We start from the raw sequence: 72,089 nt of genomic DNA on the forward strand, positions 1-72,089 counted from the left end.
GACTCGTGTGGTTTCGGTCATTCTATTGAAAAGTGAGTCTCGTGTAGTTCGGATTCACAAGTGACGCGTGTGGTTGCGGTCATTCTTTTGGGATAGTGACTCCCGTGTAGTTCGGATTCACTAAGGCGCGTGTAGTTCGGCCAATCCCGATTGTTGTGCGGTGGAGGTAGTGAGTCGCGTGTGGTTGCGGATTCACTAAGGCGCGTGTAGTTTTTGGCCAGCCTTCATGTTGATGGATGTGTGATCCATTGGTTGTTTTATACGCCAATGGTGGGGTCGTAAGGACCATGTTGTGTGATCTATCGGTTGTTTTATACACCGATGGTGGGGTCGTAAGGACCATGTTGTGTGATCTATCGGTTGTTTTATACACCGATGGTGGGGTCGTAAGGACCATGATGTTTGAGCTATTGGTTGTTTTATACTCCAATGGTGGGGTCGTAAGGACCATGTTGTATGATCTATTGGTTGTTTTATACGCCAATGGTGGGGTCGTGAGGACCATGTTGTGGAAGTAGTGATGCGATAGCCGTGTTTAGCTCACATGTTGTCACGGGTGTGACAATAGTCGATGTTGTACTCCTTGGGATTTGTGTTGCCATAGTTGTTTTGGGCGCTATCGGTTTTTAGCCGTTTGTTTATGATGTTACGGAAGTTGCGTATTAGTCGTGTTGCACACTACAAGGGATGTTAAGTGGTAAGTGTTATCCGTAAGGATACGCTTCTTTTCGGTCTTCGTCGGTTTAGATGGTTGACTATATTTTGATATGCAGTTGTTACTAGCGATGTACTTGGTATGGTACGTAAGGGATTGATATCTCGGTTCGAGATTGGTTGAGTTTTCCCGACGTGAGGGAATGAGTAAGGTTTTAGTGCTCGGATTGTGATTTGATAAGTCGCGAGTGACGATTTAGTTATGAAAGGTGATTCATTGAGAAGAATTGTCTAGGAAAGTCGGATCGGGACTTATGTTTGAGGACCGTTGAGTGTGGTCCGTGCGGTTAAGTGGCGCAGATCGCGAGGACGCGATCATGTTTAAGTGGGGGAGAGTTGTAAGACCCTGTTTCAGTTTCAGTTGATTGGGACGCCGTCCAATCTTCGGGACGCCGTCCAGCAAAGAAGAGTTGGACGCCGTCCAATATTTGGGACGCCGTCCAACATAACTGACGGGCCAGCTGTTTTACTTAAAGATATTTAGAGGGGCAAATTGGTATTTTCACATGTGGAACGAGTTAAGGCCACAAGATCAGTTATAGGAGCATCATTTGCTCCACTATCACCCACACAAACCCTCTTATCTTGTTCTAGTGAGAGAGAAAGAGTTTAGAGAGAGAGAGAGCTTGATTTGGAGAAGAAGGAGGCGGATTCTCGCCAAAGCTCGGGTTCTAAAGTTGTTCATCTCGCTCCTAGCTACGTTATGGGGGTATTGGTAAGCTCAAACTCCGAATTTTATTTGTTAGATTTGATATTCAAGTTAGGGTTTTGAGCTAGTTTGTTGTAAAACCCTCTTAGATGATGAAGTAGGTTCATGGTGACTAGTTATTCTTGTCACTTGGCGGGTTTTGGGTTGGTTGACGATTTGGCCTTGATTAGGCTTTGATCTTGAGTTTAATCACTAGGTTTAGTGATTATGGAAGTGTTGGAACACTTTTGGGGGTGTTTGGTTAACTAATTTTGAAATGGGTCAAAATTAGGGTTTTGGTGTCAAAATGGGTATGACACGTGTTTAACGCTTGTGTTCGGGTTTAATTGGTGTGTTAGGACCATTTTCGCTTGTGTTAGTGATTATTGGTTAGTTTGGGCGCGTGTTGTGCTTGGAAGTGCATTTAGGTCGAAATTGCACTAAGTGTCAAATTGAGTTGGTTTGTAAGTCAACCCTAATTGTATTGTTGTATTTGTGATTATGGAATAGGTACATTCCATCGGCGGGTTGCGGGTCTTTCGGTTGCATTCATCAAGGCGACAAGGTGAGTGTTAATATCTTATGTGCATATGTATGTGTAGGATGGGTGCGGGTCAGGTGAAGTGGTTCTCGGTTATAGAGCTCACTTCACATATAGGTGGATTTGATGGACTTGCGTTTAGGTCCAATTGGCACGGTTGTGCGTTTTGGTTGACCACCTTTGGTGAGGTACACATTTTGTGTGTACGTTATCACGCGTGGTTGTGATGTGGATGATATAACCCCAATGTCGAAGGGTTGATATTGTCGTGATGTGGATAACCCCAATGTGGTGGATTTATAATCCCGTGACCGTGGGTTTTGAGTTGGAGAAGTGGATCACGTGTGGATACGGATTCATGATGACGCGTGTAGTTCGGTCATCTTATCGGAAGTGAGTCTCGTGTAGTTCGGATTCACGATGACGCGTGTAGTTCGGTCATCTTATTGAGGTAGTGATCTCGTGTGTTTGCGGATTCACTAAGGCTCGTGTAGTTCGGCCAACCTCGATGTTGTTGTGGTATTGAAGATAGTAGTCTCGTGTGGATGCGGATTTACTAAGGCTAGTGTAGTTCGGCCAATCTTCATTTTGGTATTTGGTTTCGGTACTCGGGTTAAGGGGTTAACCTTGGGCGGTTTACGCTTTGTTATATATAGTTATATATATATATATATATATATATATATATATATATATATATATATATATATATATATATATATATATATATATATTAATGTATTGTTGTGATGTAGCTAACCCTCCGGGTGTAGCTCATTGGCGTTGTTCACATCGTCGTTGGTGAACTTATGTTTGTTGATGTATCTTTAGCTTGTTGCTCAGTGATCGTACGATATGCTTAGACTAGCTTGCCTTTATGCTTGGATGCTCCGGTATGCGTTATTTGATATCTTGTGTGGCGTGTCCATTTTATGCATATATATGTATGTAGTATATTCTCACTCACTAAGCGTTAGCTTACCCTCTCGTTGTTTACATTTTTATAGATTGCTTGGATGCGGTGGCTCGGGTAAGCGTGGGGACTAGTGAGCTTGCGTAGTTTGCTTTAGAAGACTTGCTTTTGGTTCGATTAGGATTGGGTAGCGTATCCCCAATCCCATGCTCGGTCTATGTTTTGTATAAACTAAATTGGGTCGAAATGGTCACTTTGTGGTAATTTGGGTCGATGTGGGCCCGGTGTTGTAAAACTCGGTTTTATTATGGAAAACTCTTAGTTTTAATCATTATAACATATTGTGAAAGTGTTTTGGTTTAAAAGTGTCGGGAAGCGGGTTTTTCGCCCGTGTGTAATCGTTAAGCATATCAGAATCTGGCAGACCATTTGGACGCCGTCCAAAGGGCTTGGACGCCGTCTAGTCCTTCAGAGCGGGACGCCGTCCAGAAATCTGGACGCCGTCCAGATGTGCTGTTCCAGAAAAAAAAAATATGGCACGTTTTTGGTCGGTTAACGGGTTGGGTTGTTACAAAAGTGAAATTCACAAATCATAGGATAAGAAATACTTCAAAATCTCCGTATATGTTTCAAGGTAATGTGATAAGCTATCATGACCCATAAAAACTTGACAACACACCCCTTTCACCTTCACCGTATTGATACTATGTATATTTAAAATCACACTCCAATATTTCAGACCGAACACTGGACAATCAGGCAAATATTAACAAAGTAACTATAATAAATAGGTAAGAGACAATCTTTTAAAAAAAATTCAGCAATCATCTTGTATTTACCTTCTGAGATTCCAGTATGTACTGCATATCGGAATGAAGGACTGGTGCATCACGCTTAATTCGATTCAACTGGTTCAAAGGCATAATGTCTCCGTCCAAAAGGTTTATTTTTGGGGTCTGCCTCTAGATTGCGTTAGAACTAATTTCTCTTTTATTTTATATTTTGTGGCTGCATTAAACAATTGGTTATCTGTTAAAGTGAGTAAAATAGTAGGTTATCGTATATTAATTTTTGAATATAGCAGTACTATGATTTCATTAAAAGTGCAGTAACATACTCAAATAACCTGTTCCTTCAAAACTGAATGTCGAAGCTAATGTGACAGTTAAACGTGTTACATCGTTTGTATCACCCATTATTTTTCTGGCCTGCTCCTAGGTTGTCCCGATGAAAATTTGTTGTTTGATGAGAATTAGTACTCACATCGTCTGCTGTTGATGCACCTACATTCAAAACGATTCATGTTAGTCTTATATATATAACTTGACATCGAAATCACCATTCGGATTTTGATCAATTACTAACTCTGTGATAAATGTACAATGACTATGATTTATGTTTTTGGGCTATTTTAATAAATTTCAAGTTAACCATCAGCTTGTTCATCAGTATATGCAGATCATGAGCCATCTTCATGTGATCTAAGGATCAACCATCAATCTCTTTTTCAAGGTTAACCTAGTATTAGCATGTTGACCCAAACTAAGGTGGCACATTTTAACCCAAACTAAGTGGCACATTTTGAGCCACTGATAACTACCAACAATGACATATTGTGACAAAAACCATTTTGTCACCAATCACCCTACCCACCAATGTTGCCACTAAAGTTTTTTTCCACATGATAAAATTTACGATTTAAACTATAACGTGAATTTTATAAAAGTGTGACAGATATCGCATACCATTAATAATAATAAGTTGACTTGAGCCTTAACCTCCATCTCACGGCACTTGAAAAGGCCATTGACCCAAACACACGAAGCTAAATATTTGTGAGAAGGCATTGACTGACTAACATTTTTTTATTCAAAAAAAATCCATTTTCGTTTTATACAATTGTGAATTATAGATACAGAATTAGTGAAACAATATCTTCTCAAATCACATCATTCGCAATTCTCTAGCAGCGAAGTGGTCCAAATCTGGATATAGTTATGAACAAACGCTAATCAAACTTCAAATTTAAAATAAATCCAAAACGATAAAATCAATGTTAGTTTATATATTAAAAGATGGAATTTAATGATGCTTATATTCGATAACGATAGGTAAACAATCAAAAGTAACATTACAACTTATGAGCTGTAACAAAAAAGGACATTTTTAATCCAAGATAGTGAGTTTTAACCTCAAGAAACTGAATCGATTTGTAAAATAAATACTATATCGAAACATGTACACTAATCATACATAATATACAAATGGAGTCAATTTCTATGTGGCATTTAAATAATTCAAATTAGGATGAACACATAAGCAATACAAATTGGAGTAAAGGAAATAGGAAAATCTGCAATCAAAAAAGTTTCAATAGATTGATAATTTGAAAATCAAGTAAATAGAAGAAACCTGATTCAAATAGATTCAATTGAAAAATAAAACTGCCATTAAGTAATTAGATAACAACACAAAAGAAAGTTTTGGGATATTAAATTGATACGGCAACCACTGCTATGTCCGTCGTCGAACCGGCCACCGCTGGTTCCATCGTCACCGCTACGACCACTGAAACAACCACTTCTTGGAGATCGCATAAATTTTTTCAATTTGTTTACAGAGTATAGATTGTATGGCTGCTGATTTTGGGGTCAATTGAATTAAAACGTGATGATCTGGATGAGAGAAATCAATCTTAAGGTTTTTTTTATTTTTGAAGAGAGAGAATAGGGTGTAAAAGATACAGAGGACGTTAAATGAGGAGAAGATGGTACAGTTATGAAATAAAGAGGACACGCGTCAGACTCACGTAATTAGTGAGTTTTTTTAATTCAAAATTCTGAAGAAGAAAAAAAAGGATTTGCTAGAATGAATCTGGACGCGCCACGTGGACTTATGTTACCGGTTTAGTAAGATAAATGATAGATACAAATTCGGTTAAGGGTGTGTTTGGCACACCAGCTTATTGGAGCTTATGAGAGCTTATGGGAGCTTGAGCTTATAATTTTAATAAGCTTCAAGTCATAAGCTTTGTTTGGTAGACATAAAAAGTAGAGCTTATGAAAATCATAAGCTCTTAAAAAATAAGCTACTTGTATTAGCTTATGAAAAAATAAGTAGAGTTTATGAACTGAAAAATAAGCTCCAGCTAGTTTACCAAACACTTATAAAAAATAATAAGCTCCAGCTACAAGTTTTAAAAATAAGCTCCAGCTCCAGCTCTAGGGTGTGTTTGGGTGAGCAGCTTATAAGAGCTTGAGCTTATGATTTTAATAAGCTTCAAGTCATAAGCTTCGTTTGGTAGACAAAAAAAGTAGAGCTTATAAAAATCATAAGCTCTGGGGTGTGTTTGGATGAAAGTAGCTGGAGCTGGAGCTTGTAGATGGAGCTGGAGCTTATGAGATAGAGCTGGAGCTGGAGCTTATTTTTTAAGCTGGTAGTTGGAGCTTATTATTTTTTATAAGTGTTTGGTAAACTAGCTGGAGCTTATTTTCCAGTTCATAAGCTCTACTTTTTTTCATAAGCTACTAAAAGTAGCTTATTTTTTCAGAGCTTATGATTTTCATAAGCTCTACTTTTTTTCTCTACCAAACGAAGCTTATGATTTGGAGCTTATTAAAATCATAAGCTCAAGCTCCTATAAGCTCCCATAAGCTCCAACAAACTTGTCACCCAAATACACCCCTGGAAAAATAAGCTACTTTTAGTAGCTTGTGAAAAAAAGTAGAGCTTATGAACTGGAAAATAAGCTCCAGCTATCTTACCAAACACTTATAAAATATAATAAGCTCTAGCTACCAGCTTTAAAAATAAGCTCCAACTCCAGCTCTATTTCATAAGCTCCATCTCCAACTACTTTCATCCAAACATACTCCTAATCCGCTAATTTCATCCAAACACACCCTGCAACTTCGCCTAATTCAATTTATGGTGGCAACTTCATCATTTAGGGTTATCTTGCTATCTCAATTCACTGATCTCTCAGTCTTCCACCACCACCAACCACCACCATACTCTCACCACCTCCTCCTCCGTCCATTACCGCCGTCGTTATCCGTCTCCTCCACCGCCTCGAAGAAACGTGTTGCTATCGTCAGCTGTCTTATATCTGACGTAGACGGCGGCGGTGTCTCCGATGACTTTGTATCTACTCGCAGGTCTGTATCATTTGATCGTGAATTCTCAGTTATTGCTAATATGTTGAAGAAGATCGAGCCATTGGATACTTCGGTTATATCGAAAGGCGTTTCTGACTCCGCAAAGGATTCGATGAAACAAACGATTTCAACGATGTTAGGTTTGCTTCCGTCGGATCAGTTTTCTGTTGCGATTAGGGTTTTGAAACGTCCGCTTGATCGATTACTGTCTTCTTCGTTAATCACAGGGTAAATCAATTTCAAATTCAATAAATAATGCTGTAATCATTGTTAATGAATTAGACGTGGTGTGTTTGTGTTGTTTAGGTATACGTTGTGGAATGTGGAGTATAGGAAAAATGTTGATGAGAAACTTTGAAATATCATCATTTAATGATTCAAAAAGGCTGAATTATGTGGAGGATAATGTTGCTTTTGAGGAGAAGGTTGATAAAAGTGAGTGTTTGTGTGATAGTATTTCGACCGAGTGTTATACGGAAAAATCTGAAAGACTGAATCTTCAAAGTTGTTTGGGTGATTTGTCATCTGAAGCTCTGAATTACAATTACATTCAACGGTTGGAATCAGAGCTGTGTGCAGCTAAGAAGGTGAGATACCATTGTGTGTGTATCATTTGCACTCTCGGTTTTACTTTTTACAGTAATGTTGTATGTGTGTATCTTTTGTTATCCTCATTTGCTTGGCTTAGGATCACCTACCGGTAACTGTAAAATGTTGTTAAGGATGTATCTTTAATCTTTGACTGAAACTAGCTACTCGATCCTTGATATAAGAAGGAAATTTGGATAAGGAACGACGATCACTTCTTCTAGATTGTTATTTTTGTGAAAATGTGTTGTTTAATTAAGCATTATGTTGATTGTTCATTACCCTTTATTTCCAGGAATTGCATGCTGGCAAACAAGAAAATATGCAAATAACCCCAACTTTGATCTTTTGAAAATACAAGAGAAATTGACAATGATCTTTTGAATTACTTGCGGACGTTGGATCCTGACATGGTAATAACCCCAACTTTGATGGTCAATTTGTAGTCATTCCTGTTTAATCTGTATAAGAAAACGATGTCCCCGATTTTTGGAACAGGTGAAGGAACTATCCAGACCGTCATCTTCAGAGGTAGAGGAAGTTATACGAGAACTTGTACAGTCGTACATCTCGAAGGTTCTTTAACGAAGTGACAACCTCTGACTCAATTGGAGATTCAGACGTAGGAAACCAAGAAAACTACCCGAATGATCATGATAATTTTTGTGACACCATAGGGACTTCACGAGATTACCTAGCAAAAATGCTTTTCTGGTTAGTTTTGTACCCATCTAAACAATGTTACTTCTCTTACCATTTTCTGTAGTGTTCGATTAGAGATAGCAAGATAGAAAGGTCGCTTTCGAAAGAGAGTGTGACCCGGTGAGGTTTAGGTGTAATAATTTTTAGTAATAATTTATGCATTTATTATGATTACAATCGCAGTTAATTTATTACAATAAGTCAATATAGGAGGTCTAAATAGAATGGCAGCGGCTAGGGTGTTTAATCGTTCGGGCCTGGTTTATCAAAACCATTTCGAGACATATATGAATGGCAGCGGCAAGTGGTTCGATTGGTAAGATCAGTGGCAAATCGGCATCGTGTTGGATAAGGCGATCGAAGGAACAAGTCAGATTATTTTTGGAAGTTTACATCGGAACGATATTGATGATGAAGCTAGCGACCCTGTTTTGGTTTCTTCTCCGATTCCTATGGTTGATATTTCGAAAATGACTTCCCCCTCGGTTGCAGCCCCTGTTACGGGTTCGGTTGGTTTTGAGGGATTTAAAAAGAAGTTGAATAGAAACAAAAATAAGGCTAGAGTTGAAAAGGTCGCGGTTTGAGATGATGACTAAGAGGAAGAGAGTGAAGCGGACAACAATGGTGTCCGGTTTTTTGCTGGGCTTGTGAAACGGGGCGTGATACCTCCCTCGTCGGCTATTTTGGTTGGTTCCGGGTCGTCAAACTTTTTATCGTATAGGTTTGATAATCGATCGGGTAAAGAGGTTCTGCGTGACACGGCCGACGGCGAGATGTTTGATCCGAGGTCCAGGAATCGTTAAGCCCTCACTTTGTTCGTTAGTTCATCTTTTGATGAATATTTATTGTTTTATAGTACTCGTTATATTAGCAAAAAAGAAAAAATGTGAGGTCTAAATAGAAGCTACACGACTTTTGACCTGTTCCATTTGATTACATTCATTTGACCAAAATGGGTCAAAATTGCCACGTCTTTATTTCATATATTAGTAGAAACATCTATCTCTGTTATGCTATTAAACAGCCATTTTTTGTGATGCGTAGGTGTATTCTATTGGGTCATCACTTGAGAGGCTTGGAGAACAGATTGCATCTGAGTTGTGCAGTGGGCTTGTTGTGATAAAACCTAAAAATAAGGTAGAAAGATGTATATATTTTTCACTCTCAAATGGTCTCATCTATTGTTGGTACTTATTCAAGTTACAAACAAGTCATGAAATCAATGCCATGTTCTTAATTGTATTTAACCATATCATTGTAGTATTATGTATAAATCAGAGGCCGGCAACAACAGTTAACACCTCCCTCTTTCCTGTTACAAGTATTTGTACAACTATGAGTATACTCGATATCTAACAAATAGGTTTTGGTTAGTATCATGGAACCACTTAGTTGCTTGTTTAATCATGTGTCATGGTGATTTGTTGGTTATGTTATCGAAAGTTACCCACTTGGAGAAGCTATTTTGGGTAGTCATAATCGTTAAGGGAACAAAAGTTGATCCACGACTATTCGAACTAGCTCATGATGGCTTCATATGGGATCAATAGTGAGTTAGTGACTCACTGTAATCATCAACCAACAAAAACAGTAGTTGGTGAACCTGGATCTTGCAACATCTGAACATCATATGCAATTCAATTGGATCATACGTACTTATAAATTATGATTTCTGATTTTAGTCAATTACATTCTGCTGGTATGAAAAAGCACACCTTAAAACAAACGATAGGAATCTGGTATAATAATTAGTTTATAGCTCATGCCGAACCCGGAGCTACGTGATCTAACCAGAAGCATTATATGTAGGGGACTTGAACAGTCGTTCAGAATTGAATTCACGTCTATATTAGTTAACAGACTACTCTACGTTCAAAGATGATTGTTAGATAATTGGAAGTGTAAATGTGAAATAGTTTTGACTGGTTTTAAATTTTCAAAACTAGCAACCGCTAAACATTATATACAGTAAATTCCAATGGCGCTTAGCGTAGTTGGTAACGAGTAGGACAGAGCTCAAGGGATTAAGCCCTGAGACCACTATAGTCACAACCCTTGAGTGAGTAAGGTATACCCTCACTTTATGGAATTTGCAGGTGATTGTTGATCGGTATGAGTTATCAGTTTTATTATCAACCTTTGAAGTTGGTCCATGTAAAAAGTCAACTTTAGGTGGCGGCCGTATTAATTTGATATAGTAGATACTCCGAAGTTGTGAAATAGCTTTACCTTGGTATTCCAGTGAGCTGAATATATGAATTCACTTTAATAAAATGACCACCTAAAGTTGACTTTTTTTTTAAGGCCATCAATTCACTTAATTAATGACCATTTAAAGTTGACTTTTTCTACATGGACCAACTTTAAAGATTGTTAACCGGTAATTCAAACTGACCCATGCAAATTCCATATGTGATGTCATTACTTACTAATTCAGCGGCACTTTGGTAGTTTCAGAGCTTGAATCTTAACCTTCTGCTTAGTGAGTTGGTTTGTAGTTTTTATGTATATGTATGTGTCAACTTAATGTATGTGTGTGTATGGTCACTATAATGCAACTTCAAGGGCCTTTTCATCTTTCTGTTGAAAAGTTCTTATTTTATCTATTCCTCATTTTTTGGGAATAAAAATTCTACTGAATTTATTAAAAAATTGAAATGTACTCGATCGGTATAATATAGCATTCAACTTTTTACCCATCATTGAAAGAACTAAGGAAATAACGAATAGCATGCACTTCATCAGGGGCGGATTCGGGCATGTTCTAACGGATTCGGGCAAGTTCTAAGTGTGCCGTCGCACATGTCCATAATTCAAAATGGCCCAAGAATAACTCAAAATATATATTGTGAACAAATCGAAAGATGCTAGTACTCATGATATTATTGGTGTTATTGATTTTATTATTATACATATGAAAAATTTTATTATATAAAAGGCCTTGTTTGTATTTGCTGAACAGAGCCCATAATTTTAACGGGACGCCCCTGCACTTCATAGAAATTATTTGTTATTTGTTATATAAAATAAAAATAAAAATATGAAGCCTTGCATGTAGGGATATGATGGATGTCTGATCCATCGAATATCCATCATATCCGATCCATTTAAATATGTATGGATGATCTAAATGGATGATAAATGGATATGGATATGGATACGAACGATGTGAAAAATTAGTGGATTAGGTATTGATGATAATTTCTCAATTCTCATCCATGGATATATCTATTTACCACCCGAAATGCATATATACATATTTATTTAAATATATGTGTTTATATTTTTATATCATGTACACTATAAACTACTAAAATGTTATCGAAAATATAGATTGTAAAGATACAACTATGTGAATAATATTAAATTCGTATATTTTGCATATATCGCACATCTCTACTAGAAATACTTTAATAATTTCCTTTCATAATAGGGATAATTTTGAAAAACTTAACATCCAATAAACATCCGTTTACCCGCTTCATTCAACGGATATTAATATAGTCTCACTCGATCCATATCCGATCAATTTTCAATTTTCAATTTTCATCCCTACTTGCATGTAGATGAAAGAAAACCAAATGTAATTATTATTATTATTATATTTATATTTTATTTTATATTTTATTTATATCAAATAAATAAGGGGAACAAAACATTGCTTTGTGTTGACGAATCATAAGTTGTAAAACAAGGACAAAAACCAAGAACATACTATTAATCGAGGATACACCTGAAGAGCGTGATTTTAAGAATAACAGCATCTATTAACTTAATAAGCTCGAAAAAGTTTCTTCTATTTGTTATAGTAATGTTACAAATACTTCAACTTGGTGTTGGAAAACAACATTCAACACAATTAAATTGACGACGCCCACTATATACACAACTGACCCCATTTATAAAGCCTTCACATACACTTTGTTCACATTTGCCTATACATTTCTCCTCATCAATCGATTTCCAGCAACAAACCATGGCCACATGTTACAAGTTGTTCCGGGCTAAATACCTGAGAAGCATGTACAAATATAACATGCTAATTAGTGTTATATATATACCGGTTGAATGTAGTAATAGATTAGATGTAACAAATGAACCTTGAAGTTTATGGTGATGATGGTATTAGCATTATTTAATTAAACTGTGGCTGCTGATAAGAATCTATGAAATCGTTCTATTTTTGCCTGGTTATGGGATTTGGATGATAATGTTGATTTTTCCCCTGAATGTTTTTGTCGTCTTCTTCTCACACGGAACAAGTAGTCTTCTGTACCTAGAACATAAGACACCTGCCAGTATATTTGAATAATTAGGTACCAAATAAACTTACCAATATATGCAACATAATATCGATTCTTTTATTTATTTATTACTTTTTTTTTGTTTGCAAGACACGTCGATTTTATTTTTATTTATTATTATTATTATTATTATTTTAGTAAAGGTAGCAATTTCAACCCATTAAAGTACCTTTGATGAGCTACATGACATCTTATACTCCAACCCATTGAACATATGAGCACTTTCCATGGCAGCTGATATGCCAGAAGATTCCTCCAACTCTGTAAATCGGCACTTATTTCTGAACATACACGGAAAAAACGGTATATCATCCTCTAAAACTAGTTCATAAATAAATATATATATATTACACAGACGAACTATTGATAATATTTTTGTTACCTCTTCAACAATATTCCAGAGTGCCTAATTCCAGGTAGGACGGGAAGAAACTCGTTCTGAAGATAAGATGCAAAATTAGAGTCCATAGCAACGGGGACCACTTCGGGTTTTTCGTTGGCAACGTCTATCAGCTGAACGGTTAAACGTGACGGACTACGTGACTGCAACGCACAAGCCACACTATAAGTATTTTAAAAAAAAATACACTAGATGCAAATATGTACAAACAACAAAAATATAAAAAGAATGCCTACAAATTGGAATCGATATATGTTCTCATCATGAAGAAGGGCATGTGAATTTTCGTAGTATACGTAATCGACAAATTTTTCGAGTTTTCTATCCTTTTCGTACACGTATAGTTGAAGTAGTTTGTTGTCCATCTCATCGCCGGTTACATTTTGAAGCTGCATCCGAAACAGAGTATCTAGAAATTTAGAACCCTTGAAATTACATATAGGGTATGTTTGGCAAAATGAGCTGGTAGCTAGTAGCTTTTAGCTGGCAGCTGTTAGTTTTTTTTAGATGTATTTAAGTGTTTAGTAGAGTTGCTGAATGAGTTAAATAAAGAGTAAAATGCAAAAAGCTAGAAGCTAAAAGCTAAACGCTACTGCTAGTAGCTTTTAGCTTTTTCCCTTCGACTAAAAGCTTTAAACTTATTTAACCAAACGGAGCTTTTTATTAAATATGAGCTTCTTCATAAAAGTTAAAAGCTACAAGCTCCTAAAAGCTTTCCGCCAAACATAACCATACTCAGACCAAATATTAGTGGATTATGCATACCTGTTTAACGAGTTTATAAATCAACTTGTCCAATGTAAATAATACGTAAGATTGGTTCCCCAGAATGGCACGACAATCGTCTTCAAATTTCGCATTATCAGCAGATCCGTCAAGTAAACTGTATAGCGCACTCATAAATCTGCAAAACGATGGTAATAACGTATTGAAGATCAGTAATCGATGAAACAACATGAGTAAGAAATGAGTATTTGAACTGAACCACCTAGAGTATAGATCGGGAGGACCAGTATCGTTAGAAGCTTTCGACTTCGTTTCGGCGGATGTCGCAATTTGTTTAGCTGACAACAGTCTATCATATAATACCTGGAAGAAAAATATAATACAGTCGTGTTATAAATATAATGTATGTATAAGTGAGAAAATGGGCGGGTAGGGTCAAGGATTTATCTTCATACAAATTTTTATTTTGCTTTCTTATTTGAATTCGAAAAATAAACAATATATAACTATGATTAAAACCTATTATTAACACAATGACCCATTTTGAACCAGTTAAGAGATTGTACACACTTAATTATATAATGGGTAACTCGAAACCTATTACAAAATGTTATTAACAAAAACGTAAAGAACAAAGTCTAGTCTTACCTGATGAAGCCTAAAGAGCACATAAAAGCTATCATTTCCATAAAACACGTGAGAATCTTTTCGTTCGCCTTCGTGTAACGAAGAAGCTACGTGTTTTGCCAACGGCTTTGCCGTTTGCTCCGATGGCGGCAAACACGTTCCGTCCCCACCAACAAAATTTGAATCCTCTACCCCTTCAGCCTCCCCTTCACTTTCTGCTTCATGATCTTCTTCTGGTGCTGAAGTGGTTTCCGTGTTTGTTGCGTGATCGACAGCTGGCACGACATGATTGGCAGCTGACTCATTAGCTGATGAGTCAGAAATCTCATAGTCCTCATTATCAGCATTAACCTCGTCAAAATCGTTAGTAGGTGATAACTCACCCTCTTCCTTTTCAATTTTGGATGGCTCAGCTAACGATCTTTGAAGAACCTGATGCTACAGATTGAAACAAATTGATTTTTATAAGATAGAAAAAATACATTACGTTGTAATTGAAAAAAAAAAAAAAAAACTGACTAAAATTATAATTATATTCAATAAACATATACCATATATTTTATATTTTATTGGATTATACCTGTGATGAAGGAACTTCGTCAATTTTAGACTTCGGTTCAAGACCATCCTCAGGGAGAACCGAACGCTATAGATCGAAAAGAATTTATTAATTAAAAGACAGAAAAAAAAAAAAAAAAAAAAAAAAAAAAGATACATATAATATTCAATGGTTTCACCAAATATTATATTATTTTTGACTATTATTATACCTGAGATGAAGAAACATTGTCAATCTTAGAATTGGCTTCATGACCGTCTTCAGGAACATTGTTAGGTCTAGAATCACCTGCTGCTTCACGACCTAATAACAAATTTCAAAATCAGACGTTAAAGCAATTTAATGGGAAAAGCCTAGATTGTTACTGTAAACATATATTCATTGTAGTCATAGCTATATATTATACGTATGTATATGTAGATTACATATATAAGTCAACCCAACCCGTTTTGGCATGTACTGAAAATACTACCCAATTTGACCCGTTTGCCAATCATCCAACATCAAGAGAAGCACAAATTATAGAGACTACGTTCACAAAGATCGTTAACGACAAGAACACAAACCCGACAAACCTTTAGATGCACTAGAGTCTGATCCGTCTTCCTCGATTAACGCATCTCCATTGATTAAACCGTTTTTGCTCGAATCTACTTGATCGGGCACACTTATTTGATCCCCGTTGCAATCTGGTTTCGGTTGAACAACGTTCACGGCTCGGTTTTCATCAGTTTCGGTTGCACGATGACTAGATAACTCAGCATCTTCAGAACCAACCGAATCATCACTACAAGACAAAACGCCTAACATAGGCTCTATAAAACTAGTCCATAACCTTATAATTTTGTTCATTTGTTCCTTGGTTGTGCATACTTCATTACACGAATATTTAACGAGTTTTAATAAATCTTTGTGAATATTTTCGTCGGTGAATTCAAACTCGAGATTCGGCACAATATAGTGTTTACTTCCAGTAACAATACTCAGTAGCACATCATCATCATTTTGCCTTTTTTCTTTCATTTCTTTAATTTCCGCCAACAAGACTGTAACAAAACAAAATAAAAATCAAAATTGATCTTTAAATCAATCCAATCATCAAAACCCATATAAAAAATGTTATCTTTCTTAAACAACACATCAACATACATCACAAACCTTAATCCTAAATCAAGAAAATTAATTTTGAATACAATAGAAGTGAGAAAACTAGAATACTAACATAAAGAATCAATATACGGATCAATAAGAATTGGTGAATAAAAGATGGACTTACATTTGGTGCTGAGATTCTTTGAATCTTGTTGCTTGAAATAGAAGCTACGATGGTCAAGTGATTTGTAATGGTTTTTTGCATAAATTTCAGCCCAAACTTTGTTAAAGTCAGATCTACACTTTGACCAATCCTCTTGTTTCTGTTTTAAGCGAGTCAATATAACAGGCAATGCAAGAGACGGGTTTCTACGTAATATATCCATCACATCGAGACCATGATCACCATATAGACGTTCAATACACCGTAAATCGAGAGCTATAACAAAACAAACAACGTAAGCCAAAATTCCAGTGTAAATTTTGGTTCAGAGTGCTGATAAAAAGTTTAGATATTCACCTGTGAAATGGTCCTCGATTCGGATTCGACCCTCTGTACTAATTGACTTGTTGTTGATGCTGTTTAACAAGTCTTCCGTACGTTTGCAAGTTGAACTCACAGACTCCAATAACATATCTAGCTCAAACCTAGTATAATATATAATATAATATAATACAATTATATTTATATTTATTTATTATATTATATAATGAAATAAATAATGGAAAATCAGTTTATTTTATTAACTGAGAAACAAATAACTTACCTATCGTCCTCACATCTGAACAGGCTTTCTTCATATTGATTTCTACGCATGTGTTTAAACGAATAATCCTCGCTACCGGAAGTTACGGAAACCCAATCATCATTAAGTACTTGAGACCCGAGCAACGATCTGTGGCTTACGGATGGTCTTGGATACTAAAAAAAAGATCAAATACACAATTTCAGAAACAAATACATATTCTATGAACTCAAACAGAGTAGAGGTAATAATGTCAACTCATTCGTTATATATGGATCAACTCTGGTTATGCTTTTATCTCTAACAGGACCCAAGAAAAAAACTATAATGAGATCAAACATTAAAAGCCGCCCAAAGTGTATTTCTATTGACATAACCTCCTTTAATTTTAGTACCCTTTTGTCATCCCATTTATCACACTATATATTTACAACAACAAAATTAAGCGTTTCAGGTCAACCTTTTTGACCAATGACACAAATTATTTATTTAGACCCGTTAACCAACCAGCTTGAACCATTCATATTGCCTATCACCAAGGTTGCAAACATCGCTACTCAGGTAGTACTCGGTCAGGACTTTTTAAGGAGTACTCGGATGTTGACCAAGTTTGACTTTGATTGAGTTTTGACCGATTTTCCGAGTAATCCCGAGTTTTGACCAATTCTTCAAGTAATCACGAGTTTGGACCGAGTTTGACTAAGTTTGACCGGGTTTTGACTTACATCGTCAGGAAGAAGCCTATAACTGGGAGTGCAACGCTGACAGTTATCGAGGTCAAGTTCTGAAATAGATTTTCCCCGATACTTCTCGTTGTACGTGTCCTCTTTATCGGCGTCGATTTCACGTTTACGCTCTCTCTCTTTCACCTCCGGTTTATTTGATTTGGATGCATGTCCTTCATTCCACAAAGTTTCTATACCGTATACAAGCATCATATATTAATTATTAATTATTAAGATTAATATAGGCAAAAAATGGAAAATAAACAACAAAAAAGTAACAATACATACTTTTGTCCATAACACCAGCAAGGAATTCATCTGCAAACAAAATGTATTAGTGAATAAAAAGATGCGCTCGTAATATATAAGATGTACAGAACCTCTAAAACAGTATACGAGAATTTAGTTTCAAAACTGTCAAAAATATAAATATAATTAAATGATTAAACACTACAATCATTTTATATAATTTTCAAAAACACACCTATGTTTTCACAACGATCCACAAATGCACTAAACCCTTCCATAAGATCTGGGTAGTTTCCTAATAAGTCTGAAACCTGAAACAAAGAAGAAAGGAGAAATCTTTATCCAAAAAAAGAGAGAAATTTCATCATGCAGATAAAATATTCGCGTAACAAAGAGTTATTTCATACATAAAAATACATACCAAGCTTTGTAATTCATTTCTTGAAATTATTTCAGTGCTATAGATGTGTAAACACTTCAAGAACGCTTGATAATCCTCTGAATCACGTAATCTATCCTTCACTTTCTCACAAAACGTAAACTCTTGGCTATACATAACTATAATCAACAGATACCACAAGTTAATTAAAATTTAAAAGTTTTCTTAAAAAGAAGCATTTAAGAACAAGTGAAATGATACAAAATACTGTTAAAAACTTAAAATCACTTTTTAGGGCATCTTTATCATCATCTGGAACTTCAACTTTGAAATTTTGATTACAACTTCTTTTGTTCCTGCTCTCTTTTTTTCTCTTCAACTTTGTTTTATCATCATCCATTTCAAGACCGTCAACGCGCGGGGTCCGTTCTCCAACGGGATGAATGATCCGATCTCGCCTACCTTGCTGATAATAGGACACACAGACTTAGTCCCGTACATCAAACTTAAAAAGAACGTTAACGAAAATTTAAAAAGTTACATACTTTATCCATTTGTGCATTTCTGAGTGCAACCACAGCGGAGCGCCGTTCATACGGTTGCCGGGACATTGAAGCTTGGTGTGCAGCAGAAGCATCTGGCATAAATCTTGTGAACTCTTCAAGAAGATCTGGATGCTCATCAAAAAGTGTAGCAACCTGCATACATACATAGGCATAGTGATTAATATTATATTATATATGATTCTTATGAGTCATAAAACATTTATCCAAACAAAAAATAGAACTTTTATTGAGCATCACCTCTTGGTAGACTTCATTGATACCCTTGTGTTCCTTCCTATACATATTCAAGATGTCTAAAAATGATTTGTAGACATGATCATCATTTTGAAAACGTTTCTACACAAAACATAAGTGACATTAGAATAAAAAGAATACTCACATAAGAGATAACACATTTCATCTTTCACTGACAATAATAATATTAATTATTAAATTCACCTTAATTTTGTTCACGAAGCTTATAGCTTCTTCGAACTCTACAGTTTTTCTTGGTGGAGGCTCATCGTCTTCAATAACAGTAATTTCATATCCTTTGGGCAAAAAGGTATTAAATCCAAATATTAGATTATTATGCCCTTTAAACAATTCTTTAACCCTTCCTATCACCCCTGCAGTATCAATCCTGCACACAGTGATAAATTATTAAACGAGTTGAATGTTAACATCGAAACATATATCAGAAACTGAACAACTGCTAACCCTTTTGATTATGAACAATGTATATGTACCTTTGAGCTTTGAATTCTTTCATAACTTCAAGAAACATGGAGTATTTTTCTTGTTGGTCTTGAAACATCTCCTTAACTTCCTTTAAGTAAGTATAAGCATCATCGGTAGTAGGTTTCTGACCACTAGTACCAGGGACTTGGGGTGGGCCATTCCTTTAATATGAACAGTAAAAATAGTAAAACGAATCGTTCAGTAAAAACAGCACAGTATATAAGACATAAGAACCATATTTAAGTAGCTTGAACCTTAACTAAAAAATGTAGTAAATAGTAGTAATAATCTTAAGCCCTAAAACCTAAAAAAAACCACAAAAACACCCTACCAGAAATATCAAAAAAGGGGGTTCAATTCTCAGTATACAAAATTGGGCATCAAGAGCATGAATTTATCATCTACACATCACAATCTATAGCTGAATTAGTCAAAGTCAAACTTATAATTTATCATATCATACTTCAAGCTAAATATGATTTCAAGAACCAATTAATCATAATCATGCCCAATTATGCAGTTAAACCACTAATTTAGTAACTAACCCTATAACATATAAATCAAGAGATTAAATTTCACTTACAATTAAAGAAAGGGTGCATACATACATTTGCATGAAATCAAATTAAACCTAAAAATAAATAAATAAAGATTAAACTAAAAAACTAAAACATACGATTCAGCCCGTGAAGAACCAAACGGTCGCTTAATTTGAGAGTTGCTGAATACGTCATCTCGTAATCGTTTCATATCTGCAAATTAATAAATTTGTAAATTATTGATAGATGAAATTAGCAATGATTGTATATCGTATATATTATATATTATAAAGTAATAAAAACAAGTATAATTAATTAATTAAGGTACAATTAAGAAAAGGCTGATCGATTACCTGTGAAGTAACCCTTTTGTTGAGATGAAGGTGGGGGAAATTGGGGGCAGATCTAAGCAAGGAATGAAATTGAACAAGTTGAAATTAGGTTTTAGGGATTAAAAGTTAATTGTTTGTAGCAGAAACAAATCACCAGTTTGAAAAGAAGATGCGAAGAAGAGGTGAAGAAATTTGTGCATTGTGCGACTAATTTTAGTTTAATCTTTTTTACCTGACGCATTTATGTATACATACAAATACAAATTCTTTTTCTGTTACTATATTGGGCTTCTTAATTTATATTTGTTGGGCTCTTTAATATTTGTGACTTTATCTATTTGTTTCTGGGCTTGTTTTTATTTATTTATTTATTTATTATTATTATTTTATTTTATTTTTAGTGCGTTTGAAAAAGTAGGTGAAGTTAAGGGCCCGTTTACTTGTGCATTATTGAGCTGAGGTGAGTGGGTTGCTTTTTCGGTCAGCATATGTGTGTGTTTACTTGGACCATAAATTAATGAAATACCTATATGGAAGCATTATTCGGTAATATGAAAAGCCCCTGTTGTCCCCATATGGCTCTTCTTTTCCAACTTTTTCTCATTACTACCCTTCTCCTTATCTCTTCATTTACGTTTCTTGGTTTATCTCTCTAAAATTCATCGCTGAAGAACCTTAATTATCTCTAAGTTCATTTTCCTTTTGATGAGATTATGTACTTTTATCATCTAATTTTGTTGATATTCTAGAATAACCAAATATGATTGTTTTTATTTTTAAAGATGACGTTCTTGATTGTTTTTATTTTTATCATCTTTTTACAAATTAAAGAGGTTTTAAGTTTTTAATTTTTAGTGTTTTGGTACAAACAAATTTATCTTCAAATTTAGAAGATTATGTTGGTGTATATGTAACCATTGCAAGTGTGTATGCTTTGTTAGTTGAATTGCATTATGGAATTCTTTTTCTGTTACTATATTGGGCTTCTTAATTTATATTTGTTGGGCTCTTTAATATTTGTGACTTTATCTATTTGTTTCTGGGCTTGTTTTTATTTATTTATTTATTTATTATTATTATTTTATTTTATTTTTAGTGCGTTTGAAAAAGTAGGTGAAGTTAAGGGCCTATTTACTTGTGCATTATTGAGCTGAGGTGAGTGGGTTGCTTTTTCGGTCGGCATATGTGTGTGTTTACTTGGACCATAAATTAATGAAATACCTATATGGAAGCATTATTCGGTAATATGAAAAACCCCTGTTGTCCCCATATGGCTCTTCTTTTCCAACTTTTTCTCATTACTACCCTTCTCCTTATCTCTTCATTTACGTTTCTTGGTTTATCTCTCTAAAATTCATCGCTGAAGAACCTTAATTATCTCTAAGTTCATTTTCCTTTTGATGAGATTATGTACTTTTATCATCTAATTTTGTTGATATTCTAGAATAACCAAATATGATTGTTTTTATTTTTAAAGATGACGTTCTTGATTGTTTTTATTTTTATCATCTTTTTACAAATTAAAGAGGTTTTAAGTTTTTAATTTTTAGTGTTTTGGTACAAACAAATTTATCTTCAAATTTAGAAGATTATGTTGGTGTATATGTAACCATTGCAAGTGTGTATGCTTTGTTAGTTGAATTGCATTATGGAATTCACTCTTGCAAGTTTTTGCGATTGCAATTTACATCGATATCCTTAGGTTTCACAGGTTCACAATAAATTTTTGTTATTTAAAGAGAACCCGAAATACAATGGGATGCCTAAAGTACACGATATATGTCAATTGAGTTTTATGTTCAGTTGCGTTTGTAACATTAAATGACTCATATTTATATTGGTATTTGTTTCAAAGTGGATATTGTTTTAGTGATTCACTAAAACAAAGTATCTAATACTTTTAAAAGTTGAATTATACTATCAATTTTGCCAAATAAAAAACCAATACTCCAATTAAATTATTTAGTGTAAGGGTATGATAGTTATTTTTATCATTCATCATATTTATTCAACACAATAAGTAACAGGATTATATATTTCAGGATTAATTCATATAATCATTCTATATCCATTCTGTCATCTTTATGCATATGTGACTTATTGAAATAACAAGTAAATAGCCCCTAAGCTTCTAGTTAAACTTTTTTAGTAGATCAAGTGAAAGAAGACGTTCTATACAAAGTCCACACCCATTATAGCTCTGTTCTACCAAACGTACTTTGAACCTTGCTGCTTTAACTCAGAGATAACGAATAACAAAAGATTTTTTCCTCAATGCGAATTGAATACGATGCATCTGGGAATAAAAAAGAAGTAACTTTCCGGTCCTTCTTCTTTTGAAAGCTGTGGAATTTATTTATAATTGTTTGATAAATAGTTAGAGCTGGATCTTACAGTTGTGAATTGAGTTAAAATGACTCAAATATATAACGCACTGTAATTGTGTTTACAAAAGTCGCTCAACGAATCTGGTGGGAGTCGCAAGGTACGTGGGTGAATGGGTGTGAACCGGCCCATCAAAAGGTGGAGATGATAAACGGCGATGAAGAGTGTAGAGGCATGTAAGATTACTGTGAGAGATAGTAGCGACAGTGAGGAGGGAAAAAATCGTCGGAGATGTTGGCGACGGTGACGAGGAAAAGAATTGATAAAGGATCTAGGTGAAGGCGGTGGTGAAAAAATGGAAAGGGGGAGGAAAGTTGGCAGTAAATATCTCATGGAGTGGAAAGACGTAAAAACCCTTAGGTTATATATGGAGTATAATAATGTGATGAACGCAAATAATATATATATATATATATATATATATATATATATATATATATATATATATATATATATATATATATATATATATATATATATATATATATATATGTAGAATAATATAATATAATGTAATATAACACAAAAAGGAGTATTTTAATAATTTTGTTATCATAAGCTCTATTTTTATTTTTAGAAAAAAACTTGTTTTAGAAGTTCAATTTTTTAGAACTTAACTTTTTATGAGCTCTATTTGTTGTTCTAAGTCAGACCAAAGTTTATGCAACCGAGTTTTTTTCCTTCTTCGGACATATAATGACCCGTCCTAATCCACCTGGACGAATACATTACATTTAATAACAACAACATATAATATTTCAAATTATATTTCCAGTTATTATTTATGTATATATATACACACACATATTTATTTACAAATAGTTGTTCGTGAATCGTCGAGAACAGTCGAAGGGTAATTGAATATATGAAACAGTACAAAATTTCTGAGACTCAATTTTACAGACTTTGCTTATCGTGTCAAAACTAAATAAGATTTAAGTTTAAATTTAGTCAAAAATTTTCGGGTCGTCACAGGACAATATATATCTGTCCCATTATAAGTGTTGTTTTGAATTTTCAAAATATTGTTTTCTCAACTTTAACTTTAAATATATTTGTTTGTGTTATATAATATTTGATGAAAAATATATGAGCGGATTAGGTTTTACATATATTTTTTTATTGGTATGAGTTTCATCAACTATTATGTACACAAATAACGATATTTGAGGTCAAAGTTGAAAAGAATAGACTATGAAAAGTCAAAATAGGACACTTATTATGGGACGGAGGGAGTACTCCTTAGGAAAATTGCTAAAACATCCATGTACTCGCGATCCAGAAGGCGCAATTTGCGAGAGCAGTTATTTGGAATCCAAGTAAGTAGTGGTGACTTTTTAGTCACAATTTAGGCTAAAAATAATCCGCAACTACTACACACGATTTATGTACCCCTGAGGTTACATTACATTCAACAGTATTCTCAGATGCATAAACTGCGCATAAGAAAATATGATTTTTTTTTTTTTTTTTAAAGCAAAGATTATTATTAATAATGGAATATCAAAATACAAGGCCCTATATACACTATACAATTATGAAATGGAGATACACTTTCTAGGAACTAATGAACGAGGGTAGCGACGAAAACTATAAAAACTAAAGAGGGAATAAGAACTTGAAGAATCAAGCCGAGAGAGAGAGGGAGACAGTGACGATCAAGCGCCTACAAAGTTTCCACACGCTAACCCGATTAATCAAACCCTCGATAGAAGAAATAGAATTCGCAAGCTACACTACATGAGAGGGTATATCAACCTATACCGACACGATGTGGTGGATCCGCAACGAAGAAGGAAGGATTGATGAGCCATTGGTGCCACATGATTGATTTCTTTTTGCGCAATCTTTTGGATATCCAACTATAACTTTGAGTTTGTATTTCGGAGAGAATCGAGGCGGGAGACCACGTTTTTTTGGAGAAAACATTTAAATTTCTATGTTTCCATATTGTGTAGCATGTAGTCCATTTGGTTGCTTGCCATATTGAGTTCCCGAGTTTATTGAGAGCGAAGGCTTGATCATTGATAATCGCATCATTTACATTGGAGATTAGTGTGTTGTCTTGGGCCCACCAATCAAGAACATGTTTCCATATTAGAGTCGATTTAGGGCACAGTCCGAGAATGTGATCAGTGGTTTCAATATCCATTTCGCATAAAGGGCACAATGTGGAGTCGAGATCAATGCCACGTTTGTCTAATTCAAATCTGACCGGTAGCTTTTTTTGTAGGGCTCGCCATATGAAGATGAAGACTTTTTGAGGCAGGAGTTTGTTGTGAGGGATCGTTGTGTTGAGAGTGTTACCACCAAGTTTCAATATGTTAATCAGTTTTGCCATAGATTTGGTGGTGTAGGTACCCGAGGGGTCAAGAGTGTATTTCCAGGAGTCGGGTTTGACGGATAATGTGACGGAAGAAACGATGTTGTTTAATTCCATTAATTCGTTAAGAGCTCGGCCATTCGGGGGTCTTGTCCAACACCAATTTCCCGAAGAGGAGCCGTTGTTTTGCGTAATTCTTTCAGCGACAGTTGCGACTTTGTTGATCTCAAGCATATATAGCCTATGAAAGAAAATATGATTTGCACATCATACTTGAGTTGCGGAAGATATGGCTTAAGGTCAGATCCGCACATTAGCAACTGCTATAAACAAAGGGTGAACGGAGGGTGAGGTCCTTTTTTATTTTAAGGGTTGTTTGATTTAGAGAGATTACAACTTCACGTTATCCCTACTAGAGGTAAACTAAAGTACATTGCGAAAGAGAACATATCATTTGAATACAAATCATTTGAGTATCTAAAGATGCTCAATGAATGGACATGGCGATTGATGATCTCTACCGGTTGATAGGAGAATCAACGTTGTAAGGTCACGTCCTTCAAACGCTAAAACAACCACTACCTCATTGCACTAAGCCAAAATTCACGGTGTCAGTGAATTTAGGCTTGATCAGATATATATGTTTTCAATCCGCAATCCACAATATAATCCTTGTTCTTTATCCAAGTGAAAACACTAAAGTAATGTCTGAGTATCAAAGTAAAAAAAATATCATATGCTAATTAAAAAAAGAAATTATGCAAGTACATATTTCTCATGTTGTAGCTTCTTCTTTTTTTGTTCTTCGATCTTCTCTATAAATGAAATCTTGTGAACTCGTCAACCAGATCCGGATGCTCGTCAAAAAGTGTAGCAACCTGCATTCGTACATAGACATAATATTAAGCTACAATATGATTCTTATGAGGTATAAAACATTCACCCAAACAAAAAATAAAATATATATTGAGCATCACCTCTTGGGAGACTTCATTGATATCCTTGTGTCCGTTCCTATAACTATTCAACATGTCTAAAAATGATTTGTAAACATGATCATCATCTCGATAACGTTCCTACACAGAAATTCGCGACGTTAGAATATATAGACATAAGAGTTATTACTATAACACTTGTCAATTTTCACTAATAATAAAATAATATCGGTTTCACCTTAACTTTGCTTACGAAGCTTATAGCTTCGTCGAACTCTGCAGTTCTTGGTGGTGGAACAAAATCGTCTTCAATAGCAGTAATCTCATAGCCTTCGGGCAAAAAGGTGTTAAATCCAAAAATCAGATTATTATGCCCCTTAAACAATGCTTTAACCCTTTCTATCACCGCTGCAGTATCAATTCTGCATAAAGTAATTTGTTTAATGAGTTGCATGTTTATTGTTGACATGAAAACATATATCAGAATTCTATTAACTGCTAACCCTTTTGACTATGAACAAGATATATGTACCTTTGAGCTTTAAAGTCTTTCATAACATCAAGAAACATGACGTATATATCATTTTGGTCTTTAAACGTCTTCTTAACTTCATTCAAGTACGTTAAAGCATCGCTGGTAGTGAGTTTCCGAGCACTACGAGCCCCTGCCGCTACTTCACCACCTCCTCCTCCTCTAGGGACTTCGGGCGGGGCCGACCTTTTATAAGAAGGGTAAAATTGGAAAACAAAATTGTTCAGCAAGAAACAACACACTATATCAGATAAGAAAATTTTGCTAGCAGCTTCACATACTTTATAAATTCCACACAGGTTTACATGGCTGTAAACATCCCCTGACTAGACTGACAAGACGAGATTTTGAAGTAGTCCGACTTGGCCTATTTATTTGGTCAAAGTTGTCAAAGGGCCAGTTTAGTCTGTCAAAGTATGATTTACGAGTTGAAAGTCATATTTATCAAGTTATAATTGGTCAATGTTAGTCAAATTAAGTCAAATTCGGTCAACATTGGTTAACTTCTGACTAGTCCCCAATCTCCGACTTGGCCGAATAGTCTCTACAAAGTCCGGACCAAATCTCCATTTAGCGACTAATTCACGTATATCACATAACAGCCATGGTACATAAAGTAAGTAGCTTTAATAATCATAAGCCCTAAATAAAAGGCACAAAAAGCACCCTACTGATAATGTATTGGTTCAATTCTATACAAAATCAGGCATTAGGAGCATCAATTAATCATCTATACATCACAATCAATAGCTTTACCTAATATAAATTAACAATTGCATGAAATCAAATTGAGCCAATAAATAAATAAATTAAATAATAGTAAATAAACAGGATTGAATTAAAAGACTAAAACATACGATTCAGCTTCAGCCAGTGAAGAACGAGAAGGTCGCTTATTATATTGAGAGGTACTACCCACGCCATCTCGTAATCCTTTCATATCTGAAAATTAATTAATTTGTGAAGTCGTGATGATAAAATTAGCAACGATTGTATATCATATATTATAAAGCTAACAACCAAGTTTAATGAATTACTCCGTAGTTAATTAGGGCACAATCAAAAGAGGGCTAATTGATTACCTGTTTGGGGAATTTAGAACAGATCTAAGCAGCGAATGAATTAAATAAGTTAGAATTAGGTTTTAGCAATTGAAAGTTATTATTTTGTAGCAGAAACAATTTCAGCAGTTTGAAACGAAGATACGAGCAAGAGGTGAAAAAATATGTGGTTTGTTCGTCCAATTTTAGGTTGACTTTTTTCTAGGTAACGTATTTATACCTACAATATTTTCATTTCTACGAGCAATATTTCTTTCTTTTTTTATAAATACTCCGTATATATTTAGGTTTTTAGCACGGTTGAAAAAAAAAATTATTATAAATCACATTCATTAAATCATCAAGTGCCAAACAATGTAATTAGTTATGATTTCTTTTAAAATAATAGCCTGATTTAAGTTAAATAACTTTTTTAACCGGCTAATCTCAAGACGACTACCCACTTTGAAAGCAGTTCAAAGTCATTGAAGGTGAACCTCCGTGACCATAAAGAAAAATAACTTTTGTGATTGCAAGGAATCGAACCCTTGAAATTGGAATGTAAACCTTTATATTCCATTTGTACATATAAACCTTCAAATTTCCTCTACATATTTTTCAAGTTTTATTAGTCTTTTCACAATGTCTTTAAAGTGCTACCAACGATAATGACAAGGAAAGAAAAAACCGCTATTGCCATGTATTAATTTGAGTCAAACAAACAACACCCACTTTAAAAACATTTTGCAATTAACAAAATCACATGATATCAAAAAATCACTCATCACAAACCATACATATACAAGTGAATCGCTAGTCTAGAGGTCTGCTATGCTAACTATCAGATATCTTATGAGACCCTTGATTATCATGAAAGATGCTTTTAAGACGATCCCAAGCCTTCTTGGCAGTGGTATCAGTTTCGGGAATGGTATGTAACAAGTCTTCCGAGATAGTGGCGTAGATCCATTATAGGACAATGGCATCTTGACAAGCCCAGACTTCAGGAGAGATGGCAACGTCTTTAGACGAACCAGCAGGCGGTGCTTCAGAGGTTAAATGATCGATTACATCATGGGCACGACAGTGAATTCTAAACAATTATGCCCATGAGTTGTATTGACTGGTTTCAACTTCCAGTTTGATTGGCACAGAATGGATGATGTGGTTGATAGGATGTGGAATTGGAAGTTTTGAAATGGCCATTGATTAGAAAACAAAGACATAATATTAATTTAGAGGAAGAGAAGGACCGATATCAAGTCTGGTACTATGTAAGTGAATGAAATACCTGATGATCTATTCATTATGATGATCGCCTATTTATACAAGTTAATCACTAGTCTAGAGGTCTGCTATGCTAACTATCAGATATCTTAGGAGATGATATTCACATGGGTTTATCTCTTATCGATACACTGCATCCTGAGTATTGCTATTCTGTTGCAACTTCATTTGACTAATACAATATACACATGTGCTAATACATTGGTGCAAGGAATGTATGTGCATTGGAACATGTTGCCAACATCTTGTTCAACTATTTGGAAAATGTTTTTACAGACAAAGATTAATGTGTTTGTTTGGCGTCCTACTCGTTTCAATCTCTCTAAGAGGGTCAATTGAGATTTCTAAGTACTAAAGTAAAAAAACTGAAATTTCTACGTACATATTTCTCATGGTATAACTTTTTTTTTTCCTTCAATCTTCACTTTCGATATAAAGGACTAATACGAGGCACCCTTTTCTTATAAAATAAGCCTACAATCAAAAAAAGAAAGTCATATGCATAATATGAAACTATATAATATTTCTCATGGTATAAATCTTGTAAATTCGTCAAGATCTGGATGCTCATCAGAAAGTGCAGCAACCTGCATATGTACATGTGCATAATATGAAACTATATATATATATATATATATATATATATATATATATATATATATATATATATATATATATATATATATGATTCTTATATGAGGCATAAAACATTTATTTAAACAAATTACAAAATATATATATTCAGCATCACCTCTTGATAGACTTCATTGATATCCTTGTGTTCTTTCCTATACCTATCCAAGATGTCTAAAAATGATTGGTAAACATGATCATCATCTTGAAACCGTTCCTACATAAAAGATTGGCGATGTTAAAAACCTATCAACATAAAAAATAATACTTTTGATATTTCACAAATCATAATATTGGTTTCACCTTAACTTTGTTCACAAAGCTTGCATGGATATCAGTGATTTCATAGCCTTCAGGCAAGAAGGCGTTAAATCCAAAAATTAGATTATTATACCCTTTAAACAATTCTTTCACCCTATCTCTCACCCCTGCAGTATCAATTCTGCATAAAGTAAATTGTTCAATGAGTTGCATGTTAATTGTTGACAGAGAAACATGTATAAACCTATCAATTTTTAACCCTTTTGAACAACATATATATACCTTTGAGCTTTGAAGTCTTTTGCAATATCAAGAAACACGACGTATTTTTCTTCTCGGTCTTGAAACGTGTCCTTAACTTCATTCAAGTAAGTTATAGCATCGTTGATAGTGAGTTTCCGAGCACCACCTCCTCCTCTAGGGATTTGGGGTGGGCCAGACCTTCTATAAGAAGGGTAAAATTGGAAAACAAAATTGTTCAGCAAGAAACAGCACAGTATATCAAATAAGATATTTTGCTAGAAGCTGCGCATACTTTATTAGTTCCATACAGGTTGTAAAAGTACCCCGACTAGTTGAGAGTTTGAACTAGTCCGACTAGTCTCTGACTTGGCCCATTTATTGGGCCAAAGTTGTCAAAAGGTCAATTTAGTCAGTCAAAGTCTGATTTATAAGTTCAACGTCATATTTATTCAGTTAAAATCGGTCAAAGTAAGTCAAAGACAGTCAAAGTTGGTCAACGTCCGACTAGTCTCTCGCTTGGCCGAATAGTCCCTACAATCTCCAACTAGTGACTATTACAATTAGCTTGAACTTTTCCCTCCATCTAGTAATAATTTATAAGCCCTAAAACCTAAATAAAAGACACAAAAATTAACATTCAACCATAATGGTTTAATTCTATACAAAATTAGGCAATACGAATATCAGATTCAGATTATCATATATACATATACATCACAATTAATAGCGGAATTTGTCACATTAAAAATTAACAATTGCATATCATACTTCTTGCAAACTATGACTTCAAGAAACTTTTAATCATGATCATAACAATCACTCACAATAAAAACAAAGGGGCATAGATATATTTGCATAATAACAAATTGAACCAAAAAAAAAAAAAAATAATAATAATAATAATAATAATAATAATAATAATAGTAAATAATAAATAAACAAGATTAAACTAAAAGACTAAAACATACGATTCAGCCCGTGAAGAACGAGAAGGTAGCTTATTATATTGGAAGGTACTGCCTACGCCATCTCGTAATCCTTTCATATCTGCAAATTAACTAATTTGTAAAGTCATGATGATAAATCAGCAACGATTGTATATCAATAGCCAAGTTTAACGAATTAATTAATTAGGGTACAATGGCTAATTGATTACCTGTGAAGTAACCCTCACCGTCTTCAATATGAGTGATTTCATAGCCTTCGGGCAAAAAGGTGTTAAATCCAAAAATTAGATTATTATACCCTTTAAACAATTCCTTCACCCTTTCTATCACCCCTACAGTATCAATTCTGCATAAAGTAAATTGTTTAATGAGTTGCATGTTGATTGTTGAATGTTGACATGAAAACATGTATCACAAAACCTATAAACTATTAACCCTTTTAACTATGAACAACATATATGTACCTTTGAGCTTTGAAGTCATTCATAAGATCAAGAAACATGACGTATTTTTCTTGTCGGTCTAGAAACATGTCCTTAACTTCATTCAAGTATGTTAGAGCATCGGTGGTAGTGAGTCGTCGAGCACCACGAGCCCCTCCTCTAGGGACTTGGGGTGGGCCATTCCTTCACATAAAACCATGCTAGAGAAAGTAAGTAGCTTAAACTTTTCTCTCCATCTAGTAATAATAATAAGCCCTAAAACCTAAATAGAAGACACAATAAGCACCCTACCGAAAATGTCAATCATAATGGTTCAATTCTATACAAAATCAGGCATTAAGAACATCAGTGTATCATATATACATCACAATCAATAGCTGAATTTGTCACATTATTAATTAACAACTGCATATCATACTTGTAGCTAAGTACGATTTCAATAACCATTTAATCATGATCATTGGAATCGCACACAATAAAAAGTTAAGTCGCATAGATACATATGCATGAAATCAAATTGAGCCAATAAATAAATTAAATAATAAATAAACTAGAAGACTAAAACATACGAGTCAGCCAGTGAAGAACCTACGCCATCTCGTAATCCTTTCATATCTGCAAATTAACTAATTTGTAAGGCCATGATAATATAAATAGCAACGATTGTATATCATATACTATAAAGCAATAAGTTTAACAAATTAACTAATTAAGGTACAATGGCTAACTGATTACCTGCGAAGTAATTCTCTTATTTGAAAGAGGGTGGGGGAAATTGAGAGCAGATGTAAGCAGCGAATGAAATTAAACAAGTTAAAATTAGGTTTTATCAATTAAAAGTTATTTGTTTATAGCACTACCAGTTTGAAAAGAAGATACTAAGAAGTGAAAAAAATCATGCCTGGTTCGTCTAATTTTTGTTTGATCATTTTACGTGGCGTTACCTAACAATATATTTTCATTTCATCTTCTGTTGCTATATTTGCTCACTAGTTTTATGAGCCCGTGCGTTGCACGGCGGTAAAAAAAAACATTAAAAATTAGCTGACATGTGTTAAATTTAATATGATGCTAAAATGTGGCAAATATGCGCAACTTTTTTCGAGTCGGCTGACGCTTTTTTGCTTTATTTTTATATTATTTTATATTTTTATTAGTATACTTTATTATTAAAAAGATCATAACAAAAAATACTTTATACGCCCTCATGTGACTCGAGTGAATTGGACAAAGGTTGTTTGGTTCTCATAATGCATTTGCATTTGTGATTTGGTTGATGATGGGTGAACGTCTTAAAACTCAAGATAAGCTTAAAGGATGTGAAATTAATGCAAATTATATTTTGATGTGTTCGCTTTGTAACACACAACCTGATTCGCATGATCATTTGTTCTTTCAATGCTCGGTATCGGCTTAGATTTGTGCTAGATTTCAACAGCTTGCTAATGTGTCAAATTGGTGTGGTGACTGGAAGGTTATCCGTGATGCTCTTATTCCTCTTGTTGTCCGAAAGTTAGCCCGGATTGTATTTGCAAAAAATATTTTTACGGCTTTGGTCTATTTCATTTGGCAAGAGCGTAATAATCGGTTGTTTAGTAAAAAGGCAAGGAATGTGAATCAAATTTTTGATATGGTTTTCGCAACAATTAGATTGAAGATTCTTTCGCTCAAGTTCCGAGAGCCCACTCATGTGCTGCTGATGAAAGATGAGTGGAAAGTTCCTTAAGATGGCAAGTTCTATTTGGCATTAATTGGGTCTAGATATGTTGCTATATGTCTAGTAATAATCTAGTTGGTTAGTTTTCGGGTTGTAAGGTTCTCTTGTAATATTTGTTCTTCATGTCTAGCCATTTTTTATTATTTTATTAATAATATTCACCGGAGTATTATTTTACCTAAGAAAAATGATAGTTATGTTATTTATGTATTGGTATTCGATGAATGCAGGGTAATATCGTGAGATACTAATACAAATGGATGATATATGTCTATGATTAATTAAATTTGAATTATTGGTACTGGAACTTTTATTTTGTTACTCCATATATATTATTGCATACACACGGATGATCATGTCTATATGATAAAATTTTGAATTATTGATAATGAACCTTTTATTTTTGCTATAAAATAGGAATGATGATTACTCTCAAACAAATATTTGGTACGTATAATTTCCTTAATATGCATGGACCTTTTATTTTTTTTACTATAAAATAGGAATGATTATTACTCTCAAACAAATATTTTGTACGTATAATTTCCTTAATATGCCACGTGTAATTTTTAAGTTTATAAGATATTTAATTCAGATTAATTGAGAAAATAACACGTAGGATTTATGTCACACGCTTTATAATAATGTATATATAGATAGATGTATAGATTTTGTTATTGATTGATTTATGTATTTACTGAGCCTGTTCATCGGACAGAATCATAAAAAAATATTAAATTAAATAATTACTTATACGAACAACGATACATGAGTTCTTATAAATAAAAAAGTTTAGTTCATTGGTGAAACAAACATATTACAAAATTTATTACAAATTGATTTATGAGACTGTCCGTTTGACGAAAATGTAAAAATAATGTTCTCTCAAAAATCAATACAAAGTCATTAATATACATGTCTATTAAAATGAATGTTCGATCATTTGGATAAACATGTGTCTAAAAAAGTCAAAGTCTGTCTTTTATATATCCTAACAAAATCTGAAATTTAAGTCAGATTTTAATACCTTCCATCTTTTTCTACTATGTAAACATTCTTATATAACATTCTTATATGAAGTATTTATTTAGATTTAGATTTTTATATGAAGTATTTATTTAGATGTAAATTACTACATTATAATAATAATAACAACCTATATATATATATATATATATATATATATATATATATATATATATATATATATATATATATATATATATATATATATATATATATATATAATCAAGAAGGAAGCACTTTTTTTGGGGAAGTGGGGGGAAGTAAATTTTTTTTTAAATTTTTGATTTTTTCGAAATTTTTTTTCCAGACATCAAAATTAGGTAAAAATATGAACATGTAAGAATGACGAAGCCCTAGTTAGGATCTCTGTCCCCTTCTTAAACATTATTATTTTGGCGGTAAAACGCTCGAAGAAAAAAAAATGAAAACATTCAATGCATTGAATGTTTTGATTCTGAGTTTATTTACATCGTTTTGCTTTCATGTTGTGTGAAGTGTTTTTTTTAAAATTTAGCCCGATTTAAAGTTTAGGTTTATGGTTTAGTGTTTTGGGTTTAGTCCCAAAACTTAAAACCCTAAATCCTAAACCCTAAATTCTAAACCGTTCGTGTTAAAATCAACAACAACAACAAACCTCAATTTATAAATCATAATTTCTAAACCCTAAACCCTAATTTCTAAACCCAAAACCCTAATTTCTAAACCCTATTAGCTGAACCATAATTTTTAACCCCATAATTTCTAAACCCTAATTTCTAAACCTAATTTCTAACCCCTTAAAAAAACTCAGAATCAAAACATTCAATGCATTGAATGCTTTCATTTTGTTTCTTCGAGCGTTTACCGCCAAAATAATAACATTCATCACAAAGTGTATTTTATAAATGTTCATATTTTCGTGTGATCTTAATGCCTGAATAAAAAAAATTCAAAAAAAAGAAAAAAATTACTTTCCTCCACTTCCCCCAAAAAAGTGCTTCCTTTTTGATTAAATAAATAAATAAATAAATATATATATATATATATATATATATATATATATATATATATATATATATATATATATATATATATATATATATATATATATATATATATATATATATATATATATAGGGTAAAGATCAAGCGCTAAGTGGTATTTGGTGGGATAAGGGGATAAGTAATTTTGTGATTTTTATATCTTTTTTTCTACAGCTCCGATTTAATTTTTTTTTTCTTCGTGATCTACTGACATTGTGTAGATTCATAATTTTTTTTTTCAACTGGAGCGTTAAGATGCATCTGATGCATGTTATCCGCTGTTTGATGCATGTTAACTGCCTTTCATGCATCAGATGCATCTTAACAAAAAAAGAAAAAGAAAAAATGACTTTTGATTAAAAAAACAGTGTTTAGGGTTTAGTAATTAGGGTTTAGAAATTAGGGTTTAGGGTTTAGAAATTAGGGTTTTAGAACGAGTTTTAGTACGAACGGTTTAGAATTTAGGGTTTAGGGGTTAGGGTTTAGAGTTTTTCGGGTTTACTCCGTAAACACTCAACCCTAAACAAAACCCTAAACCCTAACCCCTAAACCCTAAACTCTAAACCGGGCTAAATCCTAAAAAAAACTCAAAAAAACCTCAAAACACGTTAACATGCATCACATGCATTTTAAGCTCCTGTTGAAAAAAAAAATTATGAATCCACACAATGTCAGTAGATTACGGGAATATTTTTTTTTTTAATTGAAGCTCTAATGTAAAAAGTAATAAAAATCTCATTTTACTTATCCCCTTATCCCAAAAATACCACTTATCCCTTGATCTCCCCCTATATATATATATATATATATATATATATATATATATATATATATATATATATATATATATATATATATATATATAATGGGGAAGTAACCAATCAGAGGGAAGCAGGGGGAAGCAAAAAAAAAAATCGTTTTTTGAAAAAACTTTGTTCACGAACATTATAGATTGGATGAAAATATGAACATTTAGAAAAGACACTTCGTGATGAATGTTATTATTTTGGCGGAAAAACGATCGACAAAAATAACATTCAAGATAATATTGTTCGTGAAGAATGTTAACGTTTTTTTCTTCATGTTTTGTGAAGTAAAATTTAGCCCGATTTAGAGTTTTGAGTTTAGGGTTTAGGGTTTGGTGTTTTGGGTTTATTCCATAAACCCAAAACACCAAACCCTAAACCGTAAACCCTAAACCCTAAACTCTAAACCGTTCGTGTTAAAAACTCAATCTAAATCTTAAATCTAAACCTTAAATCTAAACCCTAAACCCTAAATTTCTAAACCCTAATATCTAAACCCTATAAACCCTAATATCTAAACCCTAATATTCAAACCCTAATATTCAAACCCTAATATCTAAAACCTCAAAATACGCTCGAAAAATACGATAATTGTTATATATTACTTCTTCGAGTGTTTTTCCGCCAAAATAAAAACATTTATCACAAAGTGTCTTTATTAAATGTTCATATTTTCATCCAATCTATAATGTTCGTGAACAAAGTTTTTTCAAAAAACGAAAAAAAAAATTTACTTCCCCCCGCTTCCCCCCGAATGGTTACTTCCTGATAATGCTAAAAACGAACATATATTTCATAGCATTATTCCTCAAGAAAGACAAGCTTTTAGTTGCAATTGTTCTATTTACAAGTGAGATTCGTTTAAATAATAAAAGGTGAAGACAAAAGACAGATTCGACGAATTAAAGACGCAAACGACCAAAAAGCTCAAAAGTACAAAAGACAATCAAATAAGTTCCAATTATTGATAAGAAACGTCTCGAAATTACAAGAGTACAAGATTCAAAACGCAAAGTACAAGATATTAAATTGTACGCAAGGACGTTCGAAAATCCGGAACCGGGACCAGAGTCAACTCTTAACGCTCGACGCAACGGACTAAAAATTACAAGTTAACTATGTATATAAATATAATATAATATATAATTAATTATATTAATTATATATATATTATATATATAAAATAAATCGTCAGCAAGAAAGACTCCAAACATGGGTGAGCTGTAAAAGTAAACTCCGCGACTCGCGGAGTTTGAAGGGTAATTCACCGCGAGTCGCGGAGCCCCAATTTCTGAAACTCCCTATAAAGCTCGCGCATTCTGATCGTAAAAATTCACCAAATATATACATCTCTCTATCTATATCGTATATATTTATATTTATATTTTAATTTTAATTTTAATTTTAATTATAATTCTAATAATAAGGGTATGTTAGCGAATGTTGTAAGGGTGTAAGTCGAAATTCTGTCCGTGTAACGCTACGCTATTTTTAATCATTGTAAGTTATGTTCAACCTTTTTACATTAATGTCTCGTAGCTAAGTTATTATTATGCTTATTTAATCCGAAGTAATCATGATGTTGGGCTAATTACTAAAATTGGGTAATTGGGCTTTGTACCATAATTGGGGTTTGGACAAAAGAACGACACTTGTGGAAATTAGACTATGAGCTATTAATGGGCTTTATATTTGTTTAACTAAATGATAGTTTGTTAATATTAATATAAAGATTTACAATTGGGTGTCCCTATAAATTACCATATACACTCAATCGGACACGATGGGCGGGGTATTTATATGTACGAATAATCGTTCATTTAACCGGACACGGGAATGGATTAATAGCCACTAGAATAATTAAAACAGGGGTGAAATTATGTACAAGGACACTTGGTATAATTGATAACAAAATATTAAAACCTTGGGTTACACTCAGTCGACATCCTGGTGTAATTATTAAACAAAGTATTAAAATCTTGTTACAGTTTAAGTCCCCAATTAGTTGGAATATTTAACTTCGGGTATAAGGATAATTTGACGAGGACACTCGCACTTTATATTTATGACTGATGGACTGTTATGGACAAAAACCAGACGGACATATTAAATAATTCAGGACAAAGGACAATTAACCCATGGGCATAAAACTAAAATCAACACGTCAAACATCATGATTACGGAAGTTTAAATAAGCATAATTCTTTTATTTCATATTTAATTTCCTTTATTTTATATTTAATTGCACTTCTAATTATCGCACTTTTATTTATTGTTATTTAATTGCACTTTTAATTATCATACTTTTTAATTATCGCAATTTTATTTTATCGCACTTTTATTTATTGCAATTTCATTATCGTTATTTATTTTACGCTTTAAATTAAGTCTTTTATTTATTTAATATTTTACATTAGGTTTTAACTGCGACTAAAGTTTTAAAATCGACAAACCGGTCATTAAACGGTAAAAACCCCCCTTTATAATAATAATATTACTTATATTTGTATTTTTATAAAAGTAAACTAATATAGCGTTAAGCTTTGTTTAAAAAGATTCCCCGTGGAACGAACCGGACTTACTAAAAACTACACTACTGTACGATTAGGTACACTGCCTATAAGTGTTGTAGCAAGGTTTAAAGTATATCCATTCTATAAATAAATAAATATCTTGTGTAAAATTGTATCATATTTAATAGTATTTTCTGATAAAATATAAGCTATTTCGTATACCCCGCTGCAAACATCAAAGTATTTTTGGCGCCGCTGCCGGGGAGTCTCTTAAAAGCCGGAAGCGCAACGCTAATATAAAAAAAAATTATGTATTTTTAAGATTTTGTTAAATATTTAAGTTTTATAGAGTTTCTTTATTTTTATTTTATAAAAACATAAGTTTTATTTAAGTATTTTGTTTTTATTTAAAAACATAAAAAAAATATATATATAAATCTAGTTTTAAGCATTTTATTTATTAAAATTATAAAGTAGTTCTATTTTATTTAAGTTTTTAAAATATAAGTTTTTATTATACACATATTTTTTTTAAATATATAAACAGAAAAATTAAAAACAGAAAAAAAAAATAAAGAAAAACGCGTCGAATTTAAATAACCTGTCAGTTGAAAACTGGAACCCCGCGACTCGCGGGGTTTGATGCCTTGAATACCGCAACTCGCGGAGGGTACCTGACACGCGACAGAACCCTAATTCTGCATTAATTACGGGTAATTAATTATTATTATTATTATTAACCCTAATTATTATTATTATTATAATTAATTTTATTTTTAGTTTTACTTTTTATTTAATTTATTTTATTTAGTTAAATTAGTTTAATTAAATTATAAAATTAGTAGTTTTATTAAATAAATAATATAAAAATAATATTTTTATAAAAATTGTACTTTTTATAACTTTTTGTATATTTTTATATTTTGTCCCTTTTTAATCGTTTTAGCGTAATATTTGTATATTTAGCTCATATTTAGTTTTAAACTTAGTTTTTGCCATAGTTATTTTTACTTCTAGATTTTTAGGCTTTGCCGTAGAATTCCTTAAGTGCTTTTTCTTTAGACTAAGATTTAGGTGCTTTAGAATTTTGCGACGCCTTTTTAAGTTTTAGTTTCTTTTTAAGTTATTTCCATTTGGGATTTAGTTTTTCTGTAAGCTTTAATATTTTTAGACGACTTTTACCTATGTATCAATTATCATTCCAATTAGTAATCTCAATTTGCGATTATAATTTTAAGTTAGTTGTAGTAATAAGGTTAGGTTAGTCAAGTATTTCTAAGTTTTATAAGTTTCTTTTATTTTTCCGTCACCTTTTATTTTTCAACCATTTTTCTTTTTCGATCTTTTTCCGACGAACTCTTTTTCTTTCTTATTTCTCGCTATTCTAGTTTTAGGACATAGATTTTTATTCTATTTCTTATCTAAATTTCTTAAAATTACGAAAATTTATTTTAAGTGGTTAAATTGATAGACATCAAAATTTTCTGGTTCGTAGTAATAGTTGAATTTGTACGTGGACCGGGTTATTGGAGCCAAACAGTCCTCAATTATATTGAGACCAAACGAATCCTGCCCCTCTGCTGCATCTTTTGGCTATTCAAAACGTGGGCAAAATCAGAAAAGTCTATTAATTGGATAATTTATTATAATTTTTCTTTCCTTTTAAAAACTAATAGGATATTCAGTGAATGCACCGAGCAAGACGATCACCACCTTTTGTACGTTCACCACCTGTAACTAGATCAAGACATTTAGCAAATATAACCGCCATTGATTTTTCTTTAGAATCGTCATCCAGTCGACCAAGTACTTCAGTTCAAATTTCCGATAATCCATTTTTTGAACCCGACCTCACAATTGAGAATCCGGAGAATATTCAGGAACGATTCGTAGATCCTGAACCACTAAACTTTCCTTCGGAACCACCAATCATTCAAACAGAGATTGTTGAGGAACGAACCATTAAATCAGAATCCTCTAGTGATTCCGATTCAACAAATTCAATTATGGAGAATCTGGAACCTTTAAGTATGGAAGACCGAATGAGAGCTAAACGCACTGGCCAAGGTCACACAATTACTCATCCAGACATTAATGCGCCAGATTATGAAATCAAAGGACAAATTCTACACATGGTGACTAATCAATGCCAATTTAGCGGTGCGCCGAAGGAAGATCCAAATGAACATCTACGTACCTTTAATAGGATATGCACACTATTTAAAATCCGAGAAGTGGAGGATGAACAGATATATCTCATGTTATTTCCCTGGACTTTAAAGGGAGAAGCCAAAGATTGGTTGGAATCGTTACCTGAAGGGGCGATTGATACATGGGACGTTTTAGTTGACAAATTTCTTAAACAATTCTTTCCGGCATCTAAAACCGTAAGACTTCAAGCAGAAATTGTTACGTTCACACAGAAACCGAATGAAACTCTATATGAGGCATGGACTAGATATGGAAAGTTGTTAAGAGGATGTCCGCAACATGGTTTAGACACCTGTCAAATAGTACAAATATTCTACCAAGGATGCGACATCACTACAAGGAAAGACATAGATATAGCAGCTGGTGGTTCTATTATGAAGAAAACCGAAACTGATGCTTACAAAATTATTGATAACACTGCTTCCCACTCACATGAGTGGCACCAAGAAAAAGATATCGTTAGAACATCTAAAGCAGCTAGAGCCGATTCTAGCCATGACTTAGATTCCATTTCCGCAAAGATAGATGCTGTGGAGAGACGAATGGAAAAGATGACTAAAGATATTCACTCAATACGAATTAGTTGTGAGCAGTGTGGAGGACCACATTTGACAAAAGATTGTCTCAGTATTGAATTAACAATGGAACAAAGAGAGAATATTTCATACATAAACCAAAGGCCTGGAAATAATTATCAGAATAATTATCAACCGCCAAGACCGATTTACAATCAAAACCAGAATTATAACAGAAATATTCCATACAACAACCAACAAGGTCCTAGCAATCAACAAGTATCCAATAATACTTACAATCAGCAAAGACCTAATTTTCAAAACAAACCACCACAACAAACAGATGATAAAAAGCCGAATTTAGAAGATATGATGACGAAGCTAGTTGAAACTCAAACGCAGTTTTTCACATCTCAGAAACAAACTAATGAACAAAATGCTCAAGCATTTAGAAATCAACAAGCTTCTATTCAAAATCTGGAACAAGAAGTAAGTAACCTAGCAAGGTTAATAGGTGAAAGAAAACCGGAAAGTCTACCTAGTGATACAAATGCTAACCCCTGGAATGAAACAGCTAAAGCCATTACCACAAGAAGTGGTACAACAATTAAACCACCGGAAATACCTGTAACTTCTGATGAAACTATTCCTGCTCCACAAGAACCACAACCTGATCAAGATAAGGAAAAAGAACCGGTAGTTGAAAAGGTTAATGAAGATAACACAGCTAAGGATAAACCTTATGTTAAACCATACCAACCACCACTTCCTTACCCGAGTAAAATGAAGAAAGAGAAACTTGAAGCCGAGCAATCCAAATTCTTGGATATGTTTAAACAGATAAATGTAAATCTTCCTTTCATTGATGTGATTTCAGGAATGCCTTGATATGCTAAATTCTTGAAAGATCTAATTTCAAATAGAAAGAAAATGGAAGAACTCTCGGCTGTTACTATGAATGCTAATTGTTCAGCAGTGCTGTTGAATAAGATACCAGAAAAACTATCTGATCCAGGAAGTTTCACAATTCCATGTTTTCTGGGTAGTCTTAGTTCAATAGAAGCATTGGCAGACTTAGGTGCTAGTATAAATCTAATGCCGTATTCACTATACGCTAAACTAGACCTTGGAGAATTGAAACCAACCAGAATAAGCATACAACTAGCCGATAGATCAATAAAATATCCTAGAGGGATAATGGAGAACATGATAGTTAAAGTTGGTACTTTAGTATTTCCAGTAGATTTTGTTGTTCTGGACATGGAAGAAGATTCTCAAGTTCCTCTCATATTAGGAAGACCATTCTTAAACACGGCTAAAGCAATGATAGACGTGTTCGGTAAGAAATTGACCCTAAGTATAGAGGATGAGAGTGTTACCTTTTCAGTTGATAGAGCAATGCAACAACCACAATCTGCAGATGATACATGTTATTATATTCAAACTATAGATGCACATGCAGAATTATTAGAAGAATTTCCAGAATTACAAGGAACAGGAGAATGTTCTTTAGGAGAAGATAATGAACCAATTGATGAAGCTGAAATGTTAGCTACACTTATAGCTAATGGATATGAACCAACAACAGAAGAAATTCAAATGCTAAAAGAAGAAGACAAATATCGATATAAATCATCGATAGAAGAACCTCCGAAATTAGAGTTAAAGCCACTTCCAAACCATTTGGAATACGCTTATTTACATGGTGAATCTGAATTACCTGTAATAATATCGTCTTCTCTTACTGAAAATGAGAAATCACAACTCATTTCTGTGTTGAAAGCTCATAAACCAGCCATTGCATGGAAGATTCATGATATTAAAGGAATAAGTCCTTCATATTGCACACATAAAATCCTTATGGAAGAAGGTCATAAAACGTATGTGCAACGCCAACGAAGACTAAATCCTAATATGCAAGATGTAGTTAAGAAAGAGATTATTAAACTGCTAGATGCAGGTCTAATTTATCCAATTTCTGATAGTCCATGGGTAAGCCCAGTTCAATGCGTGCCTAAGAAGGGTGGCATGACTGTCATTACAAATGAGAAAAATGAGCTTATTCCTACTAGGACTGTAACAGGATGGCGTGTATGTATTGATTATAGAAAATTAAATGACGCCACCAGAAAAGATCACTTTCCCTTACCTTTCATAGATCAAATGTTGGAAAGATTAGCCAGAAATAGTTACTATTGTTTTCTAGATGGATTTTCCGGATATTTTCAAATTCCAATAGCACCCGAAGATCAAGAGAAAACCACATTCACGTGCCCTTATGGTACTTTTGCTTACAAACGCATGCCATTTGGACTTTGCAACGCCCCTGCAACCTTTCAAAGGTGTATGATGGCGATTTTTCACGACATGATAGAAGAATGCATGGAAGTATTCATGGATGACTTTTCAGTCTTCGGTGATACATTTGAATCATGTCTAGTTAATCTGGAACGAATGCTTCTTAGATGCGAACAATCAAATCTAGTACTTAATTGGGAGAAATGCCATTTCATGGTTAAAGAAGGCATCGTTCTTGGACATAAAATTTCAAAAGAAGGAATTGAAGTGGATAGAGCTAAAGTAGATGTAATTGCTAAACTTCCACATCCCACCAATGTTAGAGGAGTTAGGAGTTTTCTAGGGCATGCCGGTTTTTACCGACGTTTCATAAAAGATTTTTCAAAAATTGCCACTCCTATGCCGGTTTATGCTACGAAATACTATTAACTACTCTTAATATTCTGTATGATTAACTTGTTCCATTTGACTATTTTGAAGGAAATGGCACCGACTACTCGACACACCGTGAATATGAATGAAGAGGAATTCCGTACTTTTCTAGCTTCAAACATAGCCGCAGTACAGGCTGCGCTACATACCAACAATAACCTTGGATCTGGCAGTACAGGAAATCGTGTAGGATGCACCTACAAAGAATTCACTGCCTGCAAACCTTTGGAATTTGATGGAACCGAAGGACCGATCGGATTGAAACGGTGGACCGAGAAGGTCGAATCGGTGTTTGCCATAAGTAAGTGTACTGAAGAGGACAAAGTGAAGTACGCTACGCATACCTTCACAGGTTCTGCGTTAACATGGTGGAATACCTATCTAGAGCAAGTGGGACAAGATGATGCTTACGCACTACCGTGGTCAGCATTCAAGCACTTGATGAACGAGAAGTACCGTCCCAGAACCGAGGTCAATAAGCTCAAGACAGAACTTAGAGGGTTACGAACCCAAGGATTTGATATTACCACGTACGAAAGACGATTCACAGAATTGTGCCTATTATGTCCGGGAGCATTCGAAGATGAGGAAGAGAAGATCGACGCGTTTGTGAAAGGATTACCGGAAAGAATCCAAGAAGATATAAGTTCACACGAGCCCGCCTCCATACAACAGGCATGTAGAATGGCTCACAAACTAGTGAACCAAATTGAAGAAAGAATTAAAGAACAGACTGCTGAAGAGGCCAATGTGAAGCAAGTCAAAAGAAAGTGGGAGGAAAACGGTGATAAGAATCACCAACACAACAACAACAGCAATTACAACAATAATCGCAACAATTATCCCAACAATCGCAACATCAATCGCAACTACAACAAACGGCCCAACAACAACAACAACAACAACAACAACAGCAACTACAACAATCATCTCAACAACAATAATAATCGCAACAACAACAACAATCAGAAGCAGCTATGCCAAAGGTGTGAAAAGTATCACTCGGGGTTCTGCACCAAATTTTGCAACAAGTGTAAAAGAAATGGTCATAGCGCGGTGAAGTGTGAGGTCTACGGACCAGGGGTTAATAGAACGAAAGGAACAAATGGTGTCGGAACGAGTAATGGCGGAGCAAGTAGTGTCGGAGCAAGTTATGCCAATGTAGTTTGTTATAAATGTGGAAAACCGGGCCACATTATTAGAAATTGCCCGAACCAGGAGAACACGAATGGACAAGGCCGCGGAAGAGTTTTCAATATTAATGCGGCAGAGGCACAGGAAGACCCGGAGCTTGTTACGGGTACGTTTCTTATTGACAATAAATCTGCTTACGTTTTATTTGATTCGGGTGCGGATAGAAGCTATATGAGTAGAGATTTTTGTGCTAAATTAAGTTGTCCATTGACGCCTTTGGATAGTAAATTTTTACTCGAATTAGCAAATGGTAAATTAATTTCAGCAGATAATATATGTCGGAATCGAGAAATTAAACTGGTTAGCGAAACATTTAAGATTGATTTGATACCAGTAGAGTTAGGAAGTTTTGATGTGATAATCGGTATGGACTGGTTGAAAGAAGTGAAAGCAGAGATCGTTTGTTACAAAAATGCAATTCGCATTATACGAGAAAAAGGAAAACCCTTAATGGTGTACGGAGAAAAGGGCAACACGAAGCTACATCTTATTAGTAATTTGAAGGCACAAAAACTAATAAGAAAAGGTTGCTATGCTGTTCTAGCACACGTTGAGAAAGTACAAACTGAAGAAAAGAGCATCAATGATGTTCCCGTTGCAAAAGAATTTCCCGATGTATTTCCGAAAGAATTACCGGGATTACCCCCACATCGATCCGTTGAATTTCAAATAGATCTTGTACCAGGAGCTGCACCAATAGCTCGTGCTCCTTACAGACTCGCACCCAGCGAGATGAAAGAACTGCAAAGCCAATTACAAGAACTTTTAGAGCGTGGTTTCATTCGACCAAGCACATCACCGTGGGGAGCTCCTGTTTTGTTTGTCAAGAAGAAAGATGGTACATTCAGGTTGTGTATCGACTACCGAGAGTTGAACAAACTTACCATCAAGAACCGCTACCCACTACCGAGAATCGACGACTTATTTGATCAACTACAAGGCTCGTCTGTTTATTCAAAGATTGACTTACGTTCCGGGTATCATCAAATGCGGGTGAAAGAAGATGATATTCCAAAGACTGCTTTCAGAACACGTTATGGTCATTACGAGTTTATGGTCATGCCGTTTGGTTTAACTAATGCACCAGCTGTGTTCATGGACCTTATGAACCGAGTGTGTGGACCATACCTTGACAAGTTTGTCATTGTTTTCATTGATGACATACTTATTTACTCAAAGAATGACCAAGAACACGGTGAACATTTGAGAAAGGTGTTAGAAGTATTGAGGAAGGAAGAATTGTACGCTAAGTTTTCAAAGTGTGCATTTTGGTTGGAAGAAGTTCAATTCCTCGGTCACATAGTGAACAAAGAAGGTATTAAGGTGGATCCGGCAAAGATAGAAACTGTTGAAAAGTGGGAAACCCCGAAAACTCCGAAACACATACGCCAGTTTTTAGGACTAGCTGGTTACTACAGAAGGTTCATCCAAGACTTTTCCAGAATAGCAAAACCCTTGACTGCATTAACGCATAAAGGGAAGAAATTTGAATGGAATGATGAACAAGAGAAAGCGTTTTAGTTATTGAAGAAAAAGCTGACTACGGCACCTATATTGTCATTGCCTGAAGGGAATGATGATTTTGTGATTTATTGTGACGCATCAAAGCAAGGTCTCGGTTGTGTATTAATGCAACGAACGAAGGTGATTGCTTATGCGTCTAGACAATTGAAGATTCACGAACAAAATTATACGACGCATGATTTGGAATTAGGCGCGGTTGTTTTTGCATTAAAGACTTGGAGGCACTACTTATATGGGGTCAAAAGTATTATATATACCGACCACAAAAGTCTTCAACACATATTTAATCATAAACAACTGAATATGAGGCAGCGTAGGTGGATTGAATTGTTGAATGATTACGACTTTGAGATTCGTTACCACCCGGGGAAGGCAAATGTGGTAGCCGATGCCTTGAGCAGGAAGGACAGAGAACCCATTCGAGTAAAATCTATGAATATAATGATTCATAATAACCTTACTACTCAAATAAAGGAGGCGCAACAAGGAGTTTTAAAAGAGGGAAATTTAAAGGATGAAATACCCAAAGGATCGGAGAAGCATCTTAATATTCGGGCAGACGGAACCCGGTATAGGGCAGAAAGGATTTGGGTACCAAAATTTGGAGATATGAGAGAAATGGTACTTAGAGAAGCTCATAAAACCAGATACTCAATACATCCTGGAACGGGGAAGATGTACAAGGATCTCAAGAAACATTTTTGGTGGCCGGGTATGAAAGCCGATGTTGCTAAATACGTAGGAGAATGTTTGACGTGTTCTAAGGTCAAAGTTGAGCATCAGAAACCATCAGGTCTACTTCAACAACCCGAAATTCCAGAATGGAAATGGGAAAACATTACCATGGATTTCATCACTAAATTGCCAAGGACTGCAAGTGGTTTTGATACTATTTGGGTAATAGTTGATCGTCTCACCAAATCAGCACACTTCCTGCCAATAAGAGAAGATGACAAGATGGAGAAGTTAGCACGACTGTATTTGAAGGAAGTCATCTCCAGACATGGAATACCAATCTCTATTATCTCTGATAGGGATGGCAGATTTATTTCAAGATTCTGGCAGACATTACAGCAAGCATTAGGAACTCGTCTAGACATGAGTACTGCCTATCATCCACAAACTGATAGGCAGATCGAAAGGACGATACAAACGCTTGAAGACATGCTACGAGCGTGTGTAATTGATTTCGGAAACAGTTGGGATCGACATCTACCGTTAGCAGAATTTTCCTACAACAACAGCTACCATTCAAGCATTGAGATGGCGCCGTTTGAAGCACTTTATGGTAGAAAGTGCAGGTCTCCGATTTGTTGGAGTGAAGTGGGGGATAGGCAGATTACGGGTCTGGAGATTATACAAGAAACTACCGAGAAGATCATCCAAATTCAACAACGGTTGAAAACCGCCCAAAGTCGACAAAAGAGCTACGCTGACATTAAAAGAAAAGATATAGAATTTGAAATTGGAGAGATGGTCATGCTTAAAGTTGCACCTTGGAAAGGCGTTGTTCGATTTGGTAAACGAGGGAAATTAAATCCAAGGTATATTGGACCATTCAAGATTATTGATCGTGTCGGACCAGTAGCTTACCGACTTGAGTTACCTCAACAACTCGCGGCTGTACATAACACTTTCCACGTCTCGAATTTGAAGAAATGTTTTGCTAAAGAAGATGTCACTATTCCGTTAGATGAAATCCAAATCAACGAAAAACTTCAATTCATCGAAGAACCCGTCGAAATAATGGATCGTGAGGTTAAAAGACTTAAGCAAAACAAGATACCAATTGTTAAGGTTCGATGGAATGCTCGTAGAGGACCCAAGTTCACCTGGGAGCGTGAAGATCAGATGAAGAAGAAATACCCGCATCTATTTCCAGAAGATTCGTCAACACCTTCAACAGCTTAAAATTTCGGGACGAAATTTATTTAACGGGTAGGTACTGTAGTGACCCGAACTTTTCCATGTTTATATATATTAATTGAGATTGATATTTACATGATTAAATGTTTCCAACATGTTAAGCAATCAAACTTGTTAAGACTTGATTAATTGAAATAGGTTTCATATAGACAATTGACCACCCAAGTTGACCGGTGATTCACGAACGTTAAAACTTGTAAAAACTATATGATGACATATATATGGATATATATATAGTTAACATGATATTATGATAAGTAAACATATCATTAAGTATATTAACAATGAACTACATATGTAAAAACAAGACTATTAACTTAATGATTTTTAAACGAGACATATATGTAACGATTATCGTTGTAAAGACATTTAATGTATATATATCATATTAAGAGATATTCATACATGATAATATCATGATAATATAATAATTTAAAATCTCATTTGATATTATAAACATTGGGTTAACAACATTTAACAAGATCGTTAACCTAAAGGTTTCAAAACAACACTTACATGTAACGACTAACGATGACTTAACGACTCAGTTAAAATGTATATACATGTAGTGTTTTAATATGTATTTATACACTTTTGAAAGACTTCAATACACTTATCAAAATACTTCTACTTAACAAAAATGCTTACAATTACATCCTCGTTCAGTTTCATCAACAATTCTACTCGTATGCACCCGTATTCTTACTCGTACAATACACAGCTTTTAGATGTATGTACTATTGGTCTATACACTCCAATGATCAGCTCTTAGCAGCCCATGTGAGTCACCTAACACATGTAGGAACCATCATTTGGCAACTAGCATGAAATATCTCATAAAATTACAAAAATATGAGTAATCATTCATGACTTATTTACATGAAAACAAAATTACATATCCTTTATATCTAATCCATACACCAACGACCAAAAACACCTACAAACACTTTCATTCTTCAATTTTCTTCATCTAATTGATCTCTCTCAAGTTCTATCTTCAAGTTCTAAGTGTTCTTCATAAATTCCAAAAGTTCTAGTTTCATAAAATCAAGAATACTTTCAAGTTTGCTAGCTCACTTCCAATCTTGTAAGGTGATCATCCAACCTCAAGAAATCTTTGTTTCTTACAGTAGGTTATCATTCTAATACAAGGTAATAATCATATTCAAACTTTGGTTCAATTTCTATAACTATAACAATCTTATTTCAAGTGATGATCTTACTTGAACTTGTTTTCGTGTCATGATTCTGCTTCAAGAACTTCGAGCCATCCAGGGATCCGTTGAAGCTAAATCCATTTTTCTCTTTTCCAGTAGGTTTATCCAAGGAAATTAAGGTAGTAATGATGTTCATAACATCATTCAATTCATACATATAAAGCTATCTTATTCGAAGGTTTAAACTTGTAATCACTAGAACATAGTTTAGTTAATTCTAAACTTGTTCGCAAACAAAAGTTAATCCTTCTAACTTGACTTTTAAAATCAACTAAACACATGTTCTATATCTATATGATATGCTAACTTAATGATTTAAAACCTGGAAACACGAAAAACACCGTAAAACCGGATTTACGCCGTCGTAGTAACACCGCGGGCTGTTTTGGGTTAGTTAATTAAAAACTATGATAAACTTTGATTTAAAAGTTGTTATTCTGAGAAAATGATTTTCATTATGAACATGAAACTATATCCAAAAATTATGGTTAAACTCAAAGTGGAAGTATGTTTTCTAAAATGGTCATCTAGATTCTTTCGACTGAAATGACTACCTTTACAAAAACGACTTGTAACTTATTTTTCCGACTATAAATCTATACTTTTCTGTTTAGATTCATAAAATAGAGTTCAATATGAAACCATAGCAATTTGATTCACTCAAAATGGATTTAAAATGAAGAAGTTATGGGTAAAACAAGATTGGATAATTTTTCTCATTTTAGCTACGTGAAAATTGGTAACAAATCTATTCCAACCATAACTTAATCAACTTGTATTGTATATTATGTAATCTTGAGATACCATAGACACGTATACAATGTTTCAACCTATCATGTCGACACATCTATATATATTTCGGAACAACCATAGACGCTCTATATGTGAATGTTGGAGTTAGCTATACAGGGTTGAGGTTGATTCCAAAATATATATAGTTTGAGTTGTGATCAATACTGAGATACGTATACACTGGGTCGTGGATTGATTCAAGATAATATTTATCGATTTATTTCTGTACATCTAACTGTGGACAACTAGTTGTAGGTTACTAACGAGGACAGCTGACTTAATAAACTTAAAACATCAAAATATATTAAAAGTGTTGTAAATATATTTTGAACATACTTTGATATATATGTATATATTGTTATAGGTTCGTGAATCAACCAGTGGCCAAGTCTTACTTCCCGACGAAGTAAAAAAAATCTGTGAAAGTGAGTTATAGTCCCACTTTTAAAATCTAATATTTTTGGGATGAGAATACATGCAGGTTTTATAAATGATTTACAAAATAGACACAAGTACGTGAAACTACATTCTATGGTTGAATTATCGAAATCGAATATGCCCCTTTTTATTAAGTCTGGTAATCTAAGAATTAGGGAACAGACACCCTAATTGACGCGAATCCTAAAGATAGATCTATCGGGCCCAACAAGCCCCATCCAAAGTACCGGATGCTTTAGTACTTCGAAATTTATATCATATCCGAAGGGTGTCCCGGAATGATGGGGATATTCTTATATATGCATCTTGTTAATGTCGGTTACTAGGTGTTCACCATATGAATGATTTTTATCTCTATGTATGGGATGTATATTAAAATATGAAATCTTGTGGTCTATTATTATGATTTGATATATATAGGTTAAACCTATAACTCACCAACATTTTTGTTGACGTTTTAAGCATGTTTATTCTCAGGTGATTATTAAGAGCTTCCGCTGTCGCATACTTAAATAAGGACGAGATTTGGAGTCCATGCTTGTATGACATTGTGTAAAAACTGCATTCAAGAAACTTATTTTGTTGTAACATATTTGTATTGTAAACCATTATGTAATGGTCGTGTGTAAACAGGATATTTTAGATTATCATTATTTGATAATCTACGTAAAGCTTTTTAAACCTTTATTGATGAAATAAAGGTTATGGTTTGTTTTAAAATGAATGCAGTCTTTGAAAAACGTCTCATATAGAGGTCAAAATCTCGCAACGAAATCAATTAATATGGAACGTTTTTAATCAATAAGAACGGGACATTTCAGATCTTACTCTTACAAGAGTTTGATATTGAAATCCGAGATAAAAGAGGAGCAGAAAATCTCGCCGCTGATCATCTTTCTCGTCTTGAAAATCCCGAATTAGAAGTTCTAAATGAATCGGCCATACAAGACAACTTTCCTGATGAATATCTATTGAAGATAGATTATAAAGAAATCTCATGGTTTGCAGACTATGCAAACTACTTAGTTTGTGGATTCCTTGAAAAAGGATTATCGTACCAAAGACGAAAGAAATTCTTCAGTGATATAAAACACTATTTCTGGGAAGATCCACATCTGTTTAAAAGTTGTCCCGATGGAATAATACGCCGATGTGTATTTGGAGATGAAGCTAGTAAAATTTTAAACCATTGTCACACAGGACCAACAGGAGGGCATTATGGGCCTCAACTAACAGCAAGAAAAGTTTATGAAGCTGGATTCTATTGGCCTACAATTTACAAAGACGCACACCTTCTTTGCAAATCCTGTGATGCATGTCAAAGGGCCGGAAAAATAAGTCAACGTGATGAAATGCCACAAAATGTCATCCAAGTATGTGAAGTATTTGACATTTGGGGTATTGACTTTATGGGTCCATTTCCAAAATCTCATAATAATCTATATATACTCGTAGCCATTGATTATGTATCTAAATGGGCGGAAGCACAAGCTCTCCCAACTAACGATGCACGAGTTGTAGTCAACTTTTTAAAACGTCTTTTTGCAAGGTTTGGAACACCGAAAGCTTTAATAAGTGATCGGGGTACTCATTTCTGTAATAATCAACTTGAGAAAGTTCTTAAAAGATATGGAGTAACTCATAAAATCTCCACCGCATATCATCCACAAACAAGTGGACAAGTTGAAAATACCAACCGAGCTTTAAAACGTATTCTAGAGAAAACCGTAGGATCAAATCCGAAGGAATGGTCCATTAAATTGGAGGATGCACTCTGGGCTTTTAGAACAGCCTACAAAACTCCAATTGGAACCACACCTTTTAGACTTGTTTATGGAAAAGCATGTCATCTTCCAGTAGAAATTGAACACAAAGCATTTTGGGCTTTGAAAACATGTAATCTTGATTTACATGAAGCTGGACATTTACGATTAAGTCAACTAAACGAATTAGAAGAATTAAGACATGAAGCATACGAAAATTCGTTAATCTATAAAGAAAGAACGAAGAAATGGCATGATAAAAGAATCAGAAGTTCAAAAGAATTTAAAGAAGGAGACAGAGTTCTTCTTTTCAATTCACGATTCAAGCTATTTCCTGGAAAATTGAAATCAAGATGGTCTGGACCATTCATAGTCAAAAGAGTTTTCCCATACGGAACGATAGAATTAATAAATTCAAATGGGATTGAATTTAAAGTTAATGGTCACAGAGTTAAACACTACATACATGGTCCAATGGAAGTCGACAACGAAGTTAATCACAAATACGACACCACAGTTAACTAAGTGTGGGGAGAATCAAGTCTTTAAAGGATAATATGTATTTCTGTTAGAGTTAGATTGTCTGTTTTCGTGTAGTTCTCGAAAATGGAACCCGAATGGTCTTTCCCTAGCAGACCCTAAAGAACTAGTCTTCTCCCCCCATTCTGAATTTTTATTTTTTTTTAGGTTTTTACGAAATGAAGACTGCCTGTGAACTAAACCATGGTCTAATGCTACACGCTTTGATCACTAAACGTAATAATGACATACTACCGAGTGAATTAGTATCAGTAATCAGAGAAAGAATGAACGGAGTTAGAAAAGAATCCAGATGCGAAGATAATAAGTTACAATTTGGTAAAGGAAAATCAAAATCCGCAGCGAAAAGAAGAGCACGACACCTAGAAAGATGTCACAAATGCGGAAAATGGTCACATGGAGGTAAATGTTCAAATAATCAAACCTATTCAAACACCGAATTTGTTACTTTATGCAGAGACGGACCATTCATATGTTTAGAAGAAAAGACACTAAATGCTCGAGGTTACGCCTATGTAGCTATGGAAAACCAATTAAACCGACTATCTTATGAATGGGATAGATCATATAACTAAGAAATCTATTTCACAGGTATGTCTGTACAGTTTTTATTTTTATTTTTATTTTTAACCTTTTGATAATAAACGCTAATTTGTTCGCTAAAAAGTATTAAATTGGTATTGAATAAAATTAGGTTTTGGCGACCGAAATTATTGATATCATACAAAAATTTATTACATCACTGCGAAATTTAACGTTTATTCTTAAGGTATAAATATCTTTAATCAATCAACACAAAATATTTCAAAAATTCGTCATGAGTTAAATTAGGTTTTGGAACCGAAATTACTTTACCGAAAAGAGGGGCGCATATTTTTGATAATATTTGATTGATTAAAGTGGGATAAAAAGCCAAAAAGATTTTTAATTTTATTTTTACCATGTTTTTAAAATTAATATATAAATCTTAAATTAATATTGTAAACTTTGTAAAAACAATATATTTAAAATTGAAATATTTGAAAAATTAATATAAGTTTGATGTGAATTTATAATATGAATTTTTAAATTAAGTTTGGTGTGAATTTTTAATTTTTAAAATATGAATTTTTTAATTTTATGCATTTTAAATTTTAAGTTTGATGCGAACTTTTAATATTAATTTTGAATTTTATATTTAAATTGTGTGAATTTAAAAACAAAAATTTACTTTATCTCATTAAGTTAAAAATATAATTTTTAAAATTCGTCGTAAGTTGAAGACTAGGTCTTTGAACCGAAATTGCTTTACCTAAGGGAGGGACGAGAACTTTTATTATCATTATTTTTAATCTTATTGAATTAAAGTATGCCAAAAACATTAAAAAACCAAAAATCTTAGCTTTTAAAACAATCGCTACAAAAAGACAAATTTTAAAATTTTGTCGAGGGACAGACTAGGACATCGATCCGAAACGACCTCGTCCTCAATAATAAGGAAAACAAAATTTTAAAAATTATTTACTTAATTGTTTTATAAGTTAAAGATTATAAAAAAAAAAAAAAATATACCAAACTCCGCGACTCGCGGAGTTTGAAGGCTTAAATGCCGCGAGTCGCGGGAGGATCGGAAATCAGAAAAAAATAAAGAGCTGGAACAGATCAGTCCCAACCCACAAAACACACAAATACTGCGAACATAAACACGCAAAAACCCGAAAAATACACCCCAAAATCACAATTTTTAACCGTTAATCACCAAATTTTTTACTAAAATCATGTTGAGAAGGATGCTATCTAGGAATTACTCAAGAAAAACGGTAAATTTCTACACCTAAACACCATTTAATCCGAAATTTGGTGTTCTTGAGCAATTTTTTCCCAATTTGATTTTGATGCTTTTTAGTGTAATTATGATTAAATTGTTTATGTATTATGCTTGTATAACCTAGATTGATGCTATTTAACATGATTAGAAGCCTTAAACTTCAAATTTAGAGTAATCTAGGGTTTGTGTTCTTGAGCAAATTTGGGGCTTTTTGATATAAACAGGTTATGGCCGATTTTTGTCATGAATTGTTGCTAAATTAAGTAGTGTAACATGTTTAGGTAGTTAAATGATCCAAACTTTGAGCCTAAACATGATTTTGAGAATTAAAGTGGACTTTTTCAAGTCTAAAAATTCATGAACTTGATTTTTGAAAGATAATGCCATTTGAGACTTGTTTAATTGCTAGTAATGATTATTTTGACATGTTATTTGAGTTGAATGCTTATGAACTTGGCGAACATTTTCGTATATGCTTATTTGAAAAAGTGTAGATTTGATGAAAATGTGAAAATGAGCTTAAGTTTGATATAAATTGATCATGTCATTGTGATTATTTTGATTGATGATTTTGCTGACACTAATGCATATTTGGATGCACAAAAATTGTGTTTGATGTGTTTTGCAGACTGAAAGGGGTGAATCTTCATCCCAAGCTCGCAATGCTCCTGCTGAGAATGCGGAACAACAGGAGGTGGATAACTACTACAAGCAGGATATACCGCATCCAGTCATGACCTTTTCTGATATGCACTTGGAAGAGTTGCACCCGAACCTGAGATTTGACAGACTTTGGATAGATTATCCAAAATATCAAAGGGGTTTGCATACTCTTCATTCTAAGGTTGTTGAGGTACCGAGGGTCATAGAATGGGGACCCTTAGAAGCTGTAGAATTGGCCGGGCCAATTAGGGAATTACTTGTACAGAGGTATGGTAATTCTACTTTTAATGACTGGGTAAGTTTATTCACCATGCGTAGACCTGTATATAAAGTATGGTGTGAAGAATTGTTGTGTAGTATAGAGTTGAATGATCGGGTAGCTAGTTTAACCGATCGTTCTTTTATTAGATTTTTGTTAGGCGGTTCGATGCGCCACATGTCTTTACTGGACATGGCTCAGGCTTTACGTATATATACGCCTGAGGAGTTAGCATCTGCCGATTGTAGAGGGTTGATACTAAACGGTAGAAAGATAGATGAAAATTTTGATACACACGATGTGTGGAGTCAAATGACAAGCCATCACCGTTTCAAAGGGGGAAATTACTCTTATTTGGATATAGATAGAGCCGAATTAAGAGTGATTCATAGGTTTTTAGCTAATTCGATTACACAAAGGGGTAAGAACAAGGAAAAGGTAAATGAACAGGATTTGTTTTACCATATGTGTATTCGAGACCCACAAAGCGCTGTAAGTATACCGTATTGTGTGGGTTATTATTTATCAGCTATGGTTCGGGGGATGAGACCGCATAGCATAATAGGAGGTGGTATTTTTATTACTTTGATTGGTGAATATCTCGGTGTGGATATAAGTCGGGGGGGATTATTAGTAGAAGAACCAGAACCCCGAGATACTATAGGTTTAAATGTATACCATGGTGCGAAAGTTTTGAAGAGGCAAAATAACGCCGCAGTACCATACCATGGTAGACATCCACAGGTTGAGAGAAACCAACAGCAAGGTAATGTATGAGGGGGGAATGAGATGCAAGAAATGCAAAGGTTTATAGCTTCTCAGGAGTACGAAAATGCTAGACAGAGAGCATTTGAAGATTGGCAAGTTCATCAGAACCAAATCATAGCTCATTGCCAACATATAGGTAGAAACTATATTCCTACACCGAAACCCATCTTCCCTCCCTGGTCTATAGAGATGCAGCCACCGTATCCTACGTATAACCCTGCCGAAGCATTCTATAGCACCTATGGTTATGCCTGGAACCCCTATTGGTACCAGTATCATCCCTAGTATACTTAGTTTTATTTATTTTGTAATTTGTAATGATTGATACGTTTAATACTTTTGTTAATATTGTAATAGTTTTTATAATTGTCTAACTTTTATTCTTAGATTTTAATAATTTTTGAATGTGGGGTAATATACCAAACTTCAAAAATATGTATATATGTTTGCAGTTTATCTTATGTACACAACAGGGTAAAACAACGCATTTTCAAGTACTGGCATTAAGTTCAGCAAAAGCAACTAATTTTGACGACAAGATGCAAAATATATGTGAAATAACAACAAGACGGAATGAACAAATGATGTGCACCATTTATCATTCAGCAAACAAACGCCAATATATTTGGAAACTTTGGTAAAAATTTAATCATTTTCACACAAATCACCCTCAATAATTTAAATTGTTACTGATTTCTTGCAAATGAGGGCATTGCAAGATCTTAAGTGTGGGAAGGGGTTAAATTCTTTCGGATTTTAAAATTTTTATCTTAAACACTTGGTTACCATTAAAAATACTAGTAAAGCAGTAGTTGTATTAGAATCTAGTGCTCTCTGATAATAAAGAACATCCCTAGTCTTATATACTGACTACCCATGTCTAGTAAAATTTTTAAAAATTTTCAATTAAATGAACTCAAATTCATGTTTATACATATTTATGAACGATAAAACTAGGTGTTAACACCGAAATTATTGTTACCTCGGAAAGGACATAAATTGAGAAACAAACCAAAATGTTAAAATTCATTTAAAATGGAATAGAGGACGATAAAAAGGAAAATAAAAGCCAAGTGTGGGAAAATTTACCAAGTTATCTTAAACATATGTCACATATATCTGTAACAAATAACTGAAAATACTTTTGCTTTGTACTAAACTAAACTGTTTTACCTGATTTACTGTAAGAAAGATGGATCTACACGATGAATCAATTCCATCATTAAAAGGAAGTAAAGTCTTCCGAAAAAGACACGCGCTTCTTGATTTAGGTCATGAAGTTGTCGTCCAGACCAGCTGTAGGATTGACGAAAAATCTAGAAAAGTCATCACTAAAATCAGCAGGAAATCCACGGACCTCAGCATTAAACAGGGTCGCCAAGTGGTCAGATTTATCCTAACCATGAGAAGGATTTATCTCATACAATGGGGGGGCACCATGCAAATTAGCTGGATAAGACTAATGAATCAGATCCCCAGAAAGGATAATCTCCTTAAAGATTAAAAATCAGCTTTAAAGACTAATATTACTCAATCCTAGAGATTGACCTTAAAGATTGAGAATTACAAACTCATGAAATTCAATGATATCTAAACTCGAGCTTGAACGAGAAAATATTTTGATCAAAATTACAAACCGATTTGTTTTCTGAAAACCCTATTTTCAATGCGTTCATTACCATTGAACGTAAAATCCTAGGAATTCACCTGGAATTCATTAGGTCACCTGAACTAAAACGGGTGTCAACCGTAAGAACGGTGGTTGTATAGTGGTCAAAGACAGGACCTTGTGCCATACCGAAAAATTAGAAGGGTGAGCTTTACTATTGCTCCTATCAAGGATAGTAATTGCGTCCGACACGTTATAGACCATAATTAAAAGCATGTTAGGGGACATTGCCTTAACAGTTGCTTGTTCAATGCTTTCCTTTACAACCGGACGGTAGTTTACCGAAAGGTAATATACGGGACAAGTAAACTGGACGTGTTGCTTTCCAAATACAAGGTTGGCAAGTGGGTGACACAAAACCGCAAGTTTTGAGCTAAAATTTTCAAATCTGAAACCCACTAAACCCACAAAAATATTTTGCAAACACCGGTAAAGGGTTATTCCGGAAAACTTATCTAGGGTAAAAAAACTAGATTTAATTTTCAAAAGATCAAATGTTTTCATAAAGATCCAATTTCCTTAATGGATCTAAATTTTTATAGTCATGTGGGACTGTAAACCATATAGTTACTACCATTGTTTATACCACCGTATAGAAATCACTGATGTACAAAGTGTGAAGAATAAAGAAGTGATTCTAGTATTTCAAGACGATATTGCTTGAGGACAAGCAACGCTTAAGTGTGAGAATATTTGATAATGCTAAAAACGAACATATATTTCATAGCATTATTCCTCAAGAAAGACAAACTTTTAGTTGCAATTGTTCTATTTACAAGTGAGATTCGTTTAAATAATAAAAGGTGAAGACAAAAGACAGATTCGACGAATTGAAGACGCAAACGACCAAAAAGCTCAAAAGTACAAAAGACAATCAAAGAGGTTCCAATTATTGATAAGAAACGTCTCGAAATTACAAGAGTACAAGATTCAAAACGCAAAGTACAAGATATTAAATTGTACGCAAGGACGTTCGAAAATCCGGAACCGTGACCAGAGTCAACTCTTAACGCTCGACGCAACGGACTAAAAATTACAAGTTAACTATGTATATAAATATAATATAATATATAATTAATTATATTAATTATATATATATTATATATATAAAATAAATCGTCGGCAAGAAAGACTCCAAACATGGGTGAGCTGTAAAAGTAAACTCCGCGACTCGCGGAGTTTGAAGGCTAATTCACCGCGAGTCGCGGAGCCCCAATTTCTGAAACTCCCTATAAAGCTCGCGCATTCTGATCGTAAAAATTCACCAAATATATCCATCTCTCTATCTATATCGTATATATTTATATTTATATTTATATTTTAATTTTAATTTTAATTTTAATTTTAATTATAATTCTAATAATAAGGGTATGTTAGCCAATGTTGTAAGGGTGTAAGTCGAAATTCTGTCCGTGTAACGCTACGCTATTTTTAATCATTGTAAGTTATGTTCAACCTTTTTACATTAATGTCTCGTAGCTAAGTTATTATTATGCTTATTTAATCCGAAGTAATCATGATGTTGGGCTAATTACTAAAATTGGGTAATTGGGCTTTGTACCATAATTGGGGTTTGGACAAAAGAACGACACTTGTGGAAATTAGACTATGAGCTATTAATGGGCTTTATATTTGTTTAACTAAATGATAGTTTGTTAATGTTAATATAAAGATTTACAATTGGACGTCCCTATAAATTACCATATACACTCAATCGGACACGATGGGCGGGGTATTTATATGTACGAATAATCGTTCATTTAACCGGACACGGGAATGGATTAATAGCCACTAGAATAATTAAAACAGGGGTGAAATTATGTACAAGGACACTTGGTATAATTGATAACAAAATATTAAAACCTTGGGTTACACTCAGTCGACATCCTGGTGTAATTATTAAACAAAGTATTAAAATCTTGTTACAGTTTAAGTCCCCAATTAGTTGGAATATTTAACTTCGGGTATAAGGATAATTTGACGAGGACACTCGCACTTTATATTTATGACTGATGGACTGTTATGGACAAAAACCAGACGGACATATTAAATAATCCAGGACAAAGGACAATTAACCCATGGGCATAAAACTAAAATCAACACGTCAAACATCATGATTACGGAAGTTTAAATAAGCATAATTCTTTTATTTCATATTTAATTTCCTTTATTTTATATTTAATTGCACTTCTAATTATCGCACTTTTATTTATTGTTATTTAATCATCGCAATTTTATTTTATCGCACTTTTATTTATTGCAATTTCATTATCGTTATTTATTTTACGCTTTAAATTAAGTCTTTTATTTATTTAATATTTTACATTAGGTTTTAACTGCGACTAAAGTTTTAAAATCGACAAACCGGTCATTAAACGGTAAAAACCCCCCTTTATAATAATAATATTACTTATATTTGTATTTTTATAAAAGTAAACTAATATAGCGTTAAGCTTTGTTTAAAAAGATTCCCCGTGGAACGAACCGGACTTACTAAAAACTACACTACTGTACGATTAGGTACACTGCCTATAAGTGTTGTAGCAAGATTTAAAGTATATCCATTCTATAAATAAATAAATATCTTGTGTAAAATTGTATCGTATTTAATAGTATTTTCTGATAAAATATAAGCTATTTCGTATACCCCGCTGCAAACATCACTTCCCTCTTGATCCTACCACTATATATATATATATATATATATATATATATATATATATATATATATATATATATATATATATATATAGAAATCTTAGTTTTGACGGTAAATAATAATGAGATACGACTAAATAATACCGTGAAATTTATTTTCTGAAAGTAGGATTGCTCCGGAGATATTTTACCGACCCGTATTCAGGACTCATGTTCAATCTCTGTCCCAAAATGATTTCAAGTTCGGATTCTTGTAATGTGGTTCGGGTTTAGATGCCAACATCTTACTTTAAAAAAAAAATGAGGAAAATGTAAATGAACATAATACAAGTTGCGTAAAAGAATGTTGCCCCTTGAGTATCGTTTTGCGGTGTGTATTCGCTCATCTACGTTCGTGAACAAACATATGACGGACAAATATTTTTATTTATATTTTCTTACTACTCTCTCCGTCCCAAATTTATTGTTTCTAGACAAAAAAACACGCAATTTAAGAAAAAGTTTCTGTCACATATACCTTTTTGTTTACTTTTCAGTCTTAACCCTTACATTTTAACTATCTTTTTGTTTTACATGGATAAAGTAGAGGCACAAAAGTGGACACTTGAATTGAGACTACCTAAAATTGGAATAGTAGACTATAGATTTGGGAAGGAGGAAATAATAATTAAATTAACATAAGTGCAAAAAGTTCTTCGTTTATCTATTTATAATCTTTCGTTAAGTCTAAATCCACGATCTTAACTTCTGTAACCATGGGCCAACATTTGTATGAGCGTTTGATTTACTCCGAGGGCTGGAAAAATATGAGTGGACCAATAATTCCATGGGTCCACATTTGCATGACGTGGAATTCAACGTTTCCACCAGTATCCCTGGTCAGTCAAACATATAATTAACCACCCCATTTTGGAATTTTCTATATTTATTATTAAATAATAACGCGTAAATTAAACGATCTTCAAGTCAATATTACATACAAAAAACTCAACTAATTTCTTCCTCATCGGAGAATTTAGTCAAACTCCGATAACAAAAACCCTAGCTCCATGAATAAGTTAACCGTGCCGTTAATCACGCTCGTGATTTTATTGATCAATAATTCACCGTCCGCCATCGCAGAAGATGACGTCAAGTGTTTGCGCGGCGTACAGAGGTCACTTAACGATCCACAGTCAGAGTTCGCCACGTGGAACTTTTCAAACTCTACTCAAGGATTCATCTGCACTTTCTCCGGCGTGACGTGTTGGAACGATCAAGAGAATCGGGTACTTTCACTCACGCTTCGTGATTTTGCACTCGCCGGAGCCATTCCGTCGGACTTGCAGTTCTGTGCAAGCTTACAAACCCTAGATCTATCTGGTAACAAACTCACCGGTTCAATTCCTAGTGATATTTGTACCTGGTTGCCTTATTTAGTAAGTTTAGATTTGTCAAATAATCAATTCACCGGTGTAATTCCAGCTACTCTCGGTAACTGTACGTTTTTGAATACTATTGTGCTTTCTGGAAATAAGTTGTCTGGTAATATACCTGTTGAACTTTCAAAATTAGGTAGGTTAAATAAGTTTACAGTAGCTGATAATGATCTCTCTGGTTCGATTCCAACGTCCTTGTCGAATTTTGATTCAGCGAGCTTTGATGGAAATAATGGACTTTGCGGTAAGCCGCTTACGAAGTGTGGTGGTTTGAGTAAGAAAAATTTGACTATTATAATTGCCGCTGGCGTGTTTGGGGCGGTAGTGTCCTTATTGTTAGGGTTTGGTCTGTGGTGGTGGTGCTCAAGGAGGTCGAATAGGAAGAGAAGGAGCGGTGTTGATAGAGATGATGATAGTAGTAGTTGGGCTGATAGGTTGAGAGGTCATAAGCTTGTTCAAGTTTCGTTGTTTCAAAAACCGCTTGTGAAGGTCAGGCTTGTTGATTTGATGGTTGCAACGAATAATTTTAGTAAAGATTACCTTATAATATCGACGAAGACTGGGACAACGTATAAAGCTGATTTGTCGGATGGTTCTACACTCGCGATTAAGAGGCTTAATGGCTGTAAGATTCCTGAGAGGCAGTTTAGGATGGAGATGAACAGGTTAGGTCAACTTAGACATCCTAATTTGACTCCTTTGTTAGGTTATTGTGTTGCAGAAGATGAAAAACTGTTGGTTTATAAGTACATGTCAAATGGGACTTTATCGTCTGCGATGCATAATCAAATTGGAATGTTTTTAGATTGGCCTACTAGGTTAAGGATTGCGATAAGTGCAGCGAGAGGGCTTGCTTGGTTACACCATGGTTGTCGACCTGCTATACTTCTTCAAACTGTTAGCTCTGATACCATTTTTCTAGATGAGGATCACAACGCAAGATTAGTGGATTTTGGATTGGCTAGACTCTTGACTTATGTTGACCAAACAAATGAGAGCGAATTTGCTAATGGTGATCTAAGTGAGTACTCGAGCACGATGGTTGCTTCTGCAAAAGGCGACACTTACGGCTTTGGTGTTGTGCTCATGGAATTAGCAACTGGGCAGAAACCAAACCAAGTAACTGAAGAAGGGTTTAAGGGTAATCTAGTCGACTGGGTAAATCAGCTTTCTAAATCAGGACGAATTAAGGATGCGATTGATAAGAATCTTTACGGTACAGGTCATGATGATGAAATTGTTAAAGTTCTTCAAATTGCAGGTAACTGTGTGGCTCCTCAGTTACAAATGAGATGGTCAATGTACCGTGTTTCTGAAGCGTTGAACAACATATCTCATGAACTCGGTTCGTCACAAAACTATGATGAGTTTCCACTTCTTTTTGACACACATGATATGGACGAGATGATTTGATCATATGAATCAGAGGCCACGAAACGTTGTGGTATGTAATTATATTGCCTAAGTATGCTTTCTGTAATTATGTACTCTATTTTTTTGTGCCAGATACATATATTTGTCAAATATAATTGTATAATCTCACTTAAAAGCTCTGTAACGGTTGTGTATTGCATTATATTAATCTAAGCTCGTTTGGTTTCATCGTTCAAATGGCCTTGAACGAAATGTAATTGCTCATTCGATCTTTGTAGTGTAAATAAAGCATTACTTTATCTTGGTGAGACTGTAAATAAAGTAGCCAGCCACAAGGGTCTGGTTTTACACTTTATTACAAGCTTTAAAAGAATTTAAGATAAGGGTTTGGGTATCAAAGGTCAGGCTCAGCGTGCATCTAAATGTTTTTGCTCTTTAGCCAGTCCAGCCATATGTATATAGGGTAGTGCTCGAGTCCTAAAGTTCATAATAAAGGTCATTCTCAAAAGAGGTCAAAAAAGATAAAACTCCAAAAAGAAGATTTTATACTTTTCCCCTTAATGAAATCATAAACATTACTCTTCCACAATCTCTTGATTTCCTTAACCAACAAGTTGCCTAAGCATGTGGTAACAACTATGACAACCAATGAGCTAGATTTACACTTTAATCCAACTCAATGTGTTGGTGTCTAAATTTATTTTTCTTGGTTTGTTTAAGGTAAACATTATTAGTGTAGTATAGATGATATAATAGTAACTCTTGATTAGACTAAAAGCGAGTTTGCTTCTATCTAGCAAAGTTCTCGGGAGAACTTTGCGAGCTTGAATCATCTTCAAACTCCAAAAAGTCTTGTTAAGTGATCGAATTGAATGTATATAGTTCGGGGGATGATACTCAGACACTCAATATTGATCCATACACACCTAATTGACTATTATGTCCTTACTTACAATAATAGATGTTCAAGTTCCAAGATAAATTTAAGGTTATTATTGTAAGTTTTATCGTAAAATGTGTGTATGGATTAAAAACTGGTGTGTGAGTATCACCTCTCATATAGTTCCCATATTCTTTCTTGACTATATTTTAGAAGTAATGAACGGTGATACGGTAAACAATTTAAACACTATGACAAGGAATTGTTTTGGCGAAAGTTTATATCATATGAAAGATTTGAATGGAAACGTCGATACTTGTAGCTTACTTATCCACAAAACATTAATCAAGATTCAAGAATCACATTTCAGCACGTAAGTACTTGTACATTCTAATAACTTAATTGGGTGTATATTACCACTGTACTAGAAAAAATTGGTCATCAAATTAATACAAGCAAGTAAATTTGCACCCAAAGATAGCTCCAATAAAGAAGAAACAAATCCATGGGCATAATGTTGATATAAAGCATAGTCATCAGTCATGGCTTTGAATGAAGACCATACCTTTAAGATTTTGGTCATCTCTCTTATTTGGGACTTACTTTCATTCAAAAAAGAAGGTTTGTTGAAAGAAGAGAAGCTTTAACAGATTAAAAATGATTTTTTAGGGAACACAACCCACTTAATATAAGGAATAAAGCCAACTCTCTTAAAAGCTCAAAGCTAAAGCAGACCATAACCCTTTAACAATGCATCTTTATATTCCACCTACAAAAAAATGTATGAAAAGGGACAAATTTAGGTGCAAACACTCTCATGCTATTATACTTGAATTTTGATTCTTCTAGTGTCATGCAAAAGTAACCATCCAAGATAGCCAATAGTTGGGCCCTAAAAGGTCACATGTTCAAATCTTGTGTTGGGAAGGTTTGCGAAATGGTTACAGACTATTCCGGATAAGCTGCGTAAATCAGAATACTCGTCTTCCGTGTAACCCGAACATGAAAACCTCATAAGAAAAATCTAAATCACCATGAAACTTTGAATTCGAACTTTTAAAAATACCCATGAAAATACCTTCAAAAAACTTCAACATTTCTTTCTTCATATATTCTACAAAAACAATATAATATCTCAAGAATCGAAAGGAACAAATATACTTTTCATGTACACCACTCGTCAAAGCCAACTCCCGAGCTTGCTAATTAGCAATCCCTTCACTTCTTTAGGCTCGATCAGGAGGTTGTCCGGTATTTCTTGTTCTCCTAGTAACATACCACCTATATTAGACCATAATAGGACACATGCATATAGACCACAAAGTACATTATACAGCAAATGCATGTAATTGCCTGTTAAATTGTACTTAAAATTTCTTGCAAACTTTTACTATATCAATTTCTTGCAGAAGTTGTAACAATAAACTCTGTTTCTTTCAAGATTCAAGAATATGATTATACAAAAATAAAGTGTCACATCATATGAATGCTTATACAAGAATATAGGTATTTCAAGATATTAACACATAAAAGAATTAATTATTGTATAAGCATACCTGTTATGGATAGGATCAGGTCCGTTTGGCACTCTTCTCTTGCTTACGTAAACCAAACCCGTGTGCTTCGATGCTCCTTTTGATCTTATAATCCTAGAACTTGTAGTAGACGCAGTGTCAAGACTCGTTTGTAACGTTGTGGAAACCGCATACAACAAAAACCAACAAAATCCTATCAAGAATACTGCTCTGAGAACCACCCTACCATTCCTCTCCATTACTCTTAACCCTTTTATCTCTTCAAAATTATTTTCTTATAGAAAATGAAAAAGAACTTGTAAAATTTATCATATTATGCATATAGATAGATTTCAAAATCAGTGCATTGATTTTTATGAAGTTGAAGGAGAGACAAAGTAAAGGAACGTGTGTGTAGTTTTTTTTTTTTTTAACTACGCAAGTTAAGAGTGCCATCTTTCTTTATAGATGCAATTCTTGAAGAAAAAAAAAAAAAACTTTGTTTTGCAAGTATTATATAAAAAGTTAAAAATAACAGAGCTTTGATAAGCGTTGTTTCTTTACGTTTAGGTTGGGTCCACCCAAAGAACTTTGTCATCCAATTGTACCAAAGGGGACTCTTCTTAATCCTAAGACCAATTCTAATGGGGCGTCCGAAATGAGGCGTTAGTCGAGGTGGCACAAACTGACGCTCTCTCGCTCTCTGACACCGTTAATGTGGCGTCATTTGTAACTGAAATTGGGCGTTAGTCAAGGGACTGACAGAAAACAAGGTCAGTTTTTTGTTTGACCAATCAGATTTCACTAAATTATTTTATATATTATTAATTTCACACATCACTCACCACAAATTTAACACTCAATACTTTCACTCCATGACCTTGGCACATCACCCAAAAAAGTGCATCAGCTGCGTGTGATATAACAGACACAGTTAGAAGTGGTCTAAGTGCAGTTGGATGGAATGTGTTAAACTTTGAGCAAAATTAGTTAAATATACAGTTTAGGATTCTGATATATTGCAGTTAAAAAAAATGAGCTGAACATAAACTGCCTGATAGAACATCAAGTTTTTCTGAACAACAAGAATGTGTTACATAATTAATGCTCGTAGTAAAATTTAAGACCTCAAGTTTCATACGATGAATTGGTCGAAAAAGAGGTCAAAACTGTTTTTGAATTATACTTGCAGGAATCATATTTAACAGGCACAAGTCTCTTTATCAGAAAAAAGGAAACTTGATGGACCCGATTGATCAACATTAAAGTAAACGTGGATCCGGTACGATTTTGTCTTAGTATATAAATTAATGCAACACTATGTCATCCTGGATTTAAGTTAGAATCAAAGATCTTTGGTGATTGATGTTAACTAGTGGCGGAAGCAAGATTTTTTTTCACTGAGGGTGAAAAAAACTTTAAAAGCGTAGCAAATTTTTTTTGGTATAATATAGTAGGTTTTTGGGCACAATATGGAGGCCTTTGGATAAAATGTGGAGGTTTTTAGACAAAATATGAACGCTTTGGGGGCAAAAAAATGAAGAGCTTTGGGTAAAAAAATTCACTGAGAGCAAAATCGAAAAATCAAAAAATTTTGTACTAAAAAATTACAAAATTCACTGCGGGCAGGTGCCCCTGCCCCTACATATTTTCACCCCTATGCTAACTAAAGGAACGTTTTAAAGGAAAGCGTTTTGATCTCAAGTCTTGTGAGCTGTGAGCATTACTAACACTTTCTGATATCAATAATATGTTCCGAACCATATTGCATATCCTAAAACTCTAAATTATCAAATGGTCTGTTGTTTCGCTTAAAAAGAAAACCGCTTCAGAAGAAACGTGTACACGAACATGAGATAGTGAATTAGGAAATGGTAAGATGAAGTGTTTTTATCTCATGTTGCATATTGGAGAAGGAAAATATATTTTCTTCAATTAGATTACACTAATAACAACAATAACAGTAACAATACTCAATCTCGTGCATGTGTATATGTGAAAATAAAAGAAAACTAGAGTAGAAACATACTTGAACTTAAAATCTTATATAAGTATTTCAAATTCATTATTACTCCGTATTACATAAGTAATATGGTATTGTAAAATCTTTTCTGTACTATATTCAAACTCCTTTTTTTAAAATAATACATTCATAGTCCATGGTCTATAATTTTTAACCTATAATCAATCAATTAATCATAATTAAGGCGATAAATAAAGATAAAGGGTACCAAAGGGCTTCTGACCTCGCAGTACCAAGGAACTCATTTGAGTTCAAGTCTCGTGTAAACAAAAAAGGCGTGTGTTCAAAAAAAAGAATAAGAGAAAAAAGAAGTAATCCGTAGTGATCTGGGCCATTTAAAAATAAACCACTTTTGATCGCCAATTTAGTTATGCAATAGGCGGCCCAACAAGAGTGTACCTTACTGGGCTCTAACGAAAATGGATCATTATCCATCCACATATTTGCCTCTTTGGTACAATCGTACTGGACTACTGGTGGCAATAGTAATAATAGTACGGTGTAAATAATAAATTTCACCAATGTCCAATAATTGAAAATAAAGTCCACACGTGTGAATTAGATCCACACGTATTTAACAACCTCGTGAAGTTCGTGGAGACTACTCAGACTTTCAAAACCTCCCCTACGTGTTTAGTGGCGTCTGGTTTTGACGCTCCTTGACTTCTTGCTGCATCATAACTGTGCGTGAAGAACACGGTTGAAGAAAACAGTGGAAGAAATTAGATATTAATTGGGTTGTTTTGGCGTATGTTTTTGTTTGTGAGAACGTGGAACGGGTAGTGGCGTACGCTAACTTTCATGTACCTCTAGTCAACTTTTTCTGCCATTGATTACTGATTATATTACTGTATAATTTCTTTTACTTAAATACTCCGTATAAATAAGGGATTTAATATTAATAAGGGTACAAACCGAATAATTGGGAATAAGAAATCTGGCCTAAACAAATTGCAATAAAACAAAAGTAAACAAGCTAAACCAAATAAACTACTAACCAGTTAGGGATGGCAATGGTCACCCGATCCGGTGAATATCCACCCGATCTATCCGCTTCGTGATGGATATGGACGAACCTAAATGGATATGGATACAGATATGAATGAATCTAAATGGATATGGATATGGACATGGATGAAAAGTTTCATCCATGGATATATCCATTACCACCCGAAATACATACAAAAATACATAAATATAGTATGCTTACATATTTACTATTACAAATTCATTTACCGTTAGATTTATATTTTGCTTTCAACCTTATAGTGAAATAACTATAATATATTACAATAAAACACGCACATCTAATAAAATAAACTTACAATTTTCATATTTAATTTTTCATAATTCATGTTTTATAGTAACATTTAACAAATTTTGTTATATCTTCGACAAAGATTACACATTCTTGTAGATAGATTTTAAATATGTCATGTTATATTTATTTCTGCTATACTACATTTTTATTTTAATAACATATTAGAAAATATCATAACATTTTTTTAATATCAATTGGATATCCATTAACCCGCTTAATCCATTGGATATGGATATGGATGGATGGCCTGAAACTAAACGGATATGGATATGGATGAACAAAAACTAAATGGATATGGATGTAGATACGGCATCACCCGCTCCATATCCGATCCATTGTCATCCCTACTAACCACCAACATAGTGAAAATAGTGAAAAACAATTGAAAAAAAGCTCGCAAAAATAAACCAGACTAAAATCAAAACTCTAAACCCAAAAGTATCTACAACCATCCCGACAAAACATCAAATATAAAAATAATCGATATAAAAATAATAATCAGTATAAAAATACTCAACCCCAATGGATGCACAATCATTTTTCATTGTTAAAATAATCAATATAAAAATACTCAACTCCAAAAGATGATTCAGTAGTTGAATGCTTGAGAATGTTTAAACAAGACATATATGTTCAATCTACACTAGATACAATTTGGAGTCTTACTAGTTAATAGTTTGATCTCGAACTTCATATAGATGCGGAATCAAGGGCAAATTTTGTAAGAGATCACATGACACTACTAGTTTGAAACTTTTTTTTTTTAACTAAATACTCTTAAAGTTATACACGACACCGTACATATAAATATAGAACACCATATATTTGTTGGATTTATGGTTAGCGTCGGTTATCTTTAGACAAACAACCCCACGTACGTATCCTTTTTCATACTTGTTATTTTATATTGGTCGGAGGTCCTTCTGGAAGTAGTCTCTCTGTTCTCGAGTAAATGGAGGGATGACATTTTCTAAATGTGAGTGGAGTAACGTTTTTCTCTACCTGTTGGCGAAAAAATGACTTCCATTTTATTCTATGGTAGATGAATGATTATCTACATCTTATCTCACTCATACCTCACTTTCGTGGGATTGAGTATTGTTGTCGAGACAAATAACCATTAAAATACCCTTAAATATAATTAGCTTTGAAAAAATAGAATTTTTAGATAGGTAATTTTGGCATCGAATCCTCTCATTTGCCACCCACACACACGTTAGGAAAAAACTTCTCGCATTCATCACGCAAAGCGTACCCGAAATGCTTTAAGTTAGCTTCTTGGCCAACACAGAGTGAAAGTTACTAAATGCACAACCTTCGAAGAAAACTCCCTCCAAAGAGAGAAAAACAATGATAAAATGTTCAAAAATACTTATTATTAGTACTTCCACTCAATTAACATATCAAAAGATAAATTATTAATCAAATCTTTAAATGTGTGAAGGCCCGTTTATTCTTTTCTTGTTGAGTCATGTTGTATGGATTTATAAAAAACGTTTATGGAGAATTATTGATAGATAAATAATTATTGTTTAATTATTTATTAAATACATAATTAGAATTATCAAGTTAAACTCTATATAGAGAATTTATAAATGAAGTTAATAATAAATTTTGAAAATTTTTTGGTTAAAATGTAAGACTAAGGTTAAGATGAATAAATGTATCATACACTATGATAGATGCTAGTTTAAAGTGATCGTATAATCATCATGGACAAAGGGGAAGAGTAGTAATGTAAAAAAAAAATGAAATTCTTTTTCTCTAAAAAATACCCAACCTCTTTCACTCACCCTGTTCCCAACCACCTCCCAACCACCCATCCCTCCTCCCAAAACCTTCATCACTCCGCCCAAAACCACCGTACCACCGCCCAAAATCACCATTTTCAAAATTTTCAGCCATGCTTCCCAAACTCGATCCCTATTTTCCATCAATTCCCAACATTTTAATCCTCTTTCAAGTAACCAAATCGCCTTGTTTTCCCAAAAAAATCAACGGTTTTCTTAGACGGTCTATCGAGATTTACTAACCCTACCATTTTATCCAATGTTCTAAAAAGGTTCGGTAATATTCAAGGTATCTCACGGAAACAAGACCGGTCCTTTATCTTCGTCAAATTTGAAAATTCTATTCAAGCATCTAAAGTGATTAACGAAATGGCTGGGAAAACATCAACAATCGGGCCATCTTCGTGGGTTACGCTAAGAATGAGATGGTCATTAAACCTGTTACGAGAAATCAAACAAAAAATGTTCCAGCTTCTACAAAGCCCAAAATTGCCTTATTTTCAAATCAAGAATCAATTGACCGCTTAAAGTGGTTTGCACTAATTGTGGATAATAAGCCCATCAAAGCTTTAAAATTGTTTGTAGCGACCAGACAAAAATCGTCATTGACGGCGCCGTCTACTTAGGTCCCGTTACGTGGTCATAAGTCTTTAAATAACGTTTGACCAAAAGTATGTCGCATTCATTTCATAAGTAAAGATGTTTCAAGGTTTA

The 72,089-nt window shown here is 33.9% G+C and overlaps 6 protein-coding genes and 1 pseudogene across 6 annotated transcripts; 2 read left to right on the plus strand and 5 right to left on the minus strand.

Annotated features, from left to right (window-relative positions):
- The first annotated feature begins 6,783 nt into the window (after positions 1-6,783).
- LOC139848878 (uncharacterized) lies at positions 6,784-9,654 on the plus strand (annotated as a pseudogene).
- A 2,427-nt stretch (positions 9,655-12,081) lies between these two features.
- LOC139847052 (paired amphipathic helix protein Sin3-like 2) lies at positions 12,082-20,465 on the minus strand. Its single transcript, XM_071836649.1, has 24 exons — positions 20,289-20,465; positions 20,073-20,148; positions 19,405-19,557; positions 19,115-19,298; positions 18,914-19,012; positions 18,656-18,808; positions 18,399-18,576; positions 18,153-18,289; positions 17,967-18,042; positions 17,771-17,800; positions 17,483-17,673; positions 16,779-16,933; positions 16,532-16,659; positions 16,196-16,450; positions 15,486-15,965; positions 15,131-15,222; positions 14,941-15,006; positions 14,382-14,798; positions 13,996-14,096; positions 13,773-13,911; positions 13,244-13,396; positions 12,990-13,150; positions 12,777-12,888; positions 12,082-12,595 (listed from the first exon to the last, which is right to left on the minus strand). Exons 2-24 carry the CDS (start codon positions 20,144-20,146, stop codon positions 12,443-12,445), a joined length of 3,687 nt encoding a protein of 1,228 aa, XP_071692750.1. The 5' UTR covers positions 20,147-20,148; positions 20,289-20,465; the 3' UTR covers positions 12,082-12,442.
- A 3,940-nt stretch (positions 20,466-24,405) lies between these two features.
- LOC139848879 (uncharacterized) lies at positions 24,406-25,209 on the minus strand. The gene has a single exon (XM_071838563.1). The coding sequence runs from the start codon at positions 25,207-25,209 to the stop codon at positions 24,406-24,408; it is 804 nt and encodes a 267-aa protein (XP_071694664.1).
- Positions 25,210-25,238: 29 nt separating this feature from the next.
- LOC139847051 (paired amphipathic helix protein Sin3-like 2) lies at positions 25,239-27,675 on the minus strand. Its single transcript, XM_071836648.1, has 6 exons — positions 27,525-27,675; positions 27,300-27,384; positions 26,443-26,628; positions 26,149-26,332; positions 25,953-26,051; positions 25,239-25,853 (listed from the first exon to the last, which is right to left on the minus strand). Exons 2-6 carry the CDS (start codon positions 27,380-27,382, stop codon positions 25,791-25,793), a joined length of 615 nt encoding a protein of 204 aa, XP_071692749.1. The 5' UTR covers positions 27,383-27,384; positions 27,525-27,675; the 3' UTR covers positions 25,239-25,790.
- A 1,526-nt stretch (positions 27,676-29,201) lies between these two features.
- LOC139847050 (paired amphipathic helix protein Sin3-like 2) lies at positions 29,202-32,125 on the minus strand. Its single transcript, XM_071836647.1, has 9 exons — positions 32,032-32,125; positions 31,866-31,911; positions 31,318-31,479; positions 31,063-31,199; positions 30,875-30,953; positions 29,946-30,107; positions 29,706-29,844; positions 29,521-29,619; positions 29,202-29,356 (listed from the first exon to the last, which is right to left on the minus strand). Exons 2-9 carry the CDS (start codon positions 31,907-31,909, stop codon positions 29,297-29,299), a joined length of 882 nt encoding a protein of 293 aa, XP_071692748.1. The 5' UTR covers positions 31,910-31,911; positions 32,032-32,125; the 3' UTR covers positions 29,202-29,296.
- Positions 32,126-62,026: 29,901 nt separating this feature from the next.
- On the plus strand, positions 62,027-64,084 carry LOC139846969 (inactive LRR receptor-like serine/threonine-protein kinase BIR2). The gene has a single exon (XM_071836555.1). It carries the CDS (start codon positions 62,105-62,107, stop codon positions 63,884-63,886), a length of 1,782 nt encoding a protein of 593 aa, XP_071692656.1. The 5' UTR covers positions 62,027-62,104; the 3' UTR covers positions 63,887-64,084.
- Positions 64,085-65,953: 1,869 nt separating this feature from the next.
- LOC139848880 (CLAVATA3/ESR (CLE)-related protein 25) lies at positions 65,954-66,501 on the minus strand. The gene is made up of 2 exons (XM_071838565.1): positions 66,284-66,501; positions 65,954-66,008 (listed from the first exon to the last, which is right to left on the minus strand). The coding sequence occupies exons 1-2, from the start codon at positions 66,499-66,501 to the stop codon at positions 65,954-65,956; spliced, it is 273 nt and encodes a 90-aa protein (XP_071694666.1).
- Between the last annotated feature and the right edge of the window lie 5,588 nt (positions 66,502-72,089).

This window comes from Rutidosis leptorrhynchoides, chromosome 5 (assembly GCF_046630445.1).
Source record: "Rutidosis leptorrhynchoides isolate AG116_Rl617_1_P2 chromosome 5, CSIRO_AGI_Rlap_v1, whole genome shotgun sequence".
Taxonomy (NCBI): domain Eukaryota; kingdom Viridiplantae; phylum Streptophyta; class Magnoliopsida; order Asterales; family Asteraceae; genus Rutidosis; species Rutidosis leptorrhynchoides.

Bases quoted from the DNA above. Each gene is read 5' to 3' on its own strand.
- LOC139847052 (XM_071836649.1), bottom strand. From the start codon at position 20,146: ATGAAACGATTACGAGATGACGTATTCAGCAACTCTCAAATTAAGCGA. The intron at 19,013-19,114 runs GTGAATTTAATA...TGTTTTGTGTAG, and splicing joins GCTTCGTGAACAAAATTAAG to AAACGTTTTCAAAATGATGA. The intron at 17,674-17,770 runs GTATGTATTGTT...TATACGGTATAG, and splicing joins TGCTGGTGTTATGGACAAAA to AAACTTTGTGGAATGAAGGA.
- LOC139847051 (XM_071836648.1), bottom strand. From the start codon at position 27,382: ATGAAAGGATTACGAGATGGCGTGGGTAGTACCTCTCAATATAATAAG. The intron at 26,333-26,442 runs GTACATATATCT...TACTTTATGCAG, and splicing joins AAAGACTTTAAAGCTCAAAG to AATTGATACTGCAGCGGTGA. The intron at 26,052-26,148 runs GTGAAACCGATA...ATTTCTGTGTAG, and splicing joins GCTTCGTAAGCAAAGTTAAG to GAACGTTATCGAGATGATGA.
- LOC139847050 (XM_071836647.1), bottom strand. From the start codon at position 31,909: ATGAAAGGATTACGAGATGGCGTAGGTTCTTCACTGGCTGACTC. The intron at 30,108-30,874 runs GTATGTTTTAGT...CCCTTCTTATAG, and splicing joins CGTTCTTCACGGGCTGAATC to AAGGTCTGGCCCACCCCAAA. The intron at 29,357-29,520 runs GTGATGCTGAAT...GTACATATGCAG, and splicing joins TCAATGAAGTCTATCAAGAG to GTTGCTGCACTTTCTGATGA.
- LOC139848880 (XM_071838565.1), bottom strand. From the start codon at position 66,501: ATGGAGAGGAATGGTAGGGTGGTTCTCAGAGCAGTATTCTTGATAGGA. The intron at 66,009-66,283 runs GTATGCTTATAC...GGTCTAATATAG, and splicing joins CCTGATCCTATCCATAACAG to GTGGTATGTTACTAGGAGAA.
- LOC139846969 (XM_071836555.1), top strand. From the start codon at position 62,105: ATGAATAAGTTAACCGTGCCGTTAATCACGCTCGTGATTTTATTGATC.
- LOC139848879 (XM_071838563.1), bottom strand. From the start codon at position 25,209: ATGCTTGAGATCAACAAAGTCGCAACTGTCGCTGAAAGAATTACGCAA.